The sequence below is a fragment of the Mirounga angustirostris genome, unplaced genomic scaffold (assembly GCF_029215605.1).
Source record: "Mirounga angustirostris isolate CCGP_5_RB_7025 unplaced genomic scaffold, mMirAng1.0.hap1 SCAF_2, whole genome shotgun sequence".
Taxonomy (NCBI): Eukaryota; Metazoa; Chordata; class Mammalia; order Carnivora; family Phocidae; genus Mirounga; species Mirounga angustirostris.
Window position 1 is genome coordinate 22,923,600 of NW_026991710.1, and position 72,089 is coordinate 22,995,688.

The 72,089-nt window shown below is 35.8% G+C and overlaps 1 long non-coding RNA gene across 1 annotated transcript; it reads left to right on the plus strand.

Moving 5' to 3' along the window:
- Nucleotides 1–9,825: 9,825 nt before the first annotated feature.
- On the plus strand, nt 9,826–41,345 carry LOC135362925 (uncharacterized). The gene is made up of 4 exons (XR_010408384.1): nt 9,826–9,901; nt 13,936–13,979; nt 36,014–36,149; nt 40,698–41,345. It is a non-coding gene; the product is annotated as an uncharacterized LOC135362925 (long non-coding RNA).
- Nucleotides 41,346–72,089: the final 30,744 nt, after the last annotated feature.

Sequence of the window (72,089 nt, forward strand, 5' to 3'; positions counted from 1 at the left end):
AGAGAACACTCAAAGAGGAAATATTTCTTAAAAATAAGGAGGAAAAAAGCACAATTTGGGACTTTTTTCTTTTTTTTTAAATTTAATTTTATTATGTTATGTTAGTCACCATACAATACATCATTAGTTTTTGATGTAGTGATCCACAATTTATTGTTTTCGTGTAACACCCAGTGCTCCATGCAGTAGGTGCCCTCCTTAATACCCATCACCAGGCTGATTTTAAAGTAAACTCAATAAAACTAAGTAAGAGTGAATTATAATTTATTAAAGGCCTATGAGGATATGATGAAACAAACTATTTTTTCTGCCTTGGCTCATTGGCACAAATATCCTAAGAAAGATGGTGACAGAGAAATCTCAAGTTTCAGGCAAAGCAGTTTAAGACTCCCTCCCCAGGACACACCTCTGGGGAAATTAACGACAGGAGGGAAACATGGACTCCAAGAACTAATCAATCAAACAATAACAATAAAATATGAGTTTCCAAGTCACAGCACAAGTAAGACAATCCCAGGAAGACAAATGATGTCTTGGACGAGGGTATTTAGACAGTGAGTGGTTGCAATCTGGAAAAGAAGACATCTGCAGAGAAGAGCGCTTGAAGAAAACATTTTAGGTTCCATTCCTATCTTGGCTACAGGTGACCTTATTCCTTCAGAACAAAACCCTACTGCAAAAGCCTAGACCATCTATACTAGGGTCCATGAGGTTACATCTGTGCATGGGAGAAGCCTGGAGCTGATGAAAACAGTGTGACTTGAATACCCCTTGGGCATGGGCATCACTACTTCAGCTCCGACCATAATACTATCTTTTTCCTGATGAACTGACCAAAAATGGAAATGATCAAACTGGCTGAGATTGTCACCAAAAAAAAAAAAAAAAAAAGTCTGACCGAATCCATACTCGACCCATGTTAGCAGACCACATCAGGTAACCCAAAGAAAAGTGGCCAAAATCCAAATATCTGCGGAGGACAAACACCATAATAGAAATTGACCAACAGAAAGATTTGAATCAGCATTATTGCAACGGACGATCATTTTTAAAGAGAAAATAAAGGAAAATATTAGAAAATAAAATAAATAATTTTAAATATTATATGTGAAAAATACATTGGTTGAAATAAATGCAGACTACATGGAGATCATAACAGTAAGGATAGAATAAAGAAGAAATTAGTGGAATGGAATATCAGATTGAAGAATTCATAGATGATTTCAGAAAAGGATAAAGGTGGAAAATACATAAGGAGGGCTAAAATATATAAGGCCAAACTATAAAAATTAATAGTATTTTTCTATACCAGCGATAAATAACTAAGACATATCACAAAGGCCTAGTAATAAAAACAGAGCCATTTGGTTGCAGAACCAAATAGATAAAATTGATTAAAGGACTTAGAGACAGAACCATATGTCTGTGGACATAAAATGCCATAAATATGTTACTGCAAATTTAAAGGACAAGGGCACGTTGTTCAAACTGTAAAAGTTGGCTCACAATATGAAGAAAACTAGAGCTGTATGTATCTTTATGTAACACCAGGTAGCTGCTAATGGATGAGTTACCTCAACAAGAAAAATAAAACTATAAAAATAGTAGAAGGAAATGTGAAAAATATCGCCACCCCAAGGAGAAGGAATTCTTATGCAAAACTTCTCACCAAAAGCTTTTTAAAAAGGATCAACTGCATTACATAACAATTAACAACTTCTGTCAATGAAGAACACTATAGACAAAATTAGAGGGAGGCCAAAAGGGGGGTTGGTATATGCATATCCAAAACTGGCAATGGTTGGATACAACCCCCTTCAAAAACACACAAAAAAACCATCAAAACAAAACAAAACACAAAAAAAACCAAGAACGTCCTGTAAATCAAGAAGAATGATATGGCAATTCCAATGATCAAATGAGCAAAACATATAAACTGTCATGTACAGAAGAGAAATACTGAAGTGCTGGCAAGCATATGAAGAAATGCACAGTCATTATAAGTCAGAAGCATGCAAATGCAAGTAACAATGAGATTAGCTTATACTTCTCTTTTTTTTTTTTTTTTAAGATTTTATTTATTTATTTGACAGAGAGAGACACAGCCAGAGAGGGAACGCAAGGGGGGGGGGAGGAGGGAGGGAGAATCAGGCTTCCCGCTGAGGAGGGAGCCCGATATGGGGCTCGATCCCGGGACCCTGGGTTCATGACCTGAGCCGAAGGCAGATGCTTAACGACTGAGCCACCCAGGCGCCCTATACTTATTTCTCTGGCAAAATTTTAAAGGCTGGACAATTCTAAGTCTGTGCATGGGTATTAGGGTACAGCAACTCTCCTGCTGGTGGTGGCGCTGTAGACTGTGGGATGTAGTCTTGCCAGGCCTCCACACATGACTCTTACACATATATTTTGTCCTAGCAATTCTGCTCCTGGGAATCCATAATGCAGAATTTCTTACGCAGGTCCAGAGGGGACATTTATCAGGATGTTCGGTACAGTGTTCTGAGTGGTGGTAAAGAATTACAGGCAATCGGGGTGCCTATCACCTGGAAAGCAGATGGAAAAATGTAGTGGATACACATCATCTAGCAGTAGAAGCAAGGAATAAACACACACACATAACATAGCATGGTTGCATCTTATAAATACAGCTTTGAGTTAAAAAAAGCAACAACAGAACAGAACTAAACTAAAACCAAAACAAAAAAACTGGGAGATACAAAGCACAATATTACTTATGTATATTTAGAAGCTGCTTGCATATATAATCAATATACATTTTAAAAGAACACGAACAAAAATGCATAATAAAGATATTAGAATTTTTGTCTCTAAGGAGAAATGGAAGAAAAATGTCTAGGAAATGAAACAAGGAAGTAAGGAAAGGAGGGAGGAAGGAAGGCAAAAGGGACCAGGGAAGAAGCTGGGAGGGAGGAAGAAGCAAACAAAAGAAGAGAGGCAACTTGAATGAATCAACAATGATAAGGTACCCATGAGTGGTATGATTAGTTCAATTTTCTTAATTTGAGCTTTTAAAAAAATGAACCAATAATTTGTAGGAGAACATCTCTCCTTTCAATGAATGTTGCCTGCATACAGATATATGTTCTATTTTGTACAAATAAACCCTAGAGTTATTCATAGGTAAACAAAGTAAGGATGAAGAAAAAGGTGAAATCATACATTTTCTTCCTGAAATCTCAAAGACTTTAGTATAATTTATATGACATTTAATAGCACATTCTCTGACAAATAGTACATATTTAATATGGTATCAATTAATTAAATCCTTTATGCCATAATTATTTTAAAAGAGAAAATAATAAGTTTATTTATTCTTTTGAAAGAGAATAACACCTCAGGGTCCACAGCTAGACATCTATCACCCCATGTCTGGTGGGCAAGACTCCTCCTGGTCCTTTGGCGTGTGGTGCTGGCGACAGAACCAAAGCTAAATGGGGCTTAGCTGAATCCTCAGGAGTCCAACTTAAAAATCGGACTGAATCTGAGATTTAACTGGATCTCCTCTGGGCTGGCCTGGGTCTGGTGAGAGGCCTCAAGTGTATATCAAATTAGGGCTAATTGTTCATGGGAAGTCAAAAAAGCTGCAAACATTGGTGGACAAGGTCAAGCATTTAAAGGTTGTTAGAGCCCTCACCACCTCCAGAAGACTCCTGTGATAGGTCATCATAAGTTTTAGTTCGGCTCTGGGAAGCCCAAAGCCCTAGCTAAAAGAAATATGATGCTTTATATCCAAAGTTTAGCTCACCGCCTTCTGGCATGGCTATTATTTTATGTTTAAGAACTGTAGCCCCAGAAGCTACAGATTACCTAGAAAAATGGCAAAATTTTACTAAAAATAACTTCGAGATTCGATGGCTATCTTGGGGAACATTCCAATTAGTCAAGATCACTCATTTAAGAAATGCACTTGAGAGCAAGGGATCCCAAGTTGAATAAACAGAATGGAATGCCTACTTTAATTGGTATGCAGAAACTTCCAAAAGACTTCAAGATTCCAAAATAGCTTCATTAAAAGGCTTGTTACAAAAGACTAATGGAAATTTAAATACACAAGAGGTACCTAAAACAAAAGATCATAGGACTAATGTGACTTCAACTGCCCGCCCCCCACCTCATTCTTTTTCACCTGAGTACTCAAGTTTTACTAATTCTTTGTCTGAACTGCCTTTCCATTCCAAAGAGACTATTAAACAGTTACTTTTTTTTTTTTTTAAGATGTTATTTATTTATTTGAGAGAGGGAGAATGAGAGACAGAGAGCATGAGAGGGGGGAGGGTCAGAGGGAGAAGCAGACTCCCTGCCGAGCAGGGAGCCCGATGCGGGACTCGATCCTGGGACTCCAGGATCATGACCTGAGCCGAAGGCAGTCTCTTAACCAACTGAGCCACCCAGGCGCCCTTAAACAGTTACTTTTAAAATAAAACTACCTGAGGTTACAGATGAACTTCAGATATCCTTCACCCCTTGGTCAAAGATTGAACTGAGAGTCCTAGTTAAAGAATTTCCTAAACCTAAAGCGGAACCCCAAAAATTTTTCTGAAGAATTTAAAGTCATTATTGGGCCTATGACTGTGGGCTGCCAGATCTTTGTCAGCTTGTACACATATTGGGAGGACTTGGTAGAGCCCAAAAATGGATGCAGGAAGCAAGATGGCAAAACCCAGAGGATGATATCCAAGATCTTTGGTCTTCAACATCTGAGAGACCAGAAAAAGCTTGCACAATAGCAGTTGAACTTCTACAAGCCACTCTTAGAGTTTTCTCTGCCTACCCTGACTGGTCTATTTTTCAAACATGCAAACAGACACACAAAAATGAATCCGTGCCATTCTTTAAATCCCATTTGGAAGCACTTTTTCTACGGCATTCAGGGTTCCATACAATAAATAAGATCACACAGCCTGCTCTGGCTGCCTTCTTTTAAATGGATTATCTCCTAAGATTAGTGGATTGATAAAAAAGCAAAAAATAAATAAATAAATAAGGTAGGAGTCCACAGGCCTGATGGAACTCATGACTTAGCTGAGCATTTTGAAAGAACCCTGGAGCAAGATTGAAAACAAAAATCTGCCCAAGTATTAGCTTTCCAGCTACAAAAGTGCCAAGACCAGAGACCCACAACAACACCTGGGCCTCCTGCATTGCACCCTCCCCAGGGGTCTGTCATCAAAACGCGGGTCCCAAGATAGTTGACAGTAGTCTGAGCGGTTCTCACACTTTAGATGGATTCATCTTCCAGAAAACTATGACCAGTAATTCCCTTTAACAGCCAAGGGGAAACAAAAATTAAAATTAATGGGAAATTTGCCAAATTTTAGTTGATACCAGAGCTACACTTTCGGCTTTAAATTTCACCCTCATAAAGCAACATAAATAAAAAGAAAGTTTCCATAGTGGGGGTATCTAATAAAGTTCTTTTAAAGAACTTTAGAGACTTCTTTTAAAATATTTATTTATTTATTTTTGGGGTGCCTGGGTGGCTCAGTCGTTAAGCGTCTGCCTTCGGCTCAGGTCATGATCCCAGGGTCCTGGGATCGAGCCCCGCATCGGGCTCCCTGCTCGGCGGGAAGCCTGCTTCTCCTCTCCCACTTCCCCTGCTTGTTTTCCCTCTCTCGCTGTGTCTCTCTCTGTCAAATAAATAAAAAAAAAATCCTTAAAAAAAAATATATATATATATATATATTTATTTATTTATTTATTTTAGAGAAAGAGAGAGAGATGGGGGCAGGAGAGGGAAAGAAAGAATCTTCAAGCAGACTCCCCATGGAGCAGGGAGCCCAACGTGAAGAGTGGAAACAAAAGATGCAGATAGATGCAACTAAACCTCTCCCTAAATTACCTCCATGTCCACTAAAGCCTGAGGCCATATAAGGTTTCACACCCATGATGGTGGACTTAATTGCCCAGGGGCCAATCATTCCCAGTCTTAGCCCCTGCAACACTCAGATCTTGCCAGTCAGGAAACTTAATGGGTGGAGATGGAGATTTATCCAGGACCTGAGAGCTATTAACAAAATAATCATTCCTGGGGCACCTGGGTGGCTCAGTCGGTTAAGTGTCTGCCTTCAGCTCAGGTCATGATCTCGGAGTCCTGGGCTTGAGCCCCGCATTGGGCTCCCTGTTCAGCAGGGAGTCTGCTTCTCTCTCTCCCTCTGCGCCTCCCCCCAGCTCATGTTCTTTCTCTCAAATAAATAAATAAAATCTTAAACAAACAAACAAAATAGTCATTCCTGTTTTTCAATTGCTCTAAACTCAAACACTCTTCTGTCACAAGTTCCATCAAACTCAAAATGGTTCACTGGTGTAGACCTTTGTTCAATCTTTTTTCAGCATCCCTGTAGACCCCAACAGCCAAAATCTGTTTGCCTTTACTTGGGACAATTGACAATATACCTGGACAGTTATGCCGCCAGTGTTCATTGAGGTCCTTTCTTATTTTCCTCAAGTACTTCACTGAGATTTTAAGTGCCCTCCAGTTCCCTGGGAAATCAATTTTTGTACAATATGTAGATGACCTTTTGCTGTGCTCAGTTACCAAAGAGGCACCCATACAAGAGTCTGTTTATTTGCTGCAACAGTTAGCTGAAAAGGGACACAACGTCTTTAAGAAAAAATCGCAATTTTCTCTAGACTAGTCATTACCTGGGTCATGATCAAAATACTGAAGGAATTCAGCTGTCTCCAAAAGAAACTAATCCAGGAATTTTCTAGACCCACAACTAAGCAACAGCTTTGTAGATTTCTAGGCTTGACTGGTTATTGCAGCCTATGGGCTCCTAATTTCTACCTAACTATTTACCTAACCAAAACCTTTCACTGTGTTTGTGCACAAAAGGGATAATTTAGCCCTGGGAATGCTCACACAAGAACATGGTAATAAGCATAGGCTGAGTGCCTATTACAGCATACAAGTTCGTTCAGTTGCTCATGTGTATTTCAGCTGTCTTAAGGCTCTATGGCTGTAGCTTCGAAGTCAGTGAAACCTCCAGCAGATCTGATACTAGGAAATAATGTTTATTTGCAAACTACACACTCTGTCCAAAGCCTTAACTCTGAATTGACTCAACATTCCTCTGCAAGTATACGAACTTTCTTAGAGTTCCTTCCGCTTTTGTCACCTAATCTACATCTTAAATGTTGTAACGTCCTTAATCCCAGTGTTTGACCCTTGTCCGATGAAGGCTGGCCCCATGACAGCGAGGCAATAACATGCCATTTTGTGACATTGCATTCTTAACTATAAGACACCCTTAAACTAATCCTAATCTAATTTTGTTTGTGGATGGGTCATACTGCAGAAATGAAAAAGAGAGTTTTCAGGATAGTGACGCTCTTACTACCCAATGTGACCCAACTGAAAGTAGAATGAACTATTCTCAAGCTACATTCTCCCAATGAGCAGAATTCCATGGCCTTACCTGAGCATGCCAGCTACCAGGACAAACCATTATACTGATAGTGGGTTTGCCTTTGGGGTTGTCCATGATTTGGGGATGTTATGGAAACAAAGAGGTGATTTTTGTTTTGTTTCGTTTTTCCTTCCTCTGAGACCCCAGTCAAAACTGGGCAGCAAGTAAATGATTTCCTTACTGCATTTCTCTTATCTTCTGAAATTGCTGACTTTAAAATTGAGGCTCATACTCAATGACTGAACCTGAGGATCAGCATATGGAATTCTAATATATATCTGGTGGGAATATAAAATGTTACAACCATTTTGAAGAAAAGTTTTGCAGTTCCTTAAATGTAGCCATTCTACTTCTAAGAGTGTGGAAAGCTTATGTGTACATACAGACTTGCACACAAATGTTCATAGCCTCTTTTTTTTTTTTAAGATTTTATTTATTTATTTGACAGAGAGAGAGAGAGCACAAGTAGGCAGAGTGGTAGACAGAGGGCGAGGGAGAAGCAGGCTCTCTCCACTGAGCAGGGAGCCAGACGTGGGGCTCGATCCCGGGATCCCAGGACTGTGACCTGAGCCGAAGGCAGCCACTTAACCTACTGAGCCACTCAGGCACCCTGGTAGCCTCTTTATTTTTAATAAAATGTTAATTATTGCAACATACAACAAAATGGATAAATTTCAAAATCATTATGGTGAGTGAAAGAAGTCCAACAAAAAAAGAGTACATACTGTACAGCCAAATTTATACAAAATCCTAGAAAATGCAAACTAATCTATCCTGGCTAAAAGCAGATTAATTGTTACCTGGGAAAGAGGGTGTTGGTAGGATGGTAAATGGGCAGGGAGGACAAAAGGGAGGCATCACAAAGGGGAATGAGGAAATTTGGGGGAGTAATATGTTCATTATCCCGATTTCCATGGTGGGTTCATGGGTGCATTTGTATGTCAAATCTTATCAATTATACCTTTAAATGTGTATAATGGATTGTATGTTAATTGTACCTCAATAAAGCTGCATTAGAAAAAATGCATTGGAACAATATAAAGGTACATTTGAAGAAAATCATCCAACAATGTCAAGCGGGATCTATTTTTTTCTTTAAGGAAACATTCCTTTTCAGATTTTCCTTTTAAAAAAGATTTATTTATTTATTTTAGAGAGAGAGAGAGCACAAACTGGAGGGGCAGAGAGAGAGGGAGAGAGATTCTCAAGCAGACTCCACTGAGCATGGAGCCTGACATGGGGCTCGATCTCACGACCTGAGCTGAAACCAAGAATAGACATTTAATCCACTCTGCCACCCAGGCCCCACGAGGGATCTTTATTTAATTTCAACAAATACACAGTTAAAACCCAAACAACATAATTAAACCTGAGTGGCATGTCTAAAATTTAGTGTAGCCTTGTTAGGGTACCCATACAGGTCAATGTCTCAAAAGCCTGGAGTTCCCCATTAGCTACTCCCCTGCAGAGAACATCAGGGCATAAAGCTCATGGCCTATACTGATATTTTATTTACCTGTATACTCTCACTTCCTAAAGTCCTCCAACCACAGGCACAGACTCTGTATTTGATACAAATGTATGTAATAAGGTTCACTTTCCACAGGCAAGAAATATCTTAATTTCAACCTAATTGTTTTTAAAAACAATCCAATTTGAACTACGTGTCTCCTTTCTATTTGACAGGTAGAAAATTTGTCTTTGGCCATAGGCAGCAGCAAAAAAATCCTAATAGTTGCCTCTACTTCTTGATCATCAGAATGCACTGTTTTCTCGAAGAAGCCTACAGATTCATTTCATATGGTTCCTTTAGTCCCCTCTGCTCTGCTGTATCTCTGACTCATAAATCTCTGCCGAGGCTGGGAACCATGATACTTTTCCACTTAGAATTCTTAATACTCTGCTGGGAATTTTCTACAGATCAGATTAAGAAGCCCCACCGCTTGTGCTAGCCATAGAACTGTACTCCACTTTGCTTTCTCCAGTTTCCAGATTTTATTTTTTGCTTGAAAGAAATCCTCCCTTTCTGTTCATGTTTCTTTCCAGTCTCTTTCCTCTGGGGAACCTAGACTGATTGCTTCAGTGGATTTTGGTTTTAGGAAACAAATGCCAAATAAGGAGAGTGTCGTGCAGACAACTTCTGCTTTTTCTTCCTGTCAAAAATGCCTCAGTTAAGAAAAGGCAGCTCAGAGCTTGTTACCCACAGGACAGAAGAAAGGAGAGGAAAAATTACAAAGAGAAAGATACGTTGATGTCTCAAACATTTCACAAGAACAAAAAAAAGTTGAATTTCCAAACTGTTTTGGTGGCATTTGCTAAAATCTCTCTAGTAGCCAATCCAATGAACAAAATCAAATGACTCCCCCATGCCTCACAAAGCATTGCACTGGTTCTACATCATGAGCAAGACCAATACAACCGGCTTCTACTCTGGTGGAAGTTAGAAGCTACCAGATAACAACTCTAAGGTTAGCCTGTGAGAATTCACATGAATGTGTGAGTCTGTGTGTGTGTGTGTAAGGGAGGGAGACAGACAGACAGAAACCTAAGCTCCTTTGTGCAGGAAACAATATGCCTTAATTTACATTAATTATTTTCTCACATACTGTACTAATTTATTCTCACTTCAATCTTTATGAGAAAATATTTTAATTTTAGTATCTATTTAAAAAATCAGGTTTAGGGAAGTTAAATGACTTGCCAAAAAGATGCAGTTTATGTGACAGGTGGGATTTGAGATCCAGTTTCTCTCATTTAAATCTCTTAATATCCTAGTGTTATCAACAGAATTGAATTCAGATTCTGGCTTGACAATTTTGCATGTAAGATGTATTTTTCTTTTCTATAAAATGGGGATAACCAATTAGGGAGCCACCATACTTACTACTCGTAAGGGAAACATGCCCACATAATACAAAAAGATTGGTAAACTAATTTGATTGTCCTAACATGATCAATTTCTCTGCTCTCCCTGGAGAAATTGTAAAAGTATTGCCAAACTATTTTGATGGTATATATCCTTAAAAAAATTAAAATATTTTATCTGTTAGGTACAATTCCAGACTTAATGGAGTAACTACATTTAGGTGAGACAAATTGTGAAGATCTTTCTAAAAGAAGTTATCTCCATGCTGTTGTTGTTAATGTTTTTACTGGTAAACTCTTGTTATGAGAAATTTTTAATAAGTAAGCAAGAACTACATATGTAGATGAAAAGTAATTTACACTCCAAGATGCTTAATGCAGCAGAGTTAATAGTAGTGTAGTAAATTTCTTCCATTTGTTTCTCCAGACCTGCTCTCTCCCTCCTCCTCCCTCTTCCTTGCCCTGAGAAGCTGACCCATGTGAACCATATAACCAGTACACCCAGGATCTCAGGATTGGTTTTGTTGGGTTGGGTTTGTTGGGTCCCAGTTAGAGAAGAGAGAAAGGAGAGTGAGCTCAGGGTCCTTATTTATCTTGCTGCCTTCCATTGAGACCAACCTAGATTGTCCCTTCAAAGACAGCGTGTTCTCTAAGATTCTTAATCTTTCTGGCATTGGGAAGCTTTCCTTTTCCCTAATCCCTTCAGCCTTGGGGGTGATAACAGTTCTGCTGCTAATAGCCAAGAATCTTGCATGATCCCTTTCTTTCAGTTTTCTATACCCATCCATACCTTTGTAATTAATTTCTATGTAAATAAACCTTCTTCAAATTACCTTAATTTGAGTGTACCATCTGTTTCTTGTTTGGACTCTGACTGATACAAATTATTATATAAACTTTCAGAAATTTGCTTACATGTAAAAGCTTATATCCACACAAATAAACTTTTTTTTCCTTCACAATTAGTAGCATTCTCTGCATACTTTTTAAAAATTAATAACATATCTTGTAGATTTCTTTCCACATTAACACAATGGAGATTTACCATATTAAAATGAAGTAGGTTTTAGATAGTATAAAGTTTGGAAGCTATCAGAAGAAACCTAAATGTTACATATAATCGACCATACACTTATGGTCACAAAAATAGTTTAATCCATAATCTTTTTGTTTGTTTCCCCCATTTTAAGAATCTATTGAATGAGAATTTAACATCACCCCAGGATTGAAGATTATTTGCCTTTTTGAAAACAAGGCATTTTTCCATTTAATCCCTTGTGTCAATGAGGCCTTCAAAATAAATCCTTTCATAGCCAGTTAGTAAAACAGTGTGTATCATTGGAAAGTGAAAAAATACCAAGGAGCAGTATAGTTGTAGGTGGGCTTCATTACCATTAGGATGAAAGTTGAAATGTATCAAATCAACATACTGTACACTTTAAATTTATACAATGCTATATGCCAGTTATATCTCAATAAAAATTTTTCCAATAAATTTTTTTTTCAAAATATAGTTCAAATTGGAGCTTATGAAACCACTGCTCGTATCACTGATAATAAGTCTTTTCTACATACTAGCTTATCTTTTGGACACATTTAGGAACAATTGTAGAGGATGGGAGGGAGCAAGAACATTTTTTGACTCTGAGAATGAGTTAGCACAGTGTGTGTCTCCTTTGTTCAACTTTTAGGCATCTGCCACAATCATCTAACTCATTTAGCTACCCCTCACTTATGCTACTCAGGTTCATGGAACTTCTGAATAAACCCACCCACAGGTTTTCAGTTTCTTGACATCTTCTTCACTTCCATTGATATATTTATTATCAGAATGTTCTAATAAAATCACTGGAATGCCTTTACAACTATAAATATTCTGGAGAAGTGTTAAATAACATTAGCAAAGGAAATACAGTGTCTTGAAATCTGAAAGGAATAACATAACTCTGAGCAAAAATTATATTTTCACAGAAAATAAAACCATATGGCCAAGTGAGAACCACTTTTCCTTATTTACATCATCGTATTATTAAATGTTCCGTATGCTATTGTCTGGGCAACTGGAACCACATTATGTTTAAACAGATTCAATCTATTCATTTATTTAAACTGACAAAACAGAACAATTGTTTATTTCCAAAAAAAAGCATACCATTTTCTCCATGGCGCTTTTTTTCTCTGGATTCCATCAGTTTTTGGCTAGGAAGTGTGTTCTCTCTGCCCTGGAGGAGTCTGCTTTCTTTTGGCTGGCAATTACCCCTTTCTCAGTGTTTATTTCAGCACTAAGACTCGGGAGCCTTGGGTAACCAATCTCTAAACTCATATAATCCCTTTTACTATTTTAAAGCTACATTAGTTTTTTTAAGCCAAAGAAATGGGCCTTCTCTGTGAATTTCAGTCTTAAGGTATACTATTATAAAGAACACTGTAGGGCGCCTGGGTGGCTCAGTTGGTTAAGCGACTGCCTTCGGCTCAGGTCATGATCCCAGAGTCCCGGAATTGAGTCCCACATCGGGCTCCCTGCTCAACGGAGAGTCTGCTTCTCCCTCTGACCCTATCCCCTCTTGTGCTCTCTCTCTCTTTCTCTCAAATAAATAAAATAAAATCTTTTTAAAAAAAGAACACTGTAACTTCCTACAAAAGTATGATAAAACACTGAAATAGTCCTCACTAAGATTGGAATTAAATATTCAATAGAAATGACAATAACATGTTATCAAATAAATAATCTAACAGTTGCAGATCTATACTACTAGTAAAAAAATTCAAGTGATATTTAAGATAAAGATGGGCACTAGGTAATATACACATTAATTTTATCAGAGGTGCCAATGTATTTCAATATTCATACATGATAAGTAAAATATGGAGTTATACTATATCTTAACTCTGACCCAAATTTATGATGGTGCATTGGGCATAATGATGCTGCCCCCACCAAAAAATCCCCACACCCTAATCTCTGAAACCTGTGAATATGTTACATATCATATTCAGATGTTATTAAGGTTACTGACATTAAAATGAGGAGATTATTCTGGTTTATCCAAGTGGATCTGAAGTAATCATATGGGTTCTTAAAAGTGGGAGACCAAGGCAGAAGGGATGAGTCAGAGAGACGCAGCAGAAAGGGGAGACAGAAAGAAGATTCAAAGCATGAGAAGGACTGGACCATCATCACTGGATTTGAAAATGGAGGAAGGGGCCTCCCAGGAAGCTTGAGAAAGGTTTCCAGCAGACAGCCAACAAAGAAACAGGGACCTCATTCCTACAACCACAAGGAGCTCAATCTGCGAGCTCCGTGAATTACCCTGGAAAATTATTTTCTCCCCAGAACCATCAAAAAGGAAGGCAAGCCCTGCCAACACTTTGACTTAGACCTTGTAAGACGGGGACTTTGTAACACCGGGACAGGCAAGCCAATTCCACTGACTACAGAACTGTGAGATACTAAACTGTTGTTGCTTAACCCACTGACTTTGAGGTAATTTGCTAAGGCAACAAAAGAGAAGTAATACAATAGCTGAGCTTTGCTTGTGACAGTTTTGCTGGTTCAGAACCTTCTAAATGACCTGATCAATGTTCTTTTAAATCATTTAATTTAATTTAATTTTCTAACTCTATCTATTTTCAACAGGTAGAAGGAGGCCAAGAAGAAAGATGTATTACTACCCAATTAAGGTATTTTTCCCTAACTTCATAAAAAATTCTTTGAATCATAATATCCAGTTTCAAAGTTTTCACAAATATATGGATGGTAACTAATTGAATGCATTAGTTTGCTATGGCTACAAACAAAGTACCACAAACTGAATGGCTTAACCATCGAAAACGTATTGTCTCACAGTTCTGGAGGCTAGCAGGGCTATCTATATTTTTTTTCTAGATTCTCTAGGGAAGAATCTGTTTCCATGCCTTTTCCAGCTACTAGAGAACATCCTCATTCCTTGCCTCATGGCTTCCATCCTCAAAAGCCAACAACACCGCATGTTAAAGGCCCTTGTGATTAAAGTGGACCCACCAAAATAATACAGAATAATCTCTCTATTTTAGGGTCAGTTGATTAGTAAACACCTTAATTTCCCATGTGCCATGTAACCTAACATTCCCATGTTCTGGGGATTAGATCATAAGACTTGTTTGTGGGGGTCTTACTGTACCTACTTTAGGCAGTAAGGGCTCATGGAGTAAAAGGTCAAGAGAATTGGCTTTGAAGTACAGAAGAATGTGGTTCCTATTCTGCTGCTTTTGTTATATGATCTTGGGAATGTATTAGTATATTCTGAGCCTCAAATTTCCCAGCTGCAAAATAGAGGCAAGAGGAGATACATCGTAGGCAACTTTGGAAATTAAATTCATGTGAAGTGTTTAGAAAAGTATTAATACAGTAACAATATAATACATAATTATTATTGTAAGTGTTGAACAAAATAGCAAGATACTACTAGAATCCTGACTCAGAGGAAAAGAAGACAGTGACCATGATGAGGAAATAAAAACAATGACTCTCCTAACTCTTTTGAGTATGAATACTCAAATGAAAGAGCAAGAGAGACAGAAAAACACCCTTTCATTACCAATCCTTTCATTTAGGAATGTCTAACAGGTGAGAGCCTCCAGGCTTAGTGGTTTCTTTGGTGAGTTAAGTTGAAAAAAAGAACAGCACTAGTAGAAGTGAAAATTGATTTAAAGGATATTGGGTAGAGTCTAGTAAAGTTGAAAAATGTACATACCCAATCTGTTAGTTTTCTAGGGCTACCATAACAAAGCACAAGTGCTTCAAATAGCTTAAGAAACAGAAATTTATTGACTCACAGTTCCTAAGGCTGGAACAAGACCAGTGTGTTGACAAGGTTGGTTCTTCTGGAGGGCTGTGAGGGAGAATCTATTCCATGTCTCTTCTCTAGCTTTGGGTGGTATGCTGGCATTTTCTGATGTTTCTTGGCTTGTTGAAGCATCATCCCTATCTCTGCCTTCATCTTTGCATGATGCTTTCCCTGGGTGCATGTGTCTGTGTCCAAATTTCCCCTTTTTATAAAGACACCAGTCAGATTAGGGTCTGCCCTAATGACCTCATCTTAATTTGATTTGTCTCTAAAGACCCTATCTTCAAATAAGGTCACATTCTGAGGTACTTGGGGTGGGGAATTAAACATATGAATTTTGGAGGGACACAATTAAACTCATTAACAGATTCCCTTTTAAGAATGCAGTAGTTTCCCCTTTATCCATACGGGATATATTCCAAGAGCCCCAATGGATACTTGAAACTGCTGATAGTAACAAACCCTATATATGCTGCTTTGTTCTCCTTATGTGTATAATTATGATAAAGTATAATTTATAAATTAGGTGCAGTAAGAGATAAAAATTAAATAGGATAAAATATAACAATTATAACAATATAATAAAATATATATAATAAATATATATAATAAATATATAATAAATATATATAATGAAAGTTATGTGAATGTGGTCTCTTTCTTTCTCTCTAAATATCTTAGTGTAATGTACTCACCCTTCTTGTGATAATGCGAAATGATAAAATGCCTACTTATGAGATGAAGTGAGGTGAATGATGTAGGCATTAGTGATGCGGTATTAACTTAAAATTGACCCTATGACAACATGGCTGAGGGAGGATCATCTGCTTCTGGACCATGGTTGACCATGGGCAACTGAAAGCATGGAAAGTGAAGCCATAGATAAGGAGGGACTATAGTATATTAGAGAAAGTATTGCATAATTGTAACAGAACATAAGCATAATGATTTTCATTGCTACATTGCTACTATGATTTTCATAGTAAACTATTAGGGGAAAGTGTCTGTTGTGCTCATGGATAATTTTTTTAAATTTTAAATTTTATTTATATTTATATATATATATATTTTTTTGAGAGAGAGTGCGAGAGCATGTGCACATGAACAAGGGATAAGAGGGGTAGAAGGAAAGGAAGAGAATCTTAAGCTGATGCCACACTGAGTGCAGAACCCATTGTGGGTCTCCATCTCACCACCCTGAGATCATGAACTGAACTGAAATCAGACACTTAACCGACTGAATCACCCAGGTGCCCCTGTAATTATTTTTAAGTTTATGTGTACCATACACTATCACACAGCATTCAAAATTCTCAAATTTATATGTTTTAATGTGGCTAGATTACCAAAACACAATGTAAGTGGAAAAAGCCAGTTACAGTAAAAAGCTTAAATGCAATTTTTAAAAGTATACAAAGAAATGGCATGTGTTACTTATGCAAACATAACTATGTTTTTAAAAATTGAAGAAACAAAAAAAGGAATAAATTTATGAAAATCAAAATGTGTCCGGATAGAAGGGAGGTGAACTGATGAGAGAAAACACAAACAAACCAACCTCTGTTTTACCTGTAATGTTTTTTTTTTTCTTTGTTTTAAAGGGTCTGAACCATTAAAAAATTATATTGATAATTCTTTTTTTTTTTTTTAAAGATTTTTATTTATTTATTTAACAGAGATAGAGAGAAAACGCAAGTAGGCAGAGCGGCAGACAGAGGGAGAAGGAGAAGCAGGCTCTCTGCCGAGCAGGGAGCCCGATGCGGGGCTCGATCCCAGGACCCTGGGATCATGACCCGAGCTGAAGGCAGCCACTTAACCGACTGAGCCACTCAGGCGCCCCTAGATTGATAATTCTAATCTAATCATTTGGTATCTACATTATTATATTATTTACTTACTTTTCTGAATTTTTTAACCTAAGAAAACTTTATAGAAGGATAAAAAATTGCAACGATAACTCCAAACTTGGAATTATTACGTTAATGTTCCTCAATTGGCATGGTACCCACGGATAAACCACAGCAAATGAGCAGGCTCTTAATACCATCATTTCTATCTTAAAGCTACCAGATGTTTGTGAAAACACTAGGTAGGCACATTTGCATTATATTTTTGCATAAATATACCTATAGATTTGCTTAATCTGCATACTACTTTGGAGTTTTACATGGAGTATGTAAGGTGAAATAAAACGCTACAACTTTTACAACAGAATTAAAAGTTCAACTTTCAAATTCAAAATTAAAACAATTTTAGCAGAATCCCATTACAAGCGTGGCAATATATTTCTCCTGATAACACAACTGGAGGAAAACAAAGAATGAACTGATTATCTGGGGGAAGTTAGGAGGAAGGATAATGTAGTGGTTGAGCACACAGTGTTAGAATACCCATTTAACTGGGTGCTAAACCTATTAGTGTTTTCATCGATAAAAAAGGGCTAATAAATATGTATACATCTTAAAGTTATAGACAGTCCTATAGAAACAGTTTATGTTAAGAACCTGGCACATGGTAACTTAAAAAAAAAAATTAGATGTCGAAGTATGTATTTATTTTTCTGACATACCAGTGCATCATTTTCTGGATTGTGGCATGGAATTGCCTAACAAATACCTTAGGGACTGTCAAATAAACAACAGATCTGAATGTAGGTAAGGAGTTACTTGACTCAGATAGATTATTGCAATAGGAGGAAAGTGACTGTTGTAATAGGGAGGACATTCCTAGGGAAATGTCTATGCTTATCTCAAAGGTTAGGCAGAAAAGACTCTTGTTCGTATGGGAAGGAGTAAAGTAGGCTAAAAAGGAATGGTGTGGGAATAGGATGAACAGATGGCATGATCTCATAGTTGATCTAGTAATATTTTTCCCTGAGGAGCAATTTTTAGGAGTGCCCATTGAAGAGGGGGTGTTCTTAATTCTAATACTTTCTTAAATTCAAGGGTGAGTCAAGATCCAACAACCTGTGGAGAAGAAGAAGACTGACTAAAATTTGGCCAAGTTAGAGGATATTTTGTCCAGATTGCTCAGGTCAGATAACAAGAGTAAAATAATCAAAATAACTTACAGTAGAAACTGATTAATCCAAATATGGGTGTGATTGATTATAATTTGGAAAATGTTTTTTTCTAGAAAATAATTTCATATGCATCTTGCTTAAAAGCAAACGCAAGTTAATTAAAAATAGATTTGCTCATGAGCAAATAGCATTGGCTTTATTAAAGGTGTTAAAATAAAGAGAAAAAGGAAAGTAATTTTTTCTTAAATGTTGGTACCAAAATTATTGGCTCAACATTTCTTATAGTGATTTTAGTGGAGACTTGCTAAAGATACATTAGGATTATTTAATTTCACTTCATGCCACTTAAAATTTTACCCTCTTTCTATGTCAGACGTTTGTGTCTGATCGCTAGGTTTATTATTGGCATGCTTTATCTTGTAAATGATAGGGTATTGTCCCCTTGACATTATAGGGCTGAAAGGAGAAAGAAAGCTGCTTTTGGAAAACACAAGCCTTTGTTTAAACATGGAGAGATTTAGTTAAGGAAGTAGTAAATAGTAGAATAGTTATAGAAGCATAACTAAGGTAAATGGAGCTAAACAAATTTGTTTGGGGATGTTCTCTCTCTCTCATGCATCAACTCAAAATATTTAACTCACTGACTGCATCTTATTTTGCTTTTAAATTTTACTTTTATAACTAAAAATACTTTTAAATATTAATGGAAATAATCATTAATGTATTAGCCAGATAGGTTATTGAAGTTTATAAAATACATAAATAAACTCCATGCAAATAAAATTTCCTCGTATAAACAAAATAGGATACAATCATTCATTCTCCTAGTACAAAACAGCTCTATGAAGTTATAAAAAGCTAAAAAGGAATATACAAAGAGGAATTAAAAGTACTAGTAATATATATACATATATATGTAATATGTATGCACATATATATATATGCACACACACAATCTGAAAGTTCCTTTTAGAAAAAATCAAAAAGGTATTTTATACATTTTTATTAAATGTAAACTGGATTCTAACCATTTCCTTTTCTTATTTTAGGATTCTGAAATCCAAGCTCTATATTATTCATATCTTCTATATCTTCCTTACTAGCTCAGAATAGTTCTATGTGATTATGTAATTTTTAACAAGCTTAATGTATGGTTGTAAAGAACTATTACATCACATTTGAATCTCAAACTTGGGATTGCTAATGTTTTATGCTGAAAGAAGTATGAAGCATAGCCCTCCCGTTCTCTGTTTGAATGACCTTTCTTTCACTAATAACCTGGATTTTTCATTTGTCATTTGGTTGGTTTGTTTGAAATTAAAAAAAAAAAAAAGAAAGAATAGCAATAACAGAATAAAAGCAAATAAACTAAGAAAAAAACTCCAGCATCTAGATTCAGGTCACTTGACGCACATCTTCCTCATCCCCTTATCAAACTCTTCTTTAATGCAAAACCTCTGTAGCTCTAGGTCTCTTTGAATGAGCAAAACAGAACTGAAAGTGAACTTAGAGGTTTTCTCCTAAGTGGGAAGAGTATGTAAGTATGATGGGCAATGAGGCCTTTGAGGTCTCTTGATGATACTCTATAAATAATCTGGCTGAATTAAAAGAATCTTGAATTAGTAGTAAAATGCTCAATGTGGAAGCAGCCCCTTGAGAGTCCTAGACAAATCTCTCAGTCTCTCTACCTCGGAGAGCTAAGGCAAGCTTCAGAGACTGGAAAAATGCCTTATAGATTTGTTTTTAAAAAATCTATAAATGGGATGATTATCTTAATGCAAGAAGTGGAAAGTCAGTCATACTCATTTTTTTCATGGTAGTTCAACACCTTCTATATGTCAGACACTAATAGGTGTTTGATATCCTAATGTAGTTCAGTCTATTTAAATGCAAGAGATAACTATACCAAAAGAAACCTCCAATTTATGTGAAATTATTTAATACAATAATAATAATAAAAAATATAATATAATATGAATACATGCCGAGTACTAAGGAAGCACAAGACTGAGATCCAACCTGTCTTTAAGAACCAGGGATAATTTGGGGCACCTGCGTGGCTCAGTCGTTAAGTGTCTGCCTTCGGCTTAGGTCATCATCCCAGGGTCCTGGGATTGAGCCCCGCATCGGGCTCCCTGCTCCATGGAGAGTCTGCTTCTCCTTCTCCACTCCCCCTGCTTGTGTTCCCTCTCTCGCTGTGTTTCTCTCTGTCAAATAAATAAATAAAATCTTAAAAAAAAAAAAAAAAGAATCAGGGATAATTTCCTGGATGGGGTGGTACTCCAGGGAAAGCACAGCACAATACAAATGGGTAGACTTTCAGTTACTAGGATTAACTTCCTTTGTCATTTTATTCATTATTTTTATGACTACCATTATACAATAAACATGGCATTTGTAAATTTATTATGTTTAAGTCCAGCTATTGAGGACTGACCCTAAAGTTCCAAATCCTAAAATACCTAATTCTCCTAGAAATGATTGAAAGCCCAAGTGAAGTTAAATAATAAAAGGAAGTAATTTCAGAGTAGCATGCATACTTTATAGCTTTTATTTTTGTATTCCTTTATAGCTCTGTGCTTTGACTCTGTTTTGCTTTATCCTCTGATACTGCCTTTTTTTTTTTTATATGAAACTTTCAGAATCAGGTGGCTTTTCCTGAGGCAGTGAAATAACTTGAACTACTCTAGTCCACACATTTGTAAGGCAGACCATTCAGAAGAAAAAATTATCTCACTCCAACCATCAACTACAAATCCTGGACAACAAAATGAATGTTCTAAGTTGGACCAATCCCTTTTGATGGAGAAATGCACAGAGGGATTATATTAATTTTAGGCTAGTGCCATCTGTGAAATAATCACAAGGACAAATGAATAGGTTTATGCCCTTGGAATAGAAGAGTCATTAGGATTTGGCTCTAGAGCAGGACCTGGAGTGAGATGCAATCTGGGCGTATGGAGATTTGTGGGGGAGAGTGATGTCTTTGCCCCTGGAAGAACCTCGACAACTACCCAACATCTGCAATGGAACTTCTCTTTATTCTTCCCTATTAATCTTATATTCAGTACCCATCAACCTATATTTTCTAAGCTTTGGTATGTGGAAATATGCTGATTTGGTGTATGTGAACTAGAAGGCTTTGGAAGATCTCCAGGTGTATCACTTATAAACATCTATGAACTTGAATTCTCAGGTGTGTTTTTCAACACCACTAAGCAATTCTCCAATTCTCAGCAGACACTGACTGGGTGTCCTATAATCTTACTCAGTTCTGACACTATCTACCTAGAGATAGCATAAGCTCCCACAAGTTAAAGGCACAGTCCAACACGATTGCCCCCCCATTTCAGCCACCAATCACAAACCCACATTGTCACATGTGCTTCTGACCAACTGGTTATAAATAGGAGGTTCCCATGACCTCCTCCTTGGGTGTACTTAATTTGTTAGAGCTGCTTACAAAACTCAAGAGAAACATTTACTTACATTTAACAACTAAAGAATAGTCAGATGAAGAGGTACATAGAGCAAAGTCCAGCAGCCACAGAACTAAGGTGCCACTCTCCCAGCAGGTGGACACATACACCAATCTGAAAGGACATCAAGTCTCCTTGTTCAGAGTTTTTATAGAGCTTAATTTGTAGCCCCACCCCTCCTATTCCCAGAGGTGAGGATGGGGCTGAACATTCTAACCATCTAATCACTTGGTCTTTTTGGTGACCAGCCTCATCCTGAAACTACCTAGAGACCCCACCCTGGTTTATCTTGTTACCATAAACTCAGATGTACTCAGAAGTAACTCTTTATGAATAACATACATTCCTGATCTTAGGAAATTCGAAGGGTTTTAGGAGCTCTGTGCTCGGAACAGGGAACAAAGACCTAACATTTATTATATCACAAATATTACTACCTAATTTTAGAAAATTAGCTTCTAATATGAAGGTAGTATACATTCCAAGATTGACACCTGCATTAGGTTTTCAAAGGCTGCCACAATAGATTACCACAAACTTAGTGACTTAACACATTTTTTTTAAATTTAACTTTGTGTCTGTAGTTGTAAGTAGGACATGTGTCTAAATAGGCTAAAATAAATGTGTCAGCAGGGCTATGCTCCTTCTGAGGGTTCTAAGGAAGAATCTATTTTCTGCTCAATTAGATTGTTAGAATTGTTTCCTTGTAGTTGTAGGACTGAGGTCCCCAATTTCTGATTGTAAACTGAGGCTTGTTCCCAACTTCTAGAGGCCACCACATTCTTTGGCTCATGCCCTCTTCCTCCATTTTCAAAGTAGCAACAGTCAGATCTCCCTCACTTGGAATCTTTTTGACCCTCCTCTACTTTTAAATGAGGAATAATGTGACCTAATACGACTAGATTGGACTCACCCAGATAATCCAGAATAATCTCTCCCATCTAAAAGTTCCCAAGTTTTATTATATCTGCAAAGTCTCTTTTGCTATATTTATACGTTTGGGAGATTAGGATATGGACATCTTTTGGGGATCATTATTCTGCCTACCATAACACACTAATCTCCACATTATTTATTTCCAGAGTGATACCCTTAAAATTATCACAGTTACTGTATTAGTCAGGGTTCTCCAGAGAAACAGAATGAATGGGAAGCATGTGTCATGCTTAATAGGAGTGTCTTTGTCTGCCTGGGGACTTTGATAGTCTGACCATGTGATTGAGCGTGGGGACTTCGGGTCGTGTGGTATCTATTTGACCTCCTGAGGGGCTAGAGTCTGAGACTGGTCATGTGGTCAGGCAACTATGCCTATTTGGTGGAGCCCCAATAAAAATCTGGACAGTAAATCTCAGGTGAGTTTCCCTGATGGACAATACTCTGTGTATATAATCACACATTTTTAATGAAAAAGTAACACTGTTCATAGCTCCACAGAGAGAGAACAACTGAAAGTTCCATAACTGGCACTTTCCTAGACTCTGCTGTATATAGTTCTCCCCTTAATGGATATAAATTTTTATCCTCTAACTATGATAAACCATAACCATGAGTATCACAGATTTCTGTGAGTTTTATGAGTCATTCCAGTAAATTTGTGAAATTTAGGGTGGTGTTAGGAACCCCCTGACTTGTAGTTGATGTCAGAAATAAGAGCAATTTTGTGGATTAGACTTGCTCTAATTTGCAGCTCTCCACTGATTATCTTTACATTTCTTCATCCAATATTTTACCATCTGGTTTCTATATCTAGCCCCAATCTGGTTTCCAAGCTTTCCCAGATATGTACCTCATACTTGGGCAACACTCTTCAAAGTGATTCTAGCTCCTCCCTGCTGTGTATATGATTACAGTAATATTCCATGCCGTTCACACTTTTTTTTAAATCCATATCTTCTTATAGTGATTTAGGGTTTACCCTCTTATTTGCTAATGAGCAACAGATATGATATAAGGAAAGTCTTAACAAGTGTTTACTGGTCAGGATTTCCTTCTGCTGCTCTTAAAACCCTTGTGTTGCCATGTAAACAGCCTGCTCAATCATGAGAGACATGTGGTGATCCAGTTGCCCCCATGACCCCAGCTGACAGTCTCTCAACTAGCAGACCTATTAATGAGACCACACTAGATTATATAGTAGTCAGCTGACCTGCCAGCTAAATACAGGTACACGGCAAGCCCAGCTGACATTATTACTCAAATCTCAAGAAGAGACTGGAATTCATTAGCACTGATACATGAAAAAAGGACGTATAAGGGAAAGGGAATATAAGGGGGATAGTCTATTTTGGGGTCATGTTATCAAACATAATTATGCAAGGAATGGAAAAAGAAGTAGCTTATCTCAGACCTATTGAATGAATGGAACTTGTATTGACTGGAAGATATATGGTTCCTTGAATAAAAAGGGTTTTGGATAAATAAATGAGTTACTTATCCATTAGAGTTGCTCATACTTTTAGAGTTGGATTTGTAATTCATAAGGCACACTATACTGAAACATTATCTCAAGGTAGACATATTAAGAAAATAGATTGTTTAAAGAGGTACAGGGATATTCCAACTAGATTCACACTCCAATCTGTCATTTTTTTTCTTGGCTCCTCTAAATAGGGGGCATACCTACAGCCCTTTAGAGGACAATAGTAAGAACAGTGGTTTCTTGCTATGAACTATTACACTAGGAATAGTAAGGTAGATATAATACATTGATGTGTAGATGGGTTTTGTCTAGTGCACTCTGCAATACATTTTAAGTTTGGGCTTAAAATTATAATGCAAAACTTTCTACAACTGAAATATTCAAGACTATTGCATGAAATCAAAGCCTCCCAAAATTCATATGTTGAATACTTACACCCAAGATGGTACCTTTAAAGAGGTAATTAAGATTAAATGTGATTATAAGAGTGGACACCTAATCAAATAGGACTGGTATCCTGAAAGGAAGAGGAAGAGGCACCACAGATATCTCTCTCTCTCGTCCCACATACACCCAGCAACAAGGTAACCAACTTCAGTGTAAGAAGAGAGGTCTCACCAGACACCAACTCTGCTGCTACCTCGATCTTGTACTTCCAGCCCCCGGAACTGTGTGAAAATTATTTTCTGTTGTTGAAGTCACAGCCTGAGCAGAGTAATAATACTCCCTGTTAGTTAAAACGGATCTTTATAATTTCCGCATCACGGGTTCTTGCTTGTTACCCATTCCATTTTACTTCATTGTTGTTAGGAACTGCATGATGCTTGTCTTCCTAGAACTTTAATTAGAGCTTGTAAATCATTTTAATTAGACCTTTTAATGAAATACTGAATAATGGAAATTTCATTATTGGCACATCCTTTAAAATGATAATTAAGAATTTAGTAATCTCTCAATAATATTTATGCTTGTTTTATGCACTTACAATAAACTAAATGATAAGCATTATTTTTTAAACTCCATGTACATTCTGAACATTTGTGTTTAGACTTCGGAAACTGAACATTTGTGTTTAGACTTAGAAAACTGGAGGGCAAATTGAAATGAAGACAAATTTCTATGTGAGGTTCATTAGGTCTGCATGGTTTTGCTTTGCATGAACTTGAAAATTATCATTGCATAGGTGAAAGAACAATGGGATCCTAAGGCAAATTATGGACTTGGGGTGATTATGATGTATCAATGTAGTTTATCAATTATAATAAATGTACCACTTTAGTGAGAAATGGGCTATGCATGAATGGAGGCAGGGGGATGTGGTAAATCTCTGTATCTTCCTTTCAATTATCTTACTGTGAATCTAAAATTGCTCTAAAAAAGTAAAGTTTTGTATATATAATTACAACCTAATTTTTTAATCCAAAATTTCACAAAAGCAACTGACAGTCTCATAACAATGATAGTATATATTGATGATTTTATATTTTCATAAATCAAAATTGAAAGCATCATAAGTCATGGGGAGATGAAAAGAGCAACGGGTACTATAGTTATTACCATACAAATGAGTGGATAAGCTATTATCCCTAAAGCTGTTTTGTCATTTTTGTTCATCCAAAAACGTATATTAGGCACCAATGAAATGATATCTTCTGTATCAAAAATGTAAATTTCTGAAGTGCCTGAGCAGATCTTAGTGGGAAAAACGATGAAATGGGTTAAAAAATAATTTCCTGCTCAGATGATTAGAAATGAATTATCAATTAATGAGGATGGTGCATAATTTGAATGAAGGACATGGAAATATCAGGAGACAAGGAATAATTTATTCATGACTCAGTGTAGTAAAGAGGCCTCTACGAGGAGAAGGAATCTCCGAACTGGTCAATGTGTCAGGACAACAAATGAGATATGGGGAAAGTAATGATTAAAGAGACTTTCTTTTCAGAGGAAAGAAACCAATAGGCAGTGAAGTTATATATACTGAGAGAAAAAGGTAAAATTTTGCCTATGTTTTTGGCTGATTGGGTAATAGCAATTGTGTAGAAATCTGATATAAAATCCCACAACCATTTTTAATCCGAGGTTGTGTTAAAAATCTTGATAAAAGGAAGGCTTACCTATTGGGAGCCAAAGTTCCCTATGTAGAGTAAATTTTTCTCCTCTTCACTTTTATAGCATCCTGCGTATAAATTCTTTTTTTTTTTAAAGATTTTATTTATTTATTTGACAGAGAGAGAGACAGCGAGAGAGGGAACACAAGCAGGGGGAGTAGGAGAGGGAGAAGCAGGCTCCCCGCGGAGCAGGGAGCCCGATGCTGGACTCAATCCCAAGACTCTGGAATCATGACCTGAGCTGAAGGCAGATGCTTAATGACTGAACCACCCAGGCACCCCATGTGTATAAATTCTTATAGCTTCTACCACATTGCATTGAAATAATCTTTTTAAATACCTATCTTCGGCATAAGGTCAAATTCACCAAACACCAATGATTAGGCTTTATCTCGTTCTCTCTCCAGTACTGGGCACATGATCTAACATCTAATAGGTGCTCAATCAGTGTTTACAGATGTAAACTATAAATTCATCCCATGATTAATTAAAGGACTATTTCCCCTCAGTGGACATGGTACAGAGAAATGCTATCTTTATAGGATTTTGAAGACATTAGATTTAAATAATGTAAGCATCTAAAATCCAAAACAGTCTTAGAGAAAAATAGTCAATCTACCCTTTCTTTTTAAAATATTTAAAAAATATTTTCTAGTCAGTCTATTTTGTAGTTTTATACTTACATTACTCTATTTATTAAACCAATTTTTTAATTTTGAATTCCAAAAGAACTTCTGCACTAACAATTGTTTTAATTATTGATTTTTTATGTATGCTTGTCTGTGAACAAATATAAATCTCTACTTGCATTCTGGGCTTTTGGCACTTACTATCCTGTTGTTAATATGTTGAATGAATCATCAATGAGCTGAAGTACTTAAATGTCAGGATCAAGTACTTCGACGGCATTAATGAAAATTAAAAAAAAATCTCAGATCATGTAATTTGTTTTGCTCCTAATTTGCTCTGAGATGCAAGTAAATCCACTTAATTTTCATAATCTAAATTATAAGTGAATGGAAAAATACATAATATGATTATATCTAAAAATTTAGAAGACATTTGTTGGTAGGTAAAATTAAGTACACTCTAAGTAGAGAAATGGCTTCTACTATTATGAAATGGAATATGCCATAAAATGATTTAAAATGTTTTTATTGCTGTTGGAGATTTTTAAATGACATTCAAAGTAGTTGAATATATTTTATTGCCAAAATAATACTTTTATGATTCTGCTTTAGACTAACGAGAAATTGTTGGATGAGCCAGATATACACTGGCTGGATTCCTAATTTTTGGAACAGTTTTAATACACACACATGCAGATATATGTTAAAGATTTTTTAATTTGAGTATTTTATTTTGCATTGTGGAATTCCTGTTCCTGTATAGAAAAATCAAACTATTTTTAAGGGAAAGGATTGGTTTCTACTAATCAATTCTTACTATATTACTTTTAGGAGCATGATACATAGATGGAGTACATTTGTTGGGTTTGAAAAGCAAACCAGCAGATCATATACTTAGAAGAGGTTATAAATGTATGTCCCTTTATCTCTCATCCAGTAAGTAAACTTCTTAGTATACCAGGCAGAGTCCATCTAGTTTCTGTTAAAAATAAATAAACAAACAAACAAACAAACAAATAAATAAATAAGTAAATAAAACAGAAAGAAAAAAAGGAAAAAGAAAAACTCACTACATTTTAAACCAGACCTCTTCAATTTATGAAATGTCCTAGTTTTTTATGGAAAGGTGAAATCTGTTTTCCCTTTTCATTTCTTTTTATTCATTAAATATTCATTTCTTTGCTTGTATAACTTTACTTTCTTTATTGTGGATTATTTTAAATATGTATTTAAAAAATTCCTAACAAATATTTAAAATATAAAAATATTCATAATATACAGCAAGTTCTTTATATTATTGTTTCAGAATATATAATACATGTATGTGTATTAATTGAAACAAGACCAACAAATATAGGAAGAAAAGGCCAGTGGGGCACTCTTCATCATACTATTACCTCTCTCCCTTTCTTCCCAGAATTAACCAAATCCTACACTAGTTATTTATTATTCAATAGGTCAAAACTTATTAATACAAACAAATATTTGCTGAGTGCCCATTATACACCAAGGATTACCAAAGACACTACATAGAGAGCAGAGTACAGCATTTACAAAATTTACAAACAACACAAATTTATGCCTCCATACAAATATATAGTATTATTTTCATGGTTTTGAAATATTTTAAATGATGACAGAAACATATATATATATATATATACACACACACACACAAGTGTATATATATACATTTACAAAATTTTTAGTAAATATAAAGTTTTTGAGAAAATCCATATTAAAACATTTACCTCATGTAGTTAACTCATGTCACAGGCTATATTGAATTCCTATGCATATCTTACTGATAGAAGATACTATATATATCCACATATTATATATCCCTGCTTTTCTGTTGATGATTTGTTTCTTTTGTTATGAAAATGATGCTTGTTGCAATGAGCATTCTTAAACATATCTTACAAACGCATAAACTAGTTTTTTTAGGCTGTATATCCAGGAGAGAAATTGCTGGCTCAAAGGATATACGCATCTTCCACATTAGATAATATTGATACAGTGCTCATCAAAGTGTTTGTACCAGTTTGCTCTCCAAATAATAGTGAGGGGTTTTGCTCCAACATATCTTTGCCATCAATTATTATTGCCAATTTTTCCCTTTTTTTAATTTTGACATATAAAACACTATCTTAATATGATTTTGAATTGTGTTTTCTGGATTATAAGTGAAATGAGCATTTTTGATATGTTTAATTGTTATATTAGCTATGATCAGATACCTCTTGACTATTTTGATAATTATTTTTTAATTATTTGTGTTCTTAGTATTTTGCTAACATAAGACCATAAATATGTTGTCTAAGATTTTATTCTTGATCATTATATATTTTGCTTTACTTGAGTAAATAATTTATCAGCTAGACTGATAATTTAATTTTTGTGTGCAGCAAAAAAATAGAAAATTAATTTATTTTTCTTATACGCATAGGTAATTCCTTGGTTGGTACCACTTATGGAAATACATAGTTATCACCTCCCAGATTTCATTCCATATATAATACATCATATTTTAATGCAAATATGTATTGTTTATAATTATTCTATATTATTCTTTCCATTTGTCTATTGATCTATCCCACAGTGTCTTCACAATTTCTCTAATCAATTCAAGCAGATAACCTATATATTTTCTTGCATTTTCTATATGGCAAATTCTCTGTTTGAAATCTCTGTTTGGGATTTTCTTGTCTTATTGCTTTGGCTCTTCATGGTAATTCTGGACATAAGCAGAGGTATAGGCCAGCAATATAGGCTGCATTAACACATTTTGAATACAGAACCATCTTACGAGCCTGGGTTAAAACCTGTGTGGACACAACACATTTTTCTGAGTGTTTGACAGGTGAGAATAAGAAAGTTTTTGTTTCTTCTAATATCCTTATCCAGTTTTCTATCAATGTCAACCTAAATGATAAATTAAGTTAAATAATAACCTTACTTTTTCTTCTCTGTGAAACATTTAACATGACACAAATGATTAATTCTCAACTATAAAACTATTTGGTTTGGTCATTTTTGCCATTTGGAGGTCTACACTTTTCAGAAACTGCTATTTCTCATCCAAGTACTTTTTTCTGTTCATGATATGTAAATATTAAGAATTCTGCATAGACATCCATTCATCCATTCATTCACTCAATAAACGTAATAAGAGTAAATAGATCAATAGACAAACAGATACTTTACACTGCAAGAGCAATGCCTGAAACATATTAGCTGCTCAATATTTGTTGCAAAAAATGAATAAAATAACAAGTTATGGGACAATGTGACTAGAGAGATTAAAATTGGAAAATTGAGGACAGTTCATTTCAAATAGAATTCATAGTTCATCTTTTAGAAAATGAATTATAGTATTAAGTAAATGTAAATTTATGTAAATAAAAAAAGAAAATGAATTTTGTGGTCAATATGTTTGAAGGTTAACAATTAAGATGCTATTGTGATCACCTTGGTGAGAATTTGATCATCTAAACTAGGTCCATGGTAATTTGGATAGAGAATAGAATGCACATGCTCTCTTTATATATATTATATATTATTTATATATATTCACTCATGAGCAAATGATATGTACAGACAAGAATTGAAACAGATGAATTTGTTTCTTGATTGAATTTAGGGAATGGGACAGAAAAAGGAATCCAGAATGCATGCCAAGTTTCTAGTTGGGCTGACTGAGTGAATGATGTTTATACTACCAAAAAATATCGAAAAAAAAAATGTGAAGTAAGAGCAGAATGAGGGCATGGTGAATTCTGTTTGGGACACAGTGATTTTGAGATAGAGTCCCCTAACTAACCATTTCTCACACATGTTATAAGTCTCAAATGAGACAAGGAATGTGATTTTTTTTAAAGAAATTTATGACATTTAAACAATCTAGGTACATAACAGATACCCTTATTGTTTTCAGTTGAAGATAATTATGTAAATCAGAAGTAATGAATGTTATTTTCTTTTTACCCAAGAAGAATGGAATAGAGAGGTATGGTATATTGACTAATTAAATTAAGGTGGAGCTTACATATCAGGATAATGAATTTGCATATGTTGATCTTTGTACCCTCAGACACTGTGAATCTGTTTTAGGCTACATATTTTTTAATATAATTTGCTCTGTAAAGTCTTGATTAATCATTTTCTCATAAGATCCAATTAAAGAGAATATCATAATAACATTCTCGGTGGGCATTACTGACTATGGTAAAAGTACCACACTTTGATAAGAACCTATCAGCCTATATTGAGGATAAAAAACATGAAAGATTATTATGAAATTCATCATAATATCTACTGTAAGGAAACTACTCTGAGGAATATACAAGGTCATTCTCATTAGCCTTCTCCAGAAAAAAAAAAATAAAGTGTCTGATCTCTATAAATAATATTACACATTTATTTAACTAATTTAGAATTCCAGAATAATGCTAAATTGTTTTTAAGAATTATAAGGTAGATGGTATTAGTATATCCATTAAACATTTATGAAATCAAAGCTTATAAACAATTTTGTTGGAATCCATTTGGAATCCCATAGTTGGTATGAAGATTATTTTAAGATGAAGACACTTGAGAGTCAACAGATGAAGAAAGAAGCATTTTCAGAGCTTCCCTTATATGACTAAAAGCAGCAAGTTCTAGAAAGGAGGCTGCCATAAATTCCTCTCTAAGATGGGTCTATTCCCAGGAGGAAGAACCAGAATAAATCTACCATAAATCCCCTGTCCAGGGAGTTGTATGGCCTTATAAAAAGGGGAAAGACCACCCATACTTGTAGAGACAAAGTTTATCACAAATTTTATCTCCCCTCTGTTCCCTTAAAAAAAAAAAAAATTGTCTTCCCCCTGTCCCCAAAAAAGGAGACTTTTCTCTTTCCCTCCATTCCTTTACCAAATTAGGTAGATAAAGCTTAGCAAGCCAGCTACTTTGTTTGTTGGTTCCCATATACATACATATAAAACTTTTTGTCCTGTTAACCTATCTACTGTCAGTTTAATTTACAGGCTCCAGTCACAACACTGAGAAGGTAGAAGAGAAGAATTTTTTTCCTCTTCTGCAATTCCAATAAACAAATGAAACAATTGATAGAGCTCAGGAACAAACCTTAGTTATCTGATTCTAGAGTCTGTGTCCTAGATAACCACACTCCTCTAGTTTATTATTCTTTTGTGATTATTGTTTTTGTTTGTTTATTCATCTTTTTAGGTTTTAAATTTCAAATCTTATTGTCCCTGTGAGCAGCGTCACAGACCATCTCATCTATTACTAAATGTTTTGAAACAAACCTGTAAATCTGCCCCAATAAAATACAAAGGTATTTGTCGAAAAATCTTAGTATTTGTCGAAAATCAAAGTCGAAAATCTTACTATCAAATTCCTATGAGCATATTATCTCAATAATCTGTTTCCTTATTAGCAAGACTAAAATAAAGGATAGTATTTCACAGCAAATATATGAGATTGTTAGTTTATTCTGACAACACAAATGATTGCTGTTCATGGTATAAAGCCAGGGAACTTTCAACTAGACTGAAGGTAGATTTTTATGTGATAAAATATCAGTAGTTTTGAAAGTTTGTTGTTGAAATAAATAGCAACTCAAGGTTTACAGGTATGGGAAGCTAACAGGTACAGGAAAAGCGTTAATCTGACTATATACATTTGCCTATGTATATATTTTGTTAGTGGTGTAGAACAGAAATAATAGCATGGGGGGACTACAGTACTAGTCAGTTTTAACACATACATTTCTAAGCCTCAATTCTAGTACTATTTTGTTTATATTTGTCTATTTCCACTTGTAACTTTTGTTACTTTATTATATTTTACATTTTACAAGCAGTCTTAATTATTTCTTAAAACTACAGTGATGAGGAAAACTAATAAATTAAGCAATCATGTATGTATGTATTATACATATGTGCATATCTATATTTCCCACCCCCCCTTTTTTTTTTTTTTTTTTGCCTTCAAAGGGACCATTTTGTCATGGAAAGCCATACTACCTGGGAATATATATAGGATCATGTTACATCCAATTTTATTATTATCTTACTATTTTATTAATCCCATACTGGGATGGGTATCATAATAGTGATGAGGGTCTCTTGGTTGCTAATTAGCAAGAGACAGATTAAATAATGTCTAAAATAGGCAGATTTCTGACTCTGCTGAGAATAATGACTTTCTGAATTTTTTTTTAATTTCATAGGCTACTTGCTATAACATTCCAAAAATGTTTTTCATGGTTTTGAAATTAAATCATTTACTAATATGATTATATTTTAAATGATTTTTCAGCTTCTAAACCTACTCTTTAAGCAATAGGAATCTATATTGTGATTAAATACCCAGGCAAAAGGTGCGAGAAGAAAACCGTTAATTGTTTAGGGATATTGGCAGTTTCTTAATTATACAACTGGTGAAACCAGAGCAACTGTTTGATGGGTTCTTTTCTTTTCTAGAGAAATTTTGAGAATCAAAACCAGTGACTGTCTTTGCAAAATAAAGAACTGATTACATGTTTAGTCAATAAATAAAGAATGGCTGGTTACACGTTATGTTTTGTTCATTTATTTCCCCAGCTGCATTTACAAGGTTTCTTTTGAAACTGAAGTCAAATGAGATGGTCTCTGGGTAGAGAATAGAGAAAATAGTGTTTTCTTGTTTTCATAATGGCCCAGCACTGCAGCGCACCACGTACAAGCAGGCTCTAATTGCAAGGAGGTAAGGGCACAAAGAAAAGGTTTCCTACGGTGGAGGTTATGATCTACTTTAGGAAGGATCTAACATGAGAAGAACTGCTCTGTATGTGGGCCCGGGGCGGGGGACAGGCAGCAAAAAGAGGCAGAGGAAGGGCTGCTAGGAAAATGTGAAAATCAGAGAAAAGGAAGAAGGCGATGACCTTTTACATTTGTTCCTTTTTCAAGGAGTGTATCCGTTACCAACTTACTTGCATTTCTGCTAAATTTTCTGGGTCATTCATGCAAGGAAATCAGGTACGCCAAGCACATGGACCTAATTGGGGAATGTGTCTAGCCTAGGACAGAACCTCACACCAGCTCCCACACTCATTAGTCACCAGAAAGGAGCTTCATTCTGCCCTCCTCCCTTTACGTGAGCTTGGATATCAGAATATTCATGTCTGAGAAGAAAACATCCCAAATGAGCCCAGAATGGCTCATTTGCAGCGAAGAGAACTGTGCTGGAATACTGTGCTAGAAAATCTACCAGTTTCCTGCTGCTTGCTGAGTTAACATTGTCCCTCTCAGCTCTCAACAAACGACAGTCCCGGTCGTTTGAAGGTGGACTAAGAAAAGAAAGGTCACTTTATCAAACTGATGTGAGTCCCACCACCAATCTGTGCTTTCTAGGTGGAATACTGAGGCTCAGCCCTGAAGGTCCAGTCTTCCCTGGAGAAAGATCTGGGAAATGCCTTCCCTGTGCCCGGCTGCCAAGGAGCCAGTCATGGATCCTGCTTACTTCTTTCTGGTTTGGAGGAAGGTGGCAAACAGACAAAACAAAACAAAACAGAACCAAAAAAAGCAAAGTCTTTACAACAACAAAACCAAATATGAATTAAGTTAAGCAGACTAAGCAGATACACACATACACACACACATACACATCTACCAAAATATTTCCTTTTCTGTTTACTATGACTTATCTTCAAGAAATATTTTTCAGGGTGATTCAAAACTGAGGAAAGAAAAGTGTATACACACACCCAAAATAATGTAACATGGTCAGAGTCTTCACGGAATATTTTCAATATATGTATCATAAGAAAGAGAGAAAATAACAATCTGAATCTTTTCTTTCCATTTCTTTTCTTTTTGTTTTCTTTTTCTTGCCTCTTTCCCCTTTGGAGAGTAAACTTGTACTTTTCATGCTATAGGTTCTATAAGGAGAACCCTACATAGTTGTTCAAGGGTAATAGAAAAAACAATTTGATAGTGTTTTATTAGATTTTTATATTTGCACACACACATATATACACATGTGTGTATGTATGTAACCACTAAATCTACATTAAATAAACATAATGGTTCATTTACAAATTTAAAGGTTTGGGAATTGCACTGGATTAGTTCAAAACTGATTTTTCTGGAGCAAAACCCATTGTATCATAGAGGCTTGTGAAGCTGGAATCTGAGATTTCAAATAGATGCATTTTTCCACATTTCTATAAGAACCAAAGATTTTCCTTGTGATTCAAGCGAGAATGAAAAAGGTCACTTAGGGTTTCCTTCTTTGATTTTGTAGGGAGTGTTCTCTTTGTTACCACCACCTTAAAGATCCCCCTTTCTATAAATCTGACAGTAGATTATTCGCCTTAAATCTAGGACGCCTTGCCATTTGGAGACTGGAACTCCTGCATCTGTCTCCCTTGACATTGCCGTGAGATGAGTCAAAAGGCCAGACACTATCTCATTGGAAAAGAAAAATTATCATGTCTGAGTACCAGGAATAATGATTCTAAATATGGACAGGTCTAATTCGTTCAACACTTCAATGATAGCCAAGTGACACGTTCTGGGCGGGCTTCACCTCTACAACTGGAATTTCAACTCTTGGGAAGACATGGCAATGCAGATCTGTTGAAGATAAATGACATACACCTTTTGGGAATGAATGGATTTCATATAGAGACCTTTCAGAAATCTTTGGAGTTATATCACTTTCTTTTTCTTTTTCTTTTTTTTTTTTTAAGATTTTATTTATTTATTTGACAGAGAGAAACACAGCGAGAGAGGGAACACAAGCAGGCGGAGTAGGAGAGGGAGAAGCAGGCTCCCCGCTGAGCAGGGATCCTGATGCGGGGCTTGATCCCAGGACCCTGGGATCAAGACCTGAGCCGAAGGCAGATGCTTAAGGACTGAGCCACCCAGGCGCCCTTATATCACTTTCTTTTTCTTAACTGTTTAATTATCTTCATCCAACAAGAGCCACTCATACCCCACCCACTACCCTCAGTCATAGCTATTCTTGATATTAATTTTTATACTTTTGCATTTAAAATATTACTGCAAATATCCATATTTTATCTCCTTTGGCAATTGCATTTGCATTTTTTTGTGGAGGGCTATTGGAAACAAATGGGAAAAAAAACTGATTTAAACAAAGATTATATGAACGTGTATATTAAAAAGAAGTGATTCTCAGAAATGTAAAATAAATTGTGTAATATCTTTTATTGCAGCCTCCCACAAAAGGAATAGATTAAGTGCTAATGACAGATTCAACAAAAGCAAGATACAATATTGCTGTTGCCAACCTCTGGTGTTACCTGAATGACTACCTTTCACACCATTATCATTGTACAACCATCTCTAAAGGTATATTTCTGTACCACTTTCTGTCACAGAAAATTGATATTCAAAAAAAAAAAAAAAAGAAGGGTTTGACAAAATCAACAACACACCTGGATCCTTTATATGGTCTAATAAAATAGGATGATGTGTTTTATATATAGTGAATTTTGGTATCTCCTCGGTCAATCACAAAATAAATCCTCTAGCACTGTCCTGGAATCCTAAATTGAGACTTAAGCTGTGACAGTGATGAATAAAAGTACATATAGGTGAGGAATAGACACATCAGGTAAAACCAAACTTCTAAAGCCAAAGTAGTAACTTCGAAAGATATAAAAAATGCAATATACATTTTCCTTTTATATTTGTAGAAATTAAAAAAAAAGCTGATCCTCTTATATTTGTAAAAATAAAAAAGCTGATTCTAATTGATATTAATTAAATATAATTCTAATGTATTGATGTATTTTGTTTCAAATATAGGACCCCATCAATGGCTAATGTATAAAAAGGAGTTGAAATACTAGCAGGAAGGAGTTGAAATACTAGCAGAAAAAAGGCTTTTAGAAAAAACTTATTTTGACAAAAATATAGCTCATTAATGGACTTTCATGAACTATATTCTTTAGATTTCATCTCTAATATAAATTACTTACCATAGTTTCACTACAGGAATATAGTCAGATAATATTTCCAATTTATTTAACATGTTCTTGTCTAGTATCTACCATCTGTCTGGCACAATTAAAGACACTGGGTATACAGCATTAAACAAAATATAAGTGGTTCTTTAAGATTAACTGGAAATAATTTTCACTTAATAATAAAAATTTGCTAACAAATGTCAATTTTTATATGATTTATAAAATACTTTTATAAGCATTAACAAATTGAGCCTTCCTATGATCTATGAAAAAGTGTAAATATTTACTAACATTATTTCATTTTCATGTGAAGAAATCAAGCTCAAAAAGCTTAAATAAATTTACAAATATTTTTTTGGCTGGGAAATAGCGGAGTTGGGACTTACCTGTAATTTTATACTCACTTCAGCATGCTTTCCTGATGCTCTCTGAAATGTAAAGAAATGCTTGTTCACTTTCTAGATGTACACTTGCTTTCACTCTCTATTCTTCCTTTAGCAGAGTGTCTGCCTTTGGGTCTGGTCATGATCTCAGGGTCCCGGGATGGAGCCCCCTGTCGGAGGATAGAGCTCCCTATCGGGCTCCCTGCTCAGCGGGGAGTCTGCTTCTCCTTCTCCCTTTCCCTCTGCCCCTGACTGGTGCTCCCGCTCGCTCTCTCTCAAACAAATAAATAAAATTTTCAAAAGAAAACAGAAGAGTGAGAAAGTCAGAGTGAGGTCAGGTAATTGGAAATGTTTTTTTGTGAGGCTGGCTTGTAAGAAATTAGAGATGTATAAAGACAGGACAAGGAGTCAAGGATATAACATGTCATTTTACTTTTTTACTATTTATTTTTTTAAAAGATTTTATTTATTTATTTATTTATTTATTTATTTATTTATTTATTTATTTGAGAGAGAGAGAGAAAGAACCAAGCAGGAAAAGGGGCAGATGGAGAGAAGGAGAGAGAATCTCAAGCGGACTCCATGCTGAGCTTAGGAGCCAGCCAGGGGTCTCAATCTCAGGACCTGAGATCATGACCTGAGCAGACATCACAAGTCAGATGCCCAACTGATTGAGCCACCCAGGCGCCCCATAACATGTCATTTTAAACAGTTTGGATTTAATTCTCAAGGAACAGAAAACCATTCAAGAGTGTTAAGTAGGGGAAATGATATGATATGATTTGCATTTTGAAAAGCTGACTTAGGACTTCCCATTTCCCATCTGGCACATAAAGAGCTTGTAAGTCTTAACTCCATCATAACATAACTCCATCATAACAACAAATAAAAAGCTGAACAGACTGAAAAATCAACAACTCTTCTTAGATCCTTAAGAGAAGTAATGTAATTAATAGGGCAGACTGCTGATCCTGAAATTGAGCAAAGAGATGGGCAGATACAGAGAAGCAAAACTTACCAAAGCAGAAACACAACAGCAAAAACTTCTGTGGGTACCAATGCCAGGGTAGGAAGATTTAAGCTATAATTGATGAATCGGTGAAGACAGTGTGGAAAAGCCTGGGTCCAAAACTCCAGGTGAACCCAGTCCCCACACCTCCAGGAATTCGACCAGGTCCTTCAAGAGACTATCAAGAAAATCCTCTCATGCTTCTGTCAAGGAGAGTGGAAAGGTCACCATTTTGAAAACAACTGTGCATTTTGTTCTTCTTTACAGGTCTGGTCAGGAGAAAAAGTAACCAGAGCTTAACCTCTTAAACTGCTGGGAGTTTTTTTCAGAGCCTAACCTACTTGGGGGAAGGGCAATACCCAATTCTACCCTCTCTAGCTATCTTGTCCCACCTAAGGTAGTGGTGGTGAGAAACTGAGAAGCACTTACAGAGTTCACAGTGCAGAGATACAGACACACTAAAATACTGAGCCTGAATCACAGGGCTATGGAGCACTTCCTTCCTCCCTACCTCTTTCTACCACATTACTAAAGGCCTTTTTAGAGAAGTTGCTTTTACCTAGTGCATGTCTAGCTGTCAAAAAAAAAAAAAAATCGTAAGGTATACAAAATGACAAAAAGAAACAGTTTGAAGAGACAGAGCAAACATCAAAACCAGACTCAGATATGGCAAAATGTCAGAATTAGAATTAGCAGCCTACCACATCTTGCAGGTGATTCTGATGCACACTTATATTTGAGAACCACTGGTCTGGAGGACTGATTTGGATACTAAATTTTCTAGATGTGATTTTCGCATTCTGGTTTTTATGTTTGTTTGTTTGTTTTTTGTCATTTTATTCACAAATCTACAGACTTCAAATAATTCTCATTTGTTCTATTCCTGTAGTCCTTATCTCTACAAAGTCACCGTAAGTCCTTTGAGAGGTGTACCATGCATGTGTTTTATGTCCCTTTATGGCCTAGCTAAATGATGTTGAAGAAGTATGTAGTAAGTGTTTAATGAAACAAAAGTTAATAACTCAATGCATCCACTAGCTAAAGCTGGTTATACAGAGAGCTTCTCTACAGACGGTGACCTGGATAGACCACTGCTTTCTAGATGATGTTCAGTGTCAATGTGATGAACTCTTAAGTTTCAATGAACCAGAGATGACTCCCATTTATCCAGAGACATTTTGTTCCACTTAAGATTATCTAAACTAGGAACCCGCCTGTCCTCTCTCTTGCTGTTGTACAGAAGAGAGGAGAGAAAATAAATCTGATATATTGGCATATTGCTGTTTTGTATCAGCTCTGGGAAAATGTTTGATGGAAGATGAGCTCTGAGTGTGTAATAAGCACTCAAGGTCCTGACTAAGCAGTAGGAACATTTTATTCATCGGGCTTGACTGAATATAATTTAAGGTATCATAGGAAAAAATGATCTTTCAGGTCAATCCTACCTTATTCTCAAGTACCCAAATGTGTATGTACTTGGATCTTACCCAGCATTTGTTCTTCTCCCGAATTCACTTTTGGCACGAAAAACCTGAGCCATCTAAGAACCGAAGAAAGCTGCTTTGTGTAGAAAGTGTGGATGGGACATCTAAAACTGTGCACACCTTCTAAACAAAAAACAAAACCTGTGTTCATATCACACTTTCTTCTTATTTATCAAACATGAAAATAGACTCTCAACTTGATAATCCAGCTTCTATGGAAGCTAAATATGTATAATTAAAAAAAAATAAATTTTAAGGCATGGAGCCCAACATGGGACTTGAACTCCTAATCCTGAGATGAGACCTGAGTTAAGATCAAGAGTCATTCACTTAACTGACTGAGCCACCCAGGCACCCCTAAATATGTATAATTTGTTACGGCTTTACTAAGTTTGTTTCACTGTTCTCAGTGATTTTCATGTATTTAATCTATATGATGTCCTAGTAAGAGATGTCCAGTGACTAACTGATGGAAAACTGAGGCTCAGAGAGGTTGATTAATTTTCAACAGGTCACACAACGAGTAAAGACCAATAAATAAAGAAAATAAACACATTTATTGTGGCAGAAAACCTGATTTCTTAACTATATCTTGGACCTTAGGTAAACGTTTATTTCTTCAGAACTTTTAGTGGATACGGCCTCAGTTGCCTTCATGCAATTTTTAAACTTAAAATTATCTTTTTGTGGAAACCTTGGTTTTTTTTTTTTTTGGTTTCCAAGTAGCAATTTTATTTAATGTTCCCTTACTGATCAAGTCTCCTGTGAATTCCCTATTTACTTCTTTGGCCAGGGGAGAGAGGGATGTTTGCTAACCTGCTTGTACACCCATGAGTTGACCTTTTAGTTTCCCTTCTGGTCTTGCTTGTTGGAAATTGTCCTCTTCCCACCTGCTTTTGTTTGTACTCTCTGAACCACTGTTTGCATTTAATTTTAAAATGTCTCCTTCTATTATCTCCTCTGGTTTTCAAATCTTTTTATGCCACTTTCTTTTATACCTTTCATACTTTCTAATTCATCTAAAACTTTTTTTTTTTTTTGATATATTCTAGAGCATGAGAGAAGATGCCAACTGGGAGTGTACTCAATGAAGAAGAAAAATTAAAGTGGACAGAAATGCCAAAAAAGATTGAAATACAAGAAATGCTGAGGTGATATCTGAAAAAATTCTTAAACAGAAATAAAAGAAATAGAGTAAAAGTGAGAAAAATATCATAGCAAAGAGTTTGGGATAGGAATTGCCTGGGTAAAGTTGCTATAGATTCACCACTGAATCCTAGAAACATAAACTGTGGATCTGTCTCCACATAAATAGGAGAGGAAAATCTGAAATGACTTCATGTTTAAATGAGAAAACAAAACAAGCATGTGTACACACAGGCACCTTTTTATTTATTTTTTATAATCCTATAAATGGGAATTTGCCTTAAATAGTTCTTTACCTAATGGTCTAAGACCCTTGGATCCTAGGACCCTTGATCAGAGAAGATACAATATGAGAAACACGTGTTCTCATTTATTGAGGTTGTCAGAGATGATAGGGCTAATTTCTATCTCAGACTGAACTAACCCAGAACAAAATTACATGATCAGTTTCTGGACTTTTCACTTTTCAGTTTTGTACCTTTCTTTTCTTTGCTTCTATTCATGGAGATTCCGGTAACTTTATGTTTTATGTTTTCTCTTTTAACAAATGTATTTTGGGCCTAACTTCAATAAAAATATTAAAATGTCATTAAAATATATATTAAAAAATGTTTATTGCTTATTTTATAGATATAATGATCTACATAGATATGTAGATACAGGTATTTATGTACATAGATATAAAATAGATATTTAGATATATAATAGATATAGATATAATGATCCATTATCCTTTCATAATTTTGGATATATAATATTTTAAGGCCTACTATATAATGAGAAGGAACAGACTCTGCTAAGTATTGTATATTTGTCATGTCATTTAATTAAGACAACAATCCCATACAGTAGCTATTGTTACGAAACTCCTAAAAGTTTGGAATACTTGCCCAGTTATAGACAGTGAATACTTGAAGATGTAGATTCAGATTATTCAGGTCACTCTAGCTTTAAAGCCAGAACTTTTTACCAGAGGTAGATTCAGGTTATGTAAAATCTGAGGCATATACAATTTGGGGAAACTAAAAAAAATTAAATTGCCAAATTCATGCTTAATTATGAAAGTGAAGATTTATTTAGAATAAGAGCAAAACACAAAAATTGCACACTCTAAAAAGCTCTGCAAATACAGCAAACATTACAAAATCCAGAAAAAACACTTTTTAAATTAAATAACTACCTCATACACCTCATAATACCTTTTTCCTATATTTTTTGGCTTCATATTCATATTACAAAGATTTTGTATTGTCATTTTCTATAGAGATAATAGTAAGATAACTCAATCCTCTATCAAGGTTGATCATATATATTTTTTTATTAAGATTTTTCAAACATATTTGAGCTTCACAACTCATTATTGCTATATTACTTTGCTAGTGCTGCCATAACAAAATACCACAGACTGGTGACTTGAAAAACGGAAATTTATTTCTCACAGTTCTGAAAGCTGAAAGCCCAAGATCATCGTGCCCCTACATGGCATTTTCTCTGTATGCACGCATTTCTGGTGTCTCTTCCTCTTATAAGGAAACCAGTTCTATTGGTAAGTTCACCCTTACGAACTCATTTAATCTTAATTGCCTTCCTACAGGCCTTGTCTCCAAATATAGTTACAATGAGAGTAAGGTTTCAACCTGTAAAATTTTTGTGGAGGACAAAATTCAATCTATACAATTGATATTGTCATGCAAGTATTTCAGTTTGTTATCAATTTTGAAAAATTCTTTGTCAAGTTTCTTGCATACATGAGAATTACACAAAGATACTTCTTTCATAGTACTGCTAGAAATGTGTGCTCTGTGAAAACAAATTCTATTAAATTGTACTTCCATAATTTTTATCAAAAAATAAAAAAATAGTTGAGGGTATATTTATATTTACATATTTCATATTATCAAGTAGACCGCAGATAGAAGATATGTATAGTATACAAAACAAGGAAATTAAAAAAAATTATCTAAGACAGTCATAAGTACTCTAGAGTTTACTACTAGGGAAGCTACAACCTAATTTTAATTGCACACTGGTCCACATTTTTTATACCTTATTTGTAGAACACTGTCTATCTTATTTCATCTCATTGTCTTCTCAGCCATGGCTTGAAATTCTTTAGTCACACTCTTTATTTTTTTTTTTCTTCCTCAAACACATAAATCTCATATTCACCCCTAAACTTTTTCACTGGTTAGTTTTTCCATCTGGTATATTCTTCTAGATCTTCATACAACTTACTGCAATATGACTCAAGTCTGCTTCCAAGAAAATTGGTGTAATAAGGACCCAATTTACTTTCTTCCTGAAATAACACTAATACTTCATGTAAAACATATAAAAGTGTTTTGGATATAGAACAGTATAGGACAGTGGTTACTTAGAAAAGAAGAAGAAATGAGGTGATCCCTAAATTTGCCACAGCTTCCTAATTGGAGAGAGGTTCCTGGTAATGGATGAGGGAGGAATTGTTCAGTTAGAGCCTGACAATCTCCATGAGCTAGAAAAGGCAAAGCAGCTAGAACTTATAAGGGACAGCGTCAGGGAACAAAAAGCATCACAGAGATAGTTCTGGAGATATCTTCTGGAGTTGTAAAGAATCCACTTTAAGTTTTCAACTAAGCACTGATCAGTTCATGTGGGTAAGAAAACTACCCAATGGTTTTGAAAATCTACCAAGAAAAGACAGAAGGTAGAATCCTGGAGATTGCATAGGTTGGAATATAATTTATGTTCCTACTAGGCAGAGTTGAAAATATCAAAATTTATGGGGCATTGAGTAGAATTGTCAAAAGCTTATTGCCTTGGCAGTATGACAAAATGAGCCCTAGAACTAAAGGCTACTCTGGTTACATCTAACAACGTTTAAGAGCAAGTCTCAAAGGGATCATTTTCTAACTAAATTAAATTAAACTAAGTGTATTATGGAGCAAAACTCAAAAAAACATATAGGAATACAAAGATATCCTGCTTCCAACATGGTAAAATTCATAGTACTTGTGATCCAATCAATAATTACTACATGAAATAAGACAAGAAAATATATGTCATGTTAAGGAGGAAAAGCAATCAATAGAAAGAAATATATCTGGAAGTTAAATAAATGATAGGATTGGCAGAAAAGTATATTAAAACACATAACTGTAACCTAGAAGTCAATAAAGAAGAGCAAAATTAAACACGTTAAGTAGAGATATGGAAGAAGTGACAAAACAAATTGAACTTCTGGAGAGGAAAATGACGCCTGAGATTAAAAAAAAAATACAATGCTTGGATGAGATGGTTAGGAGTTTCAAAATACCTGAAGAAGAAATTTATAGAATTATGAGATTAGATAGATAAATCCACAATCACAGCAAGAGATGTCAATATCCCTTTCTCAATAACTGATGGAAAAATTAGACAAAAAATCAGCAATGACATAGAAAACTTGAACAGCACCACTATTAAACTTCACTTAATTAACATTTGTAAAAGACTTCATTCACCAACAGCACAACACATATTTTCAGTTGCATATGGGGCCTTTAGCAGCATAGAATATAAAGTAACCACAATGAAATTCTCAATGAATTTTAAATGATTTAATAACACAAAATATAATCTTGATCATAATACAAAGTTGAAATCAATAACAAACAGATCTCTGGGAAATTCCCAAATATTTGAAAATTCACTAACACAACTCTAACTGAGCTGTAGGTCAAAGGGCAAATTAAAGATGAAATTAGAAAGAATTCTGAACTGAAGAGAAAATAAAAACACATGTCAAATTGTATGATATTAGCTAAATCAGTACTAATAGAAAATTTTATGGCTCTTAACAACTGTATTAGAAAAGAACCAATAATTAGAAAAGAATCAATAATCCCAGCATATTTTCAAGATTCTTTGTATTATAGCACATACTAGTACTTTATTTCTTTTCATGACTAAATAATGTTCTACTGAGTTGATATGCGACATTTTGTTTATAATTCATCAGTTTATAAACATTTGAATTCCCCCTTTTGGCTATTATAAAATTTGCTGTTATAAATATTTATGTACAAGTTTTTTTGTTTGAATGCCCAGTTTTCAATTCTGGTTATTATATATGCAGTAGTGGAATTGCTGGGTCACATGGTAATCTATGTTTGCCTTTTTGAGAAACAACTACACTGCTTTCCACAGAGGATGCGCATTTTATGTGTTCACTAGCAATGTATGAAAGTTACAATTTCTGTACATTCTTGTAAATTTTTATTGAAACTGGGGTAATTTGATTAATATGCTAACAATGGAAATCATAGTCTCACCCCTCCTCAGAATTTGTTATTTCTGCTCTTTGTGGATTATTGTGTAGTGAATTTTCTAGCTATTTTTTGTGATGTCTATATTCTTTTCATATGTGACCACTGAAGTTCCCTGTTCCATTACATTGATGGTCAACTGGTGATTTGACACAGATTTCTTTAAACAACAGACAAAAAACAAACAACAATAACAACCCCCCCCAAAAAAAACTCCTTTCTGTCTTTATAGATCACCTCTGGATTGGGACACTACCTCTCTGCTTAGCCAGGCAGTTTACAATTCTGTCTTATCTTTTGTTTTCTACATATTCCCCCAAATATCTCTGTCCTCATCCTCTTTTTCCCAGGATTTTTAATCTGTCTATTGCCTGCCCTGTTATTCCTTGTTCTTGGTGGCTATGGATAATACATTTGCTTGAATGCTTTTAACCATGAAGCTACTCAGCTCAGCTTATTTTTGTTTTGTGGAGTTCCCTACTCTACCATTTTCAGAGATGTCACTGTTGGTTTTTGTAATTTTTCACTGAGCATAATTCCCCTTTATCCATATTATTGTGTACATTGATATACACAGTTCCTTTTAATTGTTGCATCGTAGTCTATGCTATGGATGTGCAGTTTACTTAACCAATCAACCATTAAATGAACTTTGTGGGTTTTTTTTCCACATTAGGCTATTTGAAATAAAGATACTGTGAAAATCTGTGTTTATTCTTTATTCTGGAATAAATACTCAAGACTGTGATTTCTGGATGGTGTGATAGTTGTAGGTTTAATTTTGAGAAAAAGCCAAACTGTTTTTCAAACTTGCTGTATTATTTTCCATTCCCTCCAACAATAAATAAGTGATCAAATTTCTTCTCATCTTCACCAGTATTTGGTGTTGACACGGTTTTTTCTTTTAGCTATTCTAATAGATGTGTAGTGCTATCTCGTTGTTTAATTTACTAATTAAATTGAACATATTTTCATGTACTTATTTGCCATATGTACATTCTGTTCAGTGAAATTTCAGTTTATGTCTGTGGTCCATTTTCTAATTGTATTGTTCCATTTTCTAAGTATATGACCTTTGTATACATGTGTGAATGTATATATTAAATTATCTTTTATTTGTGCAGGGTCAATTTATAAAATCAGGCATGTTATCACAATCCAATTTATAGTTAATAAAGATTTGATTTTTTTTAAAGATTTTATTTATTTATTTGATAGAGAAAGAAAGCACAAGCAAGGTGAGCGGCAGGCAGAGGGAGAGGGAGAAGCGGCCTCCCCACTGAGTAGAGAGCCCAACATGGGGCTCAATTCCAGGACCCTGGGATCATGACCTGAACCGAAGGCGGAGGTTTAACTGACTGAGACACCCAGGCGCCCCTAAAGATTTGATCTTGATCTTATTTTGATTTGTTTGTCGTTTTTTATGTGTACTCTAGGAGTAATCTCCTCAAAGAATATAGATGGTTGGTTTATTTCTGTTTACTATCAAATCCTAAATCTTATTTATTCATTTACTTATTTATACCTTTGGGAATGACATGTTAGGTAGGTAAGAGGATGTTGGATCAGCTTGCTATACACTCTATATTTTGTAAATACCTAATGATATGATGATAACTTGTTAGAACCACAAGCAGAGAGGATGAGTTTAAATAACCTATTTTAGATTTAACATTTCAAGAAAACTAAATATGTCTAAAGAAGTAGGCCCTTTTAATAATATTTTCAAACAACCAATAGTCTTGAAGAATATTTTATAGATTTTATAGACCACATTATACAACCATAAGCTTATGAAAGTACTTGAAATTAACACTTAAACATTACCTTGATTGGGTGCCTGGGTGGCACAGTCAGTTGAGCAGCAGACTCTTGGTTTCAGCTCAGATCATGATCTCACGGTCATGGGATCAAGCCCTGTGTCCAGCTCTGTGCTCAGCAGGGAGTTTGCTTGAGATTCTCTCCCTCTCTGTCTGCCCCTCCCCCACTTGCTTGTGCGTGCACCCACTACTCTCTCAAATAAATAAATAAATCTTTTTAAAAAATTACCTTGGAAAAAAGTAAATGGAAACTAAAATCACATACTGTTTTAAATTTAACAAATGACACTATCATGTCAAAAGTATAAAATAGAACTAAACTTCATTTGGAGGAAAATTAAGAGTCTTGAATGATTTCATTTAAAAAAAAAGAAACTACAGATAGTAACTTCAATAGTAATTTAATAAATTGAATAATAATTTAAAAATCTAAGTAAAATGGGAATAGAAGGTACTAATTAAATGTGTGAAGTCAGTATAACAAAAAAGTTACAAACATTAAATACTGAAACTGTTACAGATTTTGGGAACAGACTGGTCTTCTCACCAATCTTATTTAAAATAAGACAGAAAAAAATAAACAGTAAAAAAATTAAATAGAAGAATTGTTAAAAAATCATATAATTGCATAATAAGAAAATTCAAGATATTTGATGATTATCTCTTAAGAGTTGGTAAGTAGGTAAATATATACAGTTGAATATCTTTTTTTATTATAGCACCTTACTTGTTTATAAATGAAATGGAGAAAATATCCTATTTATTATAAATAAACAACTGTAAGCATGTAGAAGCAAATTAAAAACAAAAAGTTAGTTACTTGCATGAATTGCACTAATTTTGCTGAAGAACACAAAACTTAATCTGGGAGAAATGTATAATTCTTTAGAGTGGACAAAATGTCAAAATACTTCAGTTCTCATAAATCAATCTATGCATTAAATGTATTTTCAATAAGAATTTGTTTACAAAACTGGATAAAATCATTTAAGAATGCTTGTGGTAAAGGATAGTCACTTGAGAATTGTCAACTTTTTTTGTTTTATTTTGTTTTTAGAGAGAGATAGAGAAAGCAAGCTGGGTGGGGAAGGCCAAAGGGAGAGAGGGATTTTTTTTTTAAAGATTTTATTTATTCATTTGAGAGAGGGAGAGAGAGAGAAAGAGATAGTGTAGTGTAGGTGGGGAGAGGCAGAGGGAGAAGCAGACTCCCCACTGAGCAGGGAGTCCAATGCAGGGCTCAATCCCAGGACCCTGGGATCATGACCTGAGCCGAAGGCAGACACTTAACCAACTGAGCCACCCAGGTACCCAAGAGAGAGAATCTTAAGCAGGCTCCACATTTAGCTTGGAGTCTGACGTGGGGTTTGATCTCATGGCACTGAGATCATGACCTGAGAAGAAATCAAGAGTTGGTTGCATAACTGACTGAGCTACCCAGGCATCCCAGAATTGTCAAGTATGTTTTAAAAAGAAGACAGGTGAGAAGTAATTTGAGTAGCACATATTAAAGTATGCCATGGTCTACTGTAACAATTGGTAGAACATGTATTAGATCATGGAATGAATCATGGAATTAGAATCATAGGAATGAAGTATAGAAATAGAATGCTATTTGTAACCAACAATATATACAAACTAAATATGTATATATTTTCTATTGGATAAATTACTCATATAAAATAGAATATCTCTAGTATTATCAAACAAGCAAACAAAGAACGAAACAGAAAATACTGATTGACAAGGAGACCAAGGAAAATCACCCATAACCTGTAGTGACAACTAATTTAGAGATAAAGATTTCTTTATTTTTTAATTTTTTATTGTTATGTTAATCACCATACATTACATCATTAGTTTTAGATGTAGTGTTCCGTGATTCATTGTTTGTGCATAACACCCAGTGCTCCATGCAGAATGTGCCCTCCTTAATACTCATCACCAGCTAACCCATCCTCCCACCCTCCTCCCCTCGAGAACCCTCAGTTTGTTTTTCAGAGTCCATCGTCTTTCATGGTTCATCTCCCCCTCCAATTTCCACCCCTTCATTCTTACCCTCCTGCTATCTTCTTCTTTTTTTTTTTTTTTAAGATTTTATTTATTTGACAGAAAGAGAGAGAGCACAAGTAGACAGAACAGCAGGGAGAGGAAGAGGAAGAAGCAAGCTCTCCACCGAGCAGAGAGCCTGATGTGGGGCTTGATCCCAGGACCCTGGGATCATGACCTGAGCCGAAGGTAGCCGCTTAACTGACTGAGCCACCCAGGCGCCCCCATCTTCTTCTTTTTTTTTTCTTAACATATATTGCATTATTTGTTTCAGAGGTACAGATCTGAGATTCAACAGTCTTGCACAATTCACAGCGCTTACCCTCCCCAGTGTCTATCACCCAGTCACCCCATCCCTCCCACCCACCCCCCACTCCAGCAACACTCAGTTTGTTTCCTAAGATTAAGAATTCCTCATATCAGTGAGGTCATATGATACATGTCTTTCTCTGATTGACTTATTTTGCTCAGCATAATACCCTCCAGTTCCATCCACGTCATTGCAAATGGCAATATCTCATTCCTTTTGATGGCTGCATAATATTCCATTGTTATATATACCACATCTTCTTTAGCCATTCATCTGTCGATGGACATCTTGGCTCTTTCCACAGTTTGGCTATTGTGGACACTGCTGCTATAAACATCGGGGTGCACATACCCCTTCTGATCCCTACTTTTGTATCTTTGGGGTAAATACCCAGTAGTGCAATTGCTGGATTGTATGGTAGCTCTTTTCAACTTTTTGAGGAACCTCCATACAGTTTTCCAGAGTGGCTGCACCAGCTTGCATTCCCACCAACAGTGTAGGAGGGTTCCCCTTTCTCCACATCCCCGCCAACATCTGTCGTTTGTTGACTTGTTAATTTTAGCCATTCTGACTGGTGTGAGGTGGTATCTCATTGAGGTTTTGATCTGGATTTCCCTGATGCCGAGCGATGTTGAGCACTTTTTCATGTGTCTGTTGGCCATTTGGATGTCTTCTTTGGAAAAATGTCTGTTCATGTCTTCTGCCCATTTCTTGATTGGATCATTTGTTCTTTGGGTGTTGAGTTTGATTAGTTCTTTATAGATTTTGGATACTAGCCCTTTATCTGATATGTCATTATGCAAATATCTTCTCGCATTCTGTCGGTTGTCTTTTGGTTTTGTTGACTGTTTCCCTTGGTTTGCAAAAGCTTTTTATCTTGATGAAGTCCCAATATTTTCATTTTTGCCCTTGCTTCCCTTGCCTTTGGCTATGTTTCTAGGAAGAAGTTGCTGCGGCTGAGGTCGAAGAGGTGGCTGCCTGTGTTCTCCTTTAGGATTTTGATGGACTCCTGTCTCACATTTAGGACTTTCAACATTTGGAGTCTATTTTTGTGTGTGGTGTAAGGAAATGGTCCAGTTTCATTCTTCTGCATGTGGCTGTCCAATTTTCCCAACACCATTTATTGAAGAGACTGTCTTTTTTCCATTGGACATTCTTTCCTGCTTTGTCAAAGATTAGTTGACCATAGAGTTGAGGGTCCATTTCTGGGCTCTCTATTCTGTTCCATTGATCTATGTGTCTGCTTTTGTGCCAGTATCATACTGTCTTGATGATGACAGCTTTGTAATAGAGCTGGAAGTCCAGAATTGTGATGCTGCCAGCTTTTCTTTTCTTTTTCAATATTCCTCTGGCTATTCGGGGTCTTTTCTGGTTCCATACAAATTTTAGGATTATTTGCTCCATTTCTTTGAAAAAAGTGGATGGTATTTTGATGGGGATTGCATTGAATGTGTAGATTGCTCTAGGTAGCATTGACATCTTCACAATATTTGTTCTTCCAATCCATGAGCATGGAACGTTTTTCCATTTCTTTGTGTCTATCATGAGTATTTTATAGTTTTCTGAGTACAGATCCTTTGCCTCTTTGGTTAGATTTATTCCTAGGTATCTTATGGTTTTGGGTGCAATTGTAAATGGGATCGACTCCTTAATTTCTCTTTCTTCTGTCTTGTTGGTGTATAGGAATGTCACTGATTTCTGTGCATTGATTTTATATCCTGCCACTTTACTGAATTCCTGTATGAGTTCTAGCAGTTTTGGGGTGGAGTCTTTGGGGTTTTCCACATAAAGTATCATATCATCTGCAAAGAGTGAGAGTTTGACTTCTTCTTTGCCAATTTGGATGCCTTTGATTTCTTTTTGTTGTCTGATTGGCTAGGACTTCCAGTACTATGTTGAATAGCAGTGGTGATAGTGGACATCCCTGCCACGTTCCTGACCTTAGGGAAAAAGCTCTCAGTTTTTCCCCATTGAGAATGATATTTGCTGTAGGTTTTTCATAGATGGCTTTTATGATATTGAGGTATGTACCCTCTATCCCTACACTCTGAAGAGTTTTGATCAAGAAAGGATGCTGTACTTTGTCAAATGCTTTTTCTGCATCTATTGAGAGGATCGTATGATTCTTGTTCTTTCTTTTGTTAATGTATTGTATCACATTGATTGATTTGTGGATGTTGAACCAACCTTGCAGCCCAGGGATAAATCCCACTTGGTCGTGGTGAATAATCCTTTTAATGTACTGTTGGATCCTATTGGCTAGTATTTTGGTGAGAATTTTTGCATCCATGTTCATCAGGGATATTGGTCTGTAATTCTCCTTTTTGATGGGATCTTTGTCTGGTTTTGGGATCAAGGTAATGATGGCCTCATAAAACGGGTTTGGAAGTTTTCCCTCCATTTCTATTTTTTGGAACCATTTCAGAAGAATAGGTATTAATTCTTCTTTAAATGTTTGGTAGAATTCCCCTGGGAAGCCATCTGGCCCTGGGCTTTTGTTTGTTGGGAGATTTTTAATGACTGCTTTAATTTCCTTAGTGGTTATAGGTCTGTTCAGGTTTTCTATTTCTTCCAGGTTCAGTTTTGGTGGTTTATACATTTCTAGGAATGCATCCATGTCTTCCAGGTTATCTAATTTGCTGGCATAGAGTTGCTCATAATATGTTCTTATAATTGTTTGTATTTCTTTGGTGTTGGTTGTGATCTCTCCTCTTTCATTCATGATTTTGTTGATTTGGGTCCTTTCTCTTTTCTTTTTGATAAGTCTGGCCAGGGGTTTATCAATCTTGTTAATTCTTTCTAAGAACCAGCTCCTAGTTTCATTGATCTGTTCTCCTGTTCTTTTAGTTTTTTATTTCATTGATTTCTGCTCTGATCTTTATTATTTCTCTTCTCCTGCTGGGTTTAGGCTTTATTTGCTGTTCTTTCTCCAGCTCTTTTAGGTGGAGGGTTAGGTTGTGTACTTGAGACCTTTCTTGTTTCTTGAGAAAGGCTTGTATTGCTACATACTTTCCTTTTAGGACTGCCTTTGCTGCATCCCAAAGATTTTGAATAGCTGTGTTTTCATTTTCATTGGTTTCCAAGAATTTTTTAAATTCTTCTTTAATTTCCTGGTTGACCCATTCATTCTTTAGTAGGATGCTCTTTAGCCTCCAAGTATTTGAGTTCTTTCCGACTTTCCTCTTGTGATTGAGTTCTAGTTTCAAAGCATTGTGGTCTGAAAATAGGCAGGGAATGATACCAATCTTTTGGTACCAGTTGAGACCTGATTTATGACCTAGGATTTGATCGATTCTGGAGAATGTTCCACGGGCACTAGAGAAGAATGTATATTCCGTTGCTTTGGGATGGAATGTTCTGAATATGTCTGTGAAGTCCATTTGGTCCCTTGTGTCATTTAAAGTCTTTATTTCCTTGTTGATCTTTTGCTTAGATGATCTGTCCATTTCAGTGAGGGGGGCGTTAAAGTCCCTCACTATTATTGTATTGTTGTCAGTGTGTTTCTTTGCTTTTGTTATCAATTGCCTTATATAATTGGCTGCTCCCATGTTAGGGGCATATATATTTACAATTGTTAGATCTTCTTGTTGGATAGACACTTTAAGTAGGATAAAGAGACAAAGATTTCTAAGCAAGTTATTTTTTTTTTTAAGATTTTATTTATTTATTTGACAGAGAGAGAGACAGCGAGAGCAGGAACACAAGCAGGGGGAGTGGGAGAGAGAGAAGCAGGCTTCCCGCCGAGCAGGGAGCCCGAAGTGGGACTCGATCCCAGGACCCTGGGATCATGACCTGAGCTGAAGGCAGACGCTTAAGGACTGAGCCACCCAGGAGCCTGCAAGTTATTTTTTAATAACCTTCTGAAACCTTCTGAGACCAGTTGTGTTAACTGTTACCAAAGCAAAGACCGAGAAGCAGGTTGAGAATAGAAAAGAAAGATATCAGTCAAGGTTGGAAATACTGAAAATAATTCTAACACCTTTGGGTCAGTCCCATGGTCCTTAGGTATATGAAAGAAAGAGACTTGAAAAGTAAATATACCAGTGGTGGTGGTGTTGGAAAGACCTTATCTCCAGAATAAAGAGAAGCACCTGTTATTGGAAATATCCCTACAGAACTGATGGTGAAAGAAAAAAAAAAAAAAAAAAAAAAAAAACAGTAACAGAAATAAGATAGCATCCATGAATCAGAAGTAAGGATATGTTAGTTTCTAAAAAATCACCCCTCACTAACAAGAATCAGGGATCCTTGGAGAAATGACTATTTTTTCTAAGCAAGGAAAGGAAAAGTATTAGCTAATGTGAAATCTTATGTCAGAAAGCAAGGAAAAACTCCAAAACTAACAGGAAGACTCACCAAAAAACAGGTCAAGCTTAAAAGGCTTCCCATGGGCTAACTCTGGTACATTTAAATAATAACACTATTAGTAATTTATTAGTATCATTTTTTTGTAGTTGATGATAAAAGCTTAAATAAATAGAAATACCTGAGTTGACAGCATCCTCACCAGGAGTAGATTTCATTTCAAGAAACCACTTTCTTTGCTCATCCATCAGAAGAAACTCCTCATGTATTCAAGTTTTATCATGGGACTACAGCAATGTAAATATAATAATAATGAAAAAGTTTGAAATATTGTGAGAATTACCAGTATGTGACACAAAATTGAAGTCAGCTTATGCTGTTGGATAAATGGCCTTGGTAGACTAGTTCAACATAGGGTTGCCACAAGCCTTCACTTTGTAAAAAACACAGTTTCTGCAAAACACAGTAGAATGAAGTGCCATAAAATGAGGCATGCTCGTAATAAAGAATTAATCTTAGTAAAAAAAAAAAAAACTAATGAGTTCTTTGTGTATGTGTGTGTGTAAGGGACAGAGAAAAAGATGCTGAGAGACAGAGTGAGAGGGAGAGAGACGGATGCTAAAACCAATGACTAAAGTGTTTCAGAAAAGATAGAAATTTGAATAGTGCCAGAAGACACTCCATAACTTATCAGAGACTTGCAAAGGGGAACAATAAGTAGGCCTTTCCTTTCCTGGTGGTCATTTTCTTTAAAAAGCAATGAAATTTAACATCTGTAACAGCTGGATGCTGATTTTCTTAATTTAGGGGGAAAAACATAAATTTTGAGGACAAAAGGAAAAAATTTAACATAGATTGATAGTAAATTATATCAGGAAATAATTGTTGATTTTCTTTATTTTTAGGGTTTTATTTATTTATTTATTTATTTGAGAAAGAGAGAGAATGAGAGCTCACAGAGGAGCAGAGGATTAGGGACAAGCAGACGCTGCTGAGAGTGGAGCCCGATGAGGAGCTCCATCTCACGTCCTTGAGATCATGACCTGACCTGAAATCAAGAGTCAGACGCCAAACTGACTGAGCCACCCAGGTGCTCCAGGAGATAATTGTTGATTTTCGGTGTGAAATTATTGAATGAACTACTAAAAATTCCCTTATTTTTATAAGATGCATGTATTCTGAGTAAAAAGTCAAGATTTCTGTAACTTACTTTTAAATGGTTCAGGAAACACAACATAGATAGGTAGAGAAAATATAGTAAAATATTAAGAGTTATTGATGTAGATCTTTCTTATAAGAGTGATCATTTTATCATTATTTTTTACTTTAAGGCATACAGATTTTTTTCATAGTAAGTGTTAGAAAAATTAACATATACATAGAAAATTAAGAAAAATACTGATACAGTCGAGTTATAAAAAATTAAATATTAGGAAAATCAAGGTAAAAATGGTCACATGTTATTGTAAAAGTTAAATTATTTCTATACTAAGCAAAATTAAATATAAACATAATAAACCCGGAATTAAATTCACAAATGCAAAGAAAAATTTGAAAGTTCATTAAAATATAGATTTCAATAAAAAGAAGCATATTTCACAAATTAGAAGCACACACACAAAATATAGTCAAAAATCATATTAGAAAACTGGTCAACATCACTGGTATTTAGAGCAATAATTAAAACAGTAAAAAATGACTTTTTAAAAAAACTTAGCAACGATTTTAAGATTGATAGCATTTGCTGTTTTTAAATATATGAGGGTAAAACACATTTACACATTGTTGGTAGAAGTGTATATTGGAACAAAATTTTGGGAAAAGACTATGTCAGTATCTGTTAAAAGTAGATTTTGCTTCCTTAAAAAAAAAAAAAAAAGTAGATTTTGCTAATGAATGTACCACCGAACAAACAAAAACACTGCCAGATTAGGGTATTTATACAAGGATATTCACTGAAGCAAGTTATCTAGCTGGAAACAACTTGAATGTCAAATAATATGGAATTGTTAAATAAATTATGCTACATCTGTGGTTAGAAAGAAAATTAAGCAGCTAAATAAATTTGTTTGTTATTCACATATTGACCTAGAATTATGTCTATAACACGTGGCTCAATAGTGGATAATTCTGATTTTATAAAATATAAAAAGGAAACAAGGAAAAATGAACCATATGTGTATGTTTATATCTAGCTATATCTGTATCTGTATCATATATAGGTATAGCTATCTTTGTCTGAGGTTAAAAAAGACTCTAGTTTGAAAGGAGAAACCCAAATGGCTAACCCTGCTAAGCATAACTCAAGGTAGAAGGAGATAGAAGGAGGGGGAAAGCTAAGACAATTGACAATTTATAAATATCTATTCTTTGAATTGTTGCAAACACGTATTCTTTCTCTGATTAAAAAATAATAACACAGTTTAAAAAATGCCTCAACAAAAGCAATAAAAGAAATTGCTATTGAATGAATTTTATCTATTCAGGCGCAAATTATTATTTTCTCATGTGCAGAAGTTTGACTGCAGGCGTATTGCAAAGAGAAAGGATGTATGAATCTTTTCATGTAAAATTAATGATGTAGTATAATGTGTGGTCCTTTTACTTTAAAGAAAGGTATCTCAATGTGATATTTTATTACTATGCCACTTTAATTGCTGCAGCTCTGTGTGCTTTATTCTGAATATTTTTAGTTTTGAATTTTTGACCCTAGGCAATTTCATTATGAAGTAGGGTTCCTTTTCATAGACTAGAAAATGTTACAAATCAAAAGGATAAATTATAAACACAATAGATTATAACTCAAACTCTTAAACTTCCTCATATTTTTCTCTTTATCCTGGTGGAACAAAGTGAAGATTCAGTAAGTTAGTGTAAAGTGAATAAATGAAAGAGAGTGCTGCAATTTTTCTTAGAAAGAAGTTTAGGGGAAACTGTCACTTCAATTAGTAAATTAGAGAAATCAGGAAGCAAATTATGTCTTTAAGGCTAAAACATAAAATGTTATCCAGGGCCTAGAAAACATGATATTATAATATCTTATAAAAAGTAAATAGTAATTATGATTTATAAGATTAGTAGACCTCAAATCCTCCACTACAAACATTAGAACAGTATTGTAAGAATAATAATTATATGGAAACCTCTATCCCAGGCTTTATTATTCCCCTATTTATTATTCTTGTCCTTCTAGACTCTGCAGAAATGTGAATTTGTTCTATAAAACTTCTCTTGTCCACCGGGCTAGTAAACTCTGCTTGCGTTTTGTTTTCCTCTTGGGTGTCCTAAGACACAAGATTCATATCTCCCTTTTGAAGTCACCATCTGACCTGGCATCTCACCCATCAGACTGTGAAACCTTGAGAGTAGTAATCATATCATTAATCTTTGTAACTTCAGGAGTGAGCAAAGTACATAACTTACATCAGGTGTTGGATAAATGTTGGCTGCACTCAATAAATTGATATACATGACATTGGACACATTAAAGGCAATTAGGAAATTGAATGGGATATCTTAAACTAAATGTGATGTTTTATATTTTCCTTGGGAAAGACAAACCTACTCTCAAACAGTCTATGGCAATGACCCTAGAATGTAATCTTTCCCATGTTGTAAAAGGATTATCTCATGTCTATTGCTCTCTCATCAATTATCTTTTGAACTTTTTGCCCCTTTATTTATAGTTCATGAAATAGATGATGCATTCCCACTGGAACTCTGTCATCTTCACACCATCAAATCTATCTACAGATCAATCTGCTTTCTCCTCTTTACATTGAATGAAATGTCCTCATTTCTATCAAAGGCCATCTCTTTAATTTGCTTAGGATCTCATACACACTTGTCTTTTCAGAGGTTTCATTAATATGATTATAATCTACTATGAATTATTAATTTCTCCCCCTTTACTGAATCATGATGCTTGTGTTAGCTTCGTATTGCTACTGTACAAATTTCTGTCTTAAACAGTAGAAATTTATTATCTAACAGTTCCAATATCAATTCTACTTGACTACAATCAAATAAAACCAAAATAAAATCTGGAAGTTGTAGGGAAGAATCTGTTTTTCTGCCTTTTTTCTGCTTCTGGAGATTGCCCACAATTCTTAGCTCGTGGCCACATGACTCTGATCCGTTTTCATTGTCACATTTTCTTCTAGGACTTTGACTGTGTCTGCTCAGGTTGCTATAACAAAATGCTGTAGATTGGGTGGCATGGAAACAACAGAAATTTTTTTCTTATAGTCTTGGAGGTTGGAAAATCCAAGAAAAAGGTGCCAGTTTCCTGGTTGATAAATGGCTGCCTTCTTCCTATGTCCTTACACAATGGAAGGGGTGGCATCTCTCTGGGCCCTCTTTTATAAAGTCACTAATTTTATTCATTAGAGCACCACACTAATGACTTCATCACCTCCCAAAACTCTACCTCCAAATAACATCATATTTGGCCTTAGGATTTAATATATGAATCTGGGGAGAACTTAAACACATAATTTGTCCCTGCTCTGCCCTCCCCCAATTCAAATCCTCCTTGCATACAAAATCCATTCATTCCATCCTAATAGCTCCAAAAGTCTTAACTCTTTACAGCCTCGACTGTAATATAGAAATCCAAAATCTCGGGACACCTGGGTGGCTCAGTTGGTTAATCATCTGCCTTCGGCTCAGGTCATGACCCCAAGGTCCTGGGATTGAGTCCTGCATTGGGCTCCCTGCTTGGCAGGGAGCCTGCTTCTCCCTCTGCCTGCCGCTCCCGCTGCTTGTGTTCTCTCTCTCTCTCTGACAAATAAATAAAATCTTAAAAAAAAAAAAAAGAAATCCAAAATCTCATCTAAATACATCTTAATCAGATATGGGTGAGACTCCAGTTATGACCCATCCAGATACAAATTCCTCCAGCTGTGAACTGTGAAACCAAACTATTATGTGCTTCCCAAATATAATGATGGGGCAGGCTGAGGATAGACATTCCCCTTCCAAGAGGGAGAAATTGGAAAGAAGAAAGGAGGGACAAATCCCAGGTAAGTCCAAAGTCTAATAGAGCAAATCTTATTAAACCTTAAGGTTTGAGAATAATCCTTTCAGACTTGATACTCTGTCCTCTGGATGCATGGGGGCTACAGTCCTGCTTCTGAGTTGGAATTACATGCCTTCAGCTCTCCCAGGAAACAGTTCTGCCTCCATTGCTCTCCCCAACTGGGGTCAGGCATGTAACTCTGGCCCCATGGTTCTTTGGTGAATCCATTCTTTAAAATCTAGGTGAAGGCACCGTACACCTGCACAGCTGCTCCCATCCTTGCATTGCGTGTGCCTTCGGACACAGTGCTGCAGATGCCCCCAAAATTTGCTGCTTATGCCATCTGGAGGGGGTGACCACTATAGCCAGTGCTGCATGGGAACCTACTGGAGTCACACCTAGGACAGATTAGAGGTGTTGCCACTCTGTGCAGGTAGAGGCCCATGATGTGGGATGGTGTCAGGCAGTGTGCTCCTGGTCTCCCAGGCTTGGGTGGCCCCTCTGAAACCACTTTAACCCAAGACCCTTGTCTTCTGGGCCTGACAAGAAGGGCAGCTCTGAAGATCTCTGCACTGTCTTCAGGGTCACTCTTCCATTGTCTTAGAGAATTGCTCTTAGATTCTGTTGAGAATACTTATCCATACTAATTTTCTCGTCAAATGGTCTCTTGGATGAACCCTCTGTGTTCTTTCCCCAACAAGACTTTCTCATCCTTCACAATATGAAAAGTCTTGAGAATGTTCTAAATCTTTAAGTCCTGTTTCCATTTTGATTAACAATTCCATCCTTAAACCATTTCTCTCTTTTTATATTTTAGTATAAATAGTCAGGAGGAGCCAAGCTGTATCTAAAACACTTTGCTTAGAAATAGCTTCAGCTTAATATCCAATATCATCGCTCAAATGTTCTACTTTCTGCAGAACACATGGACATAAACACAACTCAGCCAAGTTCTTGGCCACTTTATAACAAAGATGACCTTTTCTCCAGTTTCCAATAATGTATTTCCCGTTTCCATCTGAAATGTCATCTATGGCCTTCACTGTCCATACTTCTACCAGCATTCTGTTCAGGATTACTTATTTATGCTCCAAAAGGGTGAAGCCTTCACAGCTCTCCCCTACTCCTTTTGCATCCTCAACTTTCCTTTCATAGCAAGGTAGGCTTGTGTCCCAAACTCTTCCAGCACTGCCCATTACCCAGTTCCAAAACTACTTCCACATTTTAAGGTGTTTGTTACAGCAAGACTCCACTTCTCAGTGGCAATTTTTGTCATAGTTGGTTCAGGCTGCTATAACAAAAATATCATAGACTAGGTGGTGGCTTTTATATATATATATACACATACATGTGTATACATATATGTGTATATATATAATTATATTGGATATTTACCTGGGGCTTATATATTATTAATATATATATAAATATATATTTATATATATTTAAAGTAGCTGCATATATATGTGTGCATATATATATGTATCTATCTATCTATCTATATATATTTAGATAGAGAGAGAGAGTGCATGAGAAGGGGGGGGCAGTGCGGAGGGAGAGGAAGAGTGAGAATCTTAAGCAGGCTCCATGATCAGGGCAGAGCCCAAAGCAGGGTTCAATTTCAGGACGCTGAGATCATGACCTGAGCCAAAATCAAGAGTTGGACACTTAACCGACTGAGCCACCCAGGTTACCTCTAGGTGGTGGCTTTTATTTTATTTTTTATTTATTTTTAACTATTTATTTATTTATTTGACAGAGAGAGACACAGCGAGAGAGGGAACGGAAGCGGAGGGAGTGGGAGAGGGAGAAGCAGACTTCCTGCAGAGCAGGAAGCCCGATTCCGGGCTCGATCCCAGGACCCTGGGATCATGACCTGAGCGGAAGGCAGGCGCTTAACGACTGAGCCACCAAGGTGCCCCTAGGTGGTGGCTTTTAAACAACAGAAATTTATTTCTTATTGTTTTGGAATCTGGAAAGTCCAATATAAATGTGCTGGCAGATTTGATATTTGATGAGAGCCTGCCTCTAGTTCATAGAAGCTGTCTTCTTGCTGTGACCTCACATGATGGAAGGGGTAACTGAGCCATCTGGGGACTCTTTTATAAAGGCACCAATTCCACTTATGAGGGTTCCACTCTTATGACCTAATCACCTTTAAAGGCCCCACCTCCTAATACCACCACAATGGGCTTTAGAATTTAATATATTAATTTGGGGGGAGGTCACAAACATTCAGGGTATAACCCTGACAGTCCTACTTCCCTCTTATAAGGGCCCTTGCAAGTACATAGGGGCCACTGAGATAATCCAGACTAATATCCCAAGATTCTTAATTTAATCACACCTACAAAATCCCTATGTCATTTAAATAACATATTTATAGAAGATTAGGGTGTTGTATTAGTAGGGGTTCTCCAGAGAAACAGAATTAATTGGATGTATATGGTTTGTGTGTGTGTGTGTGTGTGTGCATACTATCTATATATGTATATGCAGAAAAGGAATTGGCTCACATGGTTATGGAGTCTGAGAAGTGCCAAATTCTGCAGTTGGCCAACTGGAGACTGAGGATAGCCAATGGTATAGTTCCAGCCACTGTCTGAAGGCTGGAGAACTAGGGCGGCAGATGGTGCCAGATCCAGTCTGAGTCCAAATTTAAAGGCAGGAGATTACCCATGTCCCAGCTCATCGACAAGCAGAGAGAAGGAATTCTCCCATATTCAATACTGTGTTCTATTCAGGCCCTCAGCAGATTGGATGATCTGCTGTCCCACACTGGGGAGTGCAATTCATTTTATTCAGGTCTACTGATTCAAATATTAATCTTATCCAGAAATGCCTCACAGACACACACAGAATAACACTTAACTAAATATCTTGACAACCCATGGCTCGGTCAGGTTGACATATAAAATTAACCATCACAGATGTGTACATGTTTGGGGGACCACTTTTCAGGCTGCTGCAATTCCTGTAATCATAAATAGCATGCTCTAGAATAGTTATCTGAAATTAAAGCATATCTTGTTTTATTGTTTTGCTTTATTGTGCTTCACAGATATTGTGGGTTTTTTTTTATATATTGAAATTTTATGGCAAAGTACACTGGGCAGGTTTATCAGCACTGATTTTTCCAACAGCATTTGCTCACTTTGTGTCTGTGTCACATTTGGTAATTCTCACTATATTCTAAACTTTTTCTAGCTGCATTGAGGATATTCGTGATTCATGGCTAGAGGTCAAAATACCAACATTAACGGGAGTGTAGAAGAAGGTGATTTCAACCCTCATGGCTGACTTTGAAGGGTTCAAGACTTCAGTGGAGGAAGTAACTGCAGATGTGGTGGAAACAGCAAGAGAACTAGAATGAGATGTGGAGCCTGAAGATGGGATGGAATGACTACAATCTCTTGATAAAACTTGAAGGAATGAGGAGTCCCTTCTAATAGATGAGCAAGGAAAGTGGTTTCTTGAGATGGAATCTACTCCTAGTGAAGATGCTGTGAAAATTGTTGAAATGACAACAGAAGATTTAGAATATTACATAAACTTATGTGATGAAGCAGGGGCAGGGCTTGAGAGGATTGACTCCAATTTTGAAAGTTCTACCCTGGGTAAAATGTTGCCAAACAGCATTGCATGCAACAGAGAAATCATTCATGAAGAGAAGAATCAATGTGACAAACTCCATTGTTGTCTTATTTTAAGAAATTGCACAGACACCCCCCTTTTTAGCAACCACCCTGATCAGATAGCAGCCAGCAACATTGAGGCAAGACCCTCCACCAGCAAAAATATAGCTTACTGAGAGATGGTTAGCATTTTTTAGCAATAAATTGTTTTCTAAAATTTATTTATTTATTTATTTATTTATTTATTTATTTATTTATTTATTTATTTATTTAGAGTGCAGGGGCAAGGGGCAGAGGGAGAGGGAGAGAGACAGTCTTAAGGAGACTCCATGCCCAGTGCAGAGCCCTACTCGAGGCTCAATCTCACACCATGAGATCATGACCTCAGTGGAAATCAAGAATCAGATGTTTAACCAACTGAGCCAGCCAGTGCCCCAGCAATAAACTATTTTTAAAATTAATGTATTGGGCACTTGGGTGGTTCAGTCCGTTAAGGAACTGCTGTGGGCTCAGGTCATGATCTCAGCCCCTGGGATCGAGCCTCAGATGGAGCCCCAGCAGGGAGCCTCCTACTCCCTCTCCCTCTCCAGCTCTCCCTGCTTGTGCTCTCTCTCTCAAATGAATAAATAAAATCTTAAAAATATAAAAAAAATAAAATTAATGTATGTACACTGTTTTTTTAGACATAATGCTATTGCACATGTCACAGACTACAGTATAGTGTAAACATAACTTTCATATTCACTAGTGAACCAAAAATTCATTTGACTCGCTTTATTGTGGTGGTCTGGAACTGAATCCACAATATCTCCAAGGTATGCCTATAGTTTTTGACTGATGCCATATCCTTCTCCAGTTAACCCCGTATTTCTCAACTCCAGTTCCTATGCAAACTTTTGAAAGAGTTCTGTATATTTTCTCAAGCTTTAAAACTGAATTCTCCTCTAAACCCCCATTCAGTGGCATTTGGGCCTCTCCATTTTACTTCATCTTATATCAAGGTAAAAACGGCCTTCAGTGTTGCCATATGTAATGACCACCTCTTTATTCTGATCTTACTAGACATCACAAAGTCTGTCTCAAGCTCTCCCTTCTTGGTCTCTATAAAGCCAACTTCTCATCATTCAAGTTCCAGTTTGAATGTATCATTGAAGATGTCTTCTCTAACCATTTATAATCAGACCCCCAAGCTTCAGTTTTATTTTCTTCAGGATACTTACAATTTCTGAAATTATCTTATTCATTTATTTGCTTCCATAGTTATTATCTTCTGCCTACTCCCCTGATATAATCGAAGATAGGTAAAAAAGGAGCCATATCTGTCTTCATACTCTGCTATTCTAAATGTCAAGAACAGTGCCTGACACAAATAACTGAATGAGTAAACGATGGACTTTCTATTATAATTTGCAGAAATTCACTACCAAATTTTACGTAATGGATCTGCAAATATTAGGTTTGTAGTAACCAAAAGATACTGATCTAATTCACAGTGATATTGCATTTTACTACAACTAAGATTAAATAAATAAAGAATTGGTTCCAGAAAAGAGTTTATGCAAAATTAAAAACAGACTCCAGTGATGAATAGAAATAGAATGGTTAATGGCAAATAATTATACACACACATACATACAGATACATGCACACATACACACACATATATATGTGTATGTACACATGTATATATATACATATAATACATGCATATATATGCATATATGTGTATATATATGTTTGAGATTTTTTTTAAAGATTTTATTTATTTATTTGACAGAGAAACAGCAAGAGCAGGAGCACAAGCAGGGGGAGTGGGAGAGGGAGAAGCAGGCTTCCCGGTGAGGAGGGAGCCTGATGCGGGGCTCGATCCCAGGACCCTGAGATCATGACCTGAGCCGAAGGCAGATGCTTAACGACTGAGCCACCCAGGCGCCCTATATGTTTGAGATTTTAAAAATGAAAAAATTGGTGAATATAATCTAACATCATCATCTCAAAATAATTTTCTGAAATTAACTTCAAATTTATTCACTATTGAAGAGAAATTGATTGTTTTGTAATTGCTTCCAGAATAATATCCATTAAGGGTTAAGATTTATCACTAAGTAAAATTTCAGTTTAATAATTTTTGGAAGGAATTAAGTCTTCTGGCAGTTCAGGTTATAAAATGACCATAGTTGTTTTTTTTTTAATTAAAATTGTTTTTCATATATTTTTTTAAATAGATATTCAACTCTCAAGAAAAATTTATGCCTGATCTTCTATGGGTTAAACTCATAATGAGAATTTCTTCAGTTAACAAGGCCAACAGTGAAAAGCTGAAGCTTAAATTGTTGCCAGGACATACTGACCATTATAATGGGAAAAGAAGAATGTATACAACTGAATCTTGTCAAGTAAAGACTTTCTAAATGTTCTACATTTGGAATTTCTAGGGAAAAAAAATTAATTTGGGCCTTTCACATTACAATTTGGAAAATGTTGAATGAGAGAAATAATCCAGTCAAAGTTATCTGAAACAGCAGGAGAAAGGTAAACTATTTAAAAGCCAGAGATATACTTTACAAAGAATAATTTTGACTTAATATGAAATATAGTTTAATATTTAAATGTATAAATACAAGCAGGTGGTGTGGATTTCATTCGTATCTTCTCTAAGTCGATACACCGGTCTATGCAGTGATTCTCCAAATATGGCCTCTTGACCTCTACGGACCCCTGAGGCCCCTTCAAAGGGTATGCAAGATGACATCAAAACTATTTTCATCATAGCAGTAAGATATAATTTGCCTTCGTCACTGTGTTGACATTTGCCCTGACGACACATAAGCAATTAGTGGGTAAGACTCCTGTTTCCTTAGCACACATTAAAGCAGTGGCGCCAAATTGTGCCCGTCGTCACTGGCATGGAAGAAACACATCCTGGCAGGCACATCACACATACATACACACATACATGCTGACCAGTTACCCTTCAGGATTTTCTTTATGAAAAGCAATAAAAGTTGTTTTATAAAACCTCCACCCCTAAGGTACTCTGTGTGATGAAAGGGTAAGTATAGATAAAAACATTTCTGTTCTGACCAAAGTACATTGCTTATTCAGTGAAAATTGCTATGTGATTGTACTGCGGGCTGTACTTGTCACTTTTCTCATAGAATACCATTTTGGAAAATTCAACTGGATAAGCACAATATGGCTATTCAGCTTTGGGTACTTGGCAGACATTACCTCATAAATGAACAACACAGTGAGTCTGTGCCTTCCGGGAAAAGAACGGACAGTACTTGCTCCTGAGTAGGAAAAGCTCACGTCTTCCTCTGTGTCTCCTTTATATTGACACTATGACCACTACACGCACAACACTTCTGGATGCCCGGCCTGTGTGGGATTCTCTCATACCAAGCAATTCTCTGTGACACTAGCTGGGTGTCCTTCAATTTAACCCAATTCTGACGGTACCTACCTAGGGATACCATAAGATCCTACATGGAGGGGGCTTAGTCTCACCAGACTGCCCCCCACTTCAGATGTCAATCACAAGTAGTTGGGTCCCCTGATTACCCACAATGGTTGTCTGACTTGGCTACAAATCAGAGGTTCCCATGACCTCCCCCACCTTGGGTCCTATTATTTGCTCGAACAGCTCAGGGAACTCAAGGAAACACAGAACTCAGGGAAATGCCTACCAATAAAGGACATGATAATACAAATAAACATCCAGATGCAGAGGTGCACAGGGCAAGGTCTGGGAGGGTCCCTGTGGAGTTGGGTTGTGCCACGTTCATGGTACATGGGTGTGTTCACCAACGTGAAAGCTCTCCCAACCCTACACTATTGAGATTTTAGGGAGGCTTCATCACATAGGTATGACCAGTTATTAACTCCATTTCCAGCCCCTCTTCTTTCTCTGGAGAATGGGGTTGGGTCTGAAAATTCCAAGCTTCTAATGATGGCTTGGTCTTTCCGCTGACCATCTCCAATCCAGGAGCCCACTCAGAGTTGCTTCATTAGAACAAAAGCCACTCTTATCACCCAGGAAATTCTAAGGGATTTAGGAACTCTGTGTCAAGCATCAATGTCAAAGGCCAAGTATTAGAACAAAAGATGCTCTTAGTGCTCTAATTACATAGGTAATTACAAGGGTTTTAGGAGCTTTGTACAGGGAACCAGAGTCAAAAACTAAATGTTATAACAAAAGATTCTCCTAGCACTTCTATTTACAAGTGTTTTAGAAACTGTGTGTCAGGAACCAGGGGCAGAGACAATATATATATTTCTTAATATTTCACAGTTGCCAGTGGTAAAATTCAAGATTTGAAGCAAGAATTCAAATTTTGGAAAACATGTTTGCCTGTCTGAGCTTGACAGCTTCCCAGACTTAAAGACTTTCTGGTGAGTTCAATGGTGATATGAATGATTTTTATATTGTATAATAAAACGTGTCCTTTTTTTGGGGGGAAATCTATATAAGTCAGTGACGAATGATGTTACAAATTCATGTATGGGTAAAATAACCATTTTAAGTTCCAAATAATGGATTTTAATGTCACATGATATGATGTGTGTGTGTGTGTGTGTGTGTGTGTGTGTGTGATTTCAGATTCTACATGGCAAGTTTTAAAAACAAGATAACAGGCCCCAAATGGATTCAATTATATTAAGTCCATGTCACCAAGCCAAGATTTAATTACTTTCAGCTCTCCCAGATATGGAATCTTAAATCAGTCAGGAATCACCTAATTAGCACTGGTTAGGTAATCTGCCTGATAGACCCTAGCTTCCCCTAAAGAGAAGTAACTTTGCAATAACCAATCCTTTTTTTTTTTTTTTTTGCGCCTAGTAAAGCTTTCTCTTTCCTGCTCCTTTCTGCCTATGAAAGTTGTCATTATGTACAGCTCCACAAAGCTCCCTTCTATCTGTTAGATTGGATGCTGCTGGATTTGAAACAAATTTTGCTCAAATAAACTCTAAACGTTTTTAACCTGCCTCAGTTTACATTTTTATACAGTGGCTTTAAAAATATTGTTGGATAGTTTTGGTGGAATATCAAAGAAGAACATGGGGCGCCTGGTTGGCTCTGTTGGTTGAGTGTCCAACTCTTGGTTTTGGCTCAAGTCATGATTTGGGGTTGTGGGATTGAGCCCTGCAACAGCTCATGCTCAGTGTGAAGTCTGCTTGAGGTTCTCTCTCTCTCTCCCTTCTGCTCCTCCTCCCACTCATGTGCTCTCTCTCTCTCAAAAATAAATTAATAAAATCTTAAAAAAAAGAACATCTACAATTACCTAAGTTGCTATTAAAATACTCATCTGTTTTCAAAATCTTATGTATGTGAGGCTTCATTTCCTTTAGATGCTTCAACCCAAACATATCACTCCATATTGAATGCAGATGCAGATATAAGAATCCAACTTTCTTCTACGAAGCCAGAAATTAGGAAGATATATGAAAACGTAGAATAGTGTCATTCTTCTTACTGTTTTTGCTTTGGAAAATATAGTTATATATCATAAAATGTGTATATATTATTTACATTAGCATCTAGCAGGTTTATTATTATTATTTATAGAGTCAGCAAATATATATTTTTAAATTTTAAATCATTTAAAAATTTTAATTTTAAATCAGTTTTAATTCTAGTCTGGTAAAATCAGTAAATATAACACATATGAATGTAAATAGTTCCTGAGAACAAAATTCTTGAGGAACACTTTTCTATAGTAGTAGTTTTAAAATTCCTTTGAGGTTTGATTTTTTTTATTTCCAAACACAATCTTCTTTGAAATTGAAACAAATAGGAGACAGTTTAGAGCTGCTCTGTTGGAAATAAGAAAATCCTAGCAGCTAAATGGGCCTCCTGCTTATATATGTGTAGTAGCTTCTAACTCAATAGATAGATAGACATAATATCGATAGATACAAATATATATATCTATAATATATCTATCATATAGTTATCTATATAATGTATTTATCTATATAAATACAACTTTATATAGATGTAAAGTAGATAAAACTACACTGGGTTATGTGGATATATCTCATATACCCTTGTTTGAAAATGGTTAAGTTGATTTGATGGCGAGGCTGGTACCTGTAAATTTGCATGGATTATATGAACTAATATGTATGCTACCTGCATTTCATTGCATTCATTCATAACTCATATTTAGAATTACTGTGGATACGAAAAGGAATTATCCCACATCCACCTGCTTATAAATAGTTCAACCAAGTTGTATATAGGCAGAATAAAACTGTCTGAGTAAAGACAATAAATTGATGTAGGATTTACAAAATTACTTTATCAAACACCAATACAACATACTTCCACTTAGTTAAATATTAGTAAATTAAAAGGATAAAGTTGGTCAAATGATTGATTTTTAAACAATATGAAATTCTTCCTACTCTTACTTATCTTTTAAATGTAGATCACATCTTTGTGGGGGAAATACAATATGCATTATTTTCATATCCTAGATTTTTAAGTTCTTAGTCAGATTGAAAGTTTCTCACCAGAGGATTGTAAATGTATAGGATTCTGAGCATGAATGATAAAGAATACACACAGAGGCATGTAACCAGGTGATGTGTGGTATGGTGGTAGGTGATACTTTCTGTTGGCTCACAGAGGATTTTGCTCCACTGATTTGATGGCAGGTTGGTCTAGGTCACATTTTAACAAGTTTCATTTCTGCTAACAGTTGTGTTATCATTCTCTAGAGCTTTCTTTTCTGCACAGCATTTTCCAGAGGATGTGTATCTGAGCGAGTGTGTATGTATAAAATGCTACTCTTTCACAGTGCTGAGTATTCAATAAGCAAGGTCACTTTTAAAAGCAGTCCCTTTAGTATTGATAGAGCTGTCTCCTCTGGCTTGTTTCTCTCAAAATATTGGTTAATGGATGGCTACAGGTGATTTTTTTAAAATAGAAGCATTAGTCAGGGATTAGAGCATCACAGCCTCCCTGCCCTGTGTAAGAAGACACCAGTCTGATGTATGATGGATGGTCTTGTACAATGTTAGGAGCCTCTCTCTCACTTAGTATGCAGTCTTTGGCCACATGAGAAATAAAATCAATATATGAGGCAATACAGTTGTAGCCTAGGTCTATTAGAATAACTTGTTGACCCAATTGTTTTAAATAGTCTTTATGTAACAAATGCCACAAAGCAACACTAATAGTGCAATTTTCTTGTCTTTAGAATAGCAGTCAGGTGGTAGGTAAAACTGTAGGGCTTAAGGTTGGAATGGCAAGAGGCTCAGCTAGTTCACTCTTCAGAGGAGCCATTGAGGGAGGTTTCTTCTCCCAACTGGTTGAATTGCTCCCCTGCCCCCATATAGTAAAGTATATATTAAAGTACCTCCAGTGCCTCGGAATGTGACCTTATTTGGAAATGAGTTCATTTCAGATGAAATTAGTAAAGTTAAGATGACTGGAATAAGGTGGCCCCTAATCCAATATGCCTGGTGTCCTTATAAGTGAAGAGAGTGCCATGTAAAGTTACAGACACACATAGGAGGAAGATGAGAGTGGGACAAGGGGGAAAACCGAGGCAAAAATTGGAGTGATACATCTACAAGCCAAGGAACACCAAGGATTATTAGCTGTCACTGAGCCACAGGAGAGAGGCATGCAACAGCTTCTCCCTCAGAACCTTCAGAAGGGATCAACCCTGCTGATGCCTTGATTTCTCATTTCTAGCTGCCAGAGTTCTGCGGGAATACATTTCTGTGGTTTTAAGCCACCCAGTTTGTGGTATTTTGTTATGGCAGCCCTAGGAAATATTAATACATGGGGATACTAAGATGGTTGTTGTGGAAAAAAGAAATGAGGCATGTAACATATTAAAGCCATCTTCAGTTAAGTTATTTTCGATGCAAAAGCAGAGAGTCATATGGAGACTCTTTCAAAGAACTCAGAGTACAATCTGGATTAAAAGTCCCAAGTATTAGCCATTTCCCATTTTTATTTACAAATATTAGCATAGCATTTACATATAAAATATAATGCAAACAGGCCACAGAGAACCTTAATGTCATTGGTCAATTCATTAAGTGATGGAATATATAGTCTTCCTAGACTGAGGGGAGAAATAAGTGGTAAGAAAAAAGCCCAAATGAACTTTGAATGGATGGCCCTTTACAACATGAACCACAATAACTTTGACACCAGCATTCCATTATCCAAAGTGATAGATAATGAGAAATGTATTCAGTTTTTCATAGGAATGGGTGATCTCCCATATGCATTTTCCAAAAAGTCATCAGCCAACACTGTGGCCAGGCTCCTAGCAGAGATTTTGCCTTCATTCATTAAATTGGTCATTTTCTGACTGGTACTTGCATGAGAGGGCACATCTTTGAAGGAATGGGAAAAACTGTGAAAACATTCAGAAACCGGAAGTCTATTTCCACTGGAAATTTCCTGAGAAGCTGCAAGAATAGAACAATATATTTAAACTGAGGAACATCTTAGATCTTGTCGTTAGTATGGTGCTTGACTTATAGAAGTTGTTTAAACGAATAAAAATTTTAGTTTTTTGGTTTAGTTAATATTTTTTAATTAAATAAGGCTGTATGTTTTTTGCTGCTTTGTGATTTAATTTTCCTAGTGTTATTCTGAAATGATGGTTTTTATGATGAATAATTATTTAAATCTCTCTATTCTCTGTAGTAGGGTTGGCTTTTTGTTTAATTTTATTTTTAGCACTTTGATGAAGAAAATCTCATAATTCTCTGAGAATACAGTGTGGAGATGATTTTTTAATACATATATATCTTATAGAAATATGGACATCCTATTTTTAAGGACCTCATATTCTAAATATTAGAAAATGCTGTAATGAAACATTTAAATGTAGACGGAGAGACACTGTATAGATCAAACAGTTCCTTCTCTTCCCATTTTTTTAGATATGTGAGCAGACTGAATGGCAAGAGCAGGGCATGTAAACTAATGATTGATTACCCACCATGAAGCGGTGGGGGGGGGCAGGACATTTACTCATATGATTCCAATTCATACTTAATACAAATTTAATTATCTGTGGGGCACCTGGGTGGCTCAGTCGGTTAAGCATCTGCCTTCGGCTCAAGTCATGATCCCAGGGTCCTGGGATCAAGCTCCACCGAATAGTGCTCCCTGCTTTACCAGGGAAACTGCTTCTCCCTCTACCTCTGCCCCTTCTGTTCATGCTCTCTTTCTCTCTCTCTCTCTAATAAATAAATAAAATCTTAAAATATTTTAATTATCTGCAATTTATAAATATGCAAACTGAAATTCAGTGAAGTGACATATCAAGGGCATGCGGAAAACATGACAAATTAAACCCAAAGTTTCCTGTTTCTCCATGATGTGATCCCTAAAAAACAAAAATTGAGAAGTAAAATAAAGTGTCCAACAAAACAACCTTTTCTTTTTTTAGTTTTTTTTCCATACAGATGCCCTCTTACTGATATTTAAATAATTATAAGCATTGCAATGTTTTGGTTTTCTGCTTTTCCTTTCTACCATATACTATCATTTATCTACCTATATGCCTAAAATGAGATATTCACTCTATTTGCAATGTTATTTTATTTAAATAAGTAATTCATATATGTAGTAGCATGTTTCTACATAGAATTTCTTGATGGTTGAGATTATCATGACAAAAACATAATCCTGGTTCATACTATTTCTAAAATGATACCACCAATATATAAAAGGATGAGTTCTAATCTCATTTTGCTGAAGAACCGCTGGTATTGAATTAGTATGTATATTTTTAAGTTCTAAGAACAATATTATATTTTTTAATTTGTTTTTGGTTATTTATAGAATTCTTTATAACTTGCATTTTGCCTAAATTTTTCCCTATGTATTTTGGT